General features: G+C 34.1%; 5 protein-coding genes across 13 annotated transcripts; 4 read left to right on the forward strand and 1 right to left on the reverse strand.

Moving 5' to 3' along the window:
- Positions 1 to 935: 935 nt before the first annotated feature.
- LOC100794903 (GBF-interacting protein 1-like) lies at positions 936 to 11,944 on the forward strand. Its single transcript, XM_006575332.3, has 11 exons — positions 936 to 1,329; positions 3,583 to 3,626; positions 4,735 to 4,840; positions 5,182 to 5,308; positions 5,442 to 5,845; positions 5,940 to 6,119; positions 7,552 to 7,936; positions 8,197 to 8,494; positions 8,590 to 8,751; positions 10,390 to 10,878; positions 11,139 to 11,944. The coding sequence occupies exons 1-11, from the start codon at positions 1,167 to 1,169 to the stop codon at positions 11,433 to 11,435; spliced, it is 2,655 nt and encodes an 884-aa protein (XP_006575395.1). The 5' UTR covers positions 936 to 1,166; the 3' UTR covers positions 11,436 to 11,944.
- Positions 11,945 to 14,456: 2,512 nt separating this feature from the next.
- Positions 14,457 to 19,784, forward strand: LOC100785223 (transcription termination factor MTERF4, chloroplastic). 6 transcript variants are annotated; one of them, XR_005887946.1, is made up of 4 exons: positions 14,517 to 14,596; positions 14,714 to 16,401; positions 17,550 to 17,710; positions 17,936 to 19,784. XR_005887946.1 is itself a non-coding variant. In XM_014769127.2 (2 exons), exon 2 carries the CDS (start codon positions 14,745 to 14,747, stop codon positions 16,299 to 16,301), a length of 1,557 nt encoding a protein of 518 aa, XP_014624613.1. In that variant the 5' UTR covers positions 14,457 to 14,596; positions 14,714 to 14,744; the 3' UTR covers positions 16,302 to 16,637. The 6 variants fall into 6 exon arrangements, 2 of the variants coding, with proteins under 2 accessions (XP_014624613.1, XP_014624620.1); XR_001385534.2 differs by having other exon boundaries at positions 19,462 to 19,784; XR_001385532.2 differs by having other exon boundaries at positions 17,550 to 19,784.
- An 8,101-nt stretch (positions 19,785 to 27,885) lies between these two features.
- Positions 27,886 to 33,107, forward strand: LOC100785760 (U-box domain-containing protein 15). Its single transcript, XM_003519188.5, has 2 exons — positions 27,886 to 28,309; positions 32,047 to 33,107. Exons 1-2 carry the CDS (start codon positions 27,984 to 27,986, stop codon positions 32,864 to 32,866), a joined length of 1,146 nt encoding a protein of 381 aa, XP_003519236.1. The 5' UTR covers positions 27,886 to 27,983; the 3' UTR covers positions 32,867 to 33,107.
- Positions 33,108 to 35,025: 1,918 nt separating this feature from the next.
- LOC100786274 (uncharacterized) lies at positions 35,026 to 37,489 on the forward strand. Its single transcript, XM_003519189.5, has 2 exons — positions 35,026 to 35,312; positions 35,537 to 37,489. Exon 2 carries the CDS (start codon positions 35,574 to 35,576, stop codon positions 37,281 to 37,283), a length of 1,710 nt encoding a protein of 569 aa, XP_003519237.1. The 5' UTR covers positions 35,026 to 35,312; positions 35,537 to 35,573; the 3' UTR covers positions 37,284 to 37,489.
- A 2,048-nt stretch (positions 37,490 to 39,537) lies between these two features.
- Positions 39,538 to 58,896, reverse strand: LOC100795436 (ribonuclease E/G-like protein, chloroplastic). Of its 4 annotated transcripts, none has more exons than XM_006575334.3 (14): positions 58,595 to 58,896; positions 57,803 to 57,912; positions 55,603 to 55,784; positions 49,141 to 49,351; positions 47,993 to 49,050; positions 47,564 to 47,881; positions 47,384 to 47,425; positions 46,855 to 46,979; positions 45,845 to 45,992; positions 44,603 to 44,675; positions 41,867 to 41,979; positions 41,213 to 41,332; positions 40,715 to 40,870; positions 39,538 to 40,205 (listed from the first exon to the last, which is right to left on the reverse strand). In XM_006575334.3, exons 1-14 carry the CDS (start codon positions 58,666 to 58,668, stop codon positions 40,026 to 40,028), a joined length of 2,910 nt encoding a protein of 969 aa, XP_006575397.1. In that variant the 5' UTR covers positions 58,669 to 58,896; the 3' UTR covers positions 39,538 to 40,025. The 4 variants fall into 4 exon arrangements, with proteins under 4 accessions (XP_006575397.1, XP_006575396.1, XP_014624631.1 ...); XM_006575333.3 differs by having other exon boundaries at positions 49,141 to 49,393; XM_014769145.2 differs by lacking the exon at positions 58,595 to 58,896 and having other exon boundaries at positions 49,141 to 49,393; positions 55,603 to 55,797; positions 57,803 to 57,910.
- Between the last annotated feature and the right edge of the window lie 204 nt (positions 58,897 to 59,100).

Genomic DNA, 59,100 nt, shown 5'->3' on the forward strand with positions numbered 1-59,100 from the left:
AGACTTGGTGAACACATTAGAAGTTTAGTTACCAGGGATTAAATTTTTTCTATCCAACATGCCTTAAGAGAGGGTAATTGTTCTACAAATCTCTTGGCTAGAAGGGGTTCCTCTTCTCTTGTTAAGTAAGATATCATGAATCATTCATTTCTTAATCTGACAATTCTGTCAGATGCTTGTGGCACTCTCCATGTTAGGCCTCAATGCTTTTGTTTGATTTTTCTTTCACTTTTTAAATAATAATAATAATAATAAATACAACTAGATGTTTTAAATGTCTCTTACACATAGAAAACATTATGTTTTATTTATAGACTTAATTTAAATTTAAAAATATAATATAGCATAAATTTATTTTGATTTTATTTTTTTATTGTTTAGATTGCATGTATTTTTTTATTAAAAACAATCATATTTAAACCGGATAAAACTACTAGAAGTAATAAATTCATTCTTTAAATATTTAATCCAGTTATATATATGACTTAAATTTTACACCAGTATATCTAGATATTTAACCTTTAATTTTAAAGTAACTTAAAGAAGCAGAATAAATAGTAAATAATAAATAAAAGAGGAAAAGAGGCAGGTCAACCAAAAAGTCTTTCACACCGTAAAATTAAATATAAAATTTGTATATATACTATTCAAATTAAAATATTTATAAATTCAAATTAAAATCTAATATAATTATCAAATTTTTAAAAAAATTTAACAATCAATTTATAAAAATATTCCATCAATTATCACTTCTAAAACATGTAATAATTTATTTATTAAATTTTAATTTGGTAAATTTTTTTAGAGACTGAAAGTTATATTAGATTTTATTTTAATATAAATATTTTAATCTTAATTTGATAATGGTTATTAATTGTTTCGAAATTCTCACGTAAGAATATATATATATATATATATACACGAAGACACACATAGGCACTTGGTTTTGCTCCCTCTTTCCCCCATATTCCTAGTTCCAGAATTCAGATTGATCAATTCAAACCCCATAGATCATACATACCCTCTCCCAATCCTCATTGAACCCTCTCTCTCCATGCTTATTTAGTGCCCTTTTTGTTTTGCATCACCCAATCAATCACTGACCCCTTGGTCTTCATTGCCCACATATCTTTTTCTCTCAAAGTTTGCGACTTTGTGTTGCGAAGATGAGCGGTGCGGGGTTTAGGGCTTCAATTCCGAGCAGTGTGAGGAGGACGATCCAGAACATCAAGGAGATCACGGGCAATCACAGTGAAGAAGACGTCTATGCAATGCTCAAGGAATGTTCCATGGATCCCAACGAGACTACTCAGAAGCTTCTCCTTCAGGGTAGGGATTTCGATCTTGAATCTTATTAATATCTTTGTTCTGTTATTATTCTTCTTCTTCTGATCTGTGTGTTGGTTGGACTTTGTGGTTTTTCTCATCTGGGGCTCCTTTGTTTTGCTTTGATTTTGATTTTTTTTACCCCCTTTTTTTGTACTGGAATGAATGATTGTGTTTGCTATGATGGGGTTTCAGTTTCACTGTTGAGACACTTTTGTTAGGTTGAGAAGGGGATTTTTTTAATTACCCCTTTTAGTTTTTGAGGGGCTTTGTGTAGCTTGACTTTTAGAAAGGATGAAACTTTGAGGGTTTTTTTTTTTTTTTTTCACTTTCGTGCCCTGATGTAGTTGGTTAATTTGTTTAGATTATTATGGACTTTGCTCTTGGAGTTAGAAACTCATAATGGTTTATGGTATCATTTATTCGTATTCAACCTCCATTGTCTGTTTGTTTGTTGATGCCTTGAGCTGGTTGTGTTTAAGCTTGCACTGTCACTGAATCTGAGTTCAATTGATATTTTTATTTTATTTTGTTTGGCGATTGGTTAGGCGGAGTTATTTAAGCAAGGAACTTGTGTTGGAAGTGTTGAGAGTGGTTACTTTTGCTTATTGGTTTTCTAAATGAGCATTATTGATGCTGTTATGGGGTTTCACCTAATCTTTTCCCTCTCTTCCCAAGTTTTTCTTTTTCCAAATACATACCTGGCATTTCAGAACTATCTTTTTAGCTGCTAATAGTTTATTGAGTTGAATGTAGACCAGAACTGGATTCTTATGAAGGATATTTTATGCGTTGGTAGGACATTGTATTTTAACTTGACCATACCTGGCATTCACAGCCTTTACATTGCTTTTCCATGTTTTGTGCTGTGTATAAGGCTAGTTTGGAAATACGACTTAATTTTTTTACATTTTTGCTACATGTTTATGCGAAAAAGTACAGGAGTAGACAAAAATAGTACAGGTATCAGTTGAAAAAAGGCCAAGACCCACTAATTTTTCATGATTCATGAGCATAGCTGTTAAAACTAAAATCTTATTTAGCATAGGTATTACAACCACAGATGACTGCAAACAACCTACAAATAGGAAGAGAGATATAGGAGAACAAAAGAAGAGGAACAAATACTGAGACAACTGCATTACAAAGGTGTAGGTAGTCTTGCCTTCTATGTTGACGGAGAGGGCTATGTGAAACAAGCGTACAGAGCTGGGTGCAATACTGAATGAAGGGTTGAAGGCCCGAGCAAGGTTGGAAGAGGGTCAAAATGATGTCAAATAGTTACTGGACCTACTCCTACATTTGGACTCAACAGAGCAAGATGCTATGCGTGACACTCTGTAAACATGATTTGTGATCCTTACATTTGTTTGTTGGTGTCAGTGGATCTCGACTCCTTAATTTGGTGTAGCCAGTAGCCCATTGGTGAAGATGGGTTACAATTAAGTTAGAACAGCAAATTTGGCTCCGTGTAGAACAGCAGCCACTACAGTCCCTGTTGAACCACACTATAGGTCACTATTGTGGCACTCCATGCCACAAAAGTGAAGTGCACTACAATAAGGATTCAGAATTGACCAAGAGCCACTCTGCCATGCTATTGTATGTTGTAATGCCCATGAGATTGTCTGATATTAAAGGCATTTGGTTTCCGTGGAGTAATCTATTGACGTGTGAAGTTTGAAGTTCTTATTTGCTTGTTTATTTGTCTACTTATTGGGTGCTGACCTCACCTAGTGGGATAAGACTTTGTTGTTGTTGTTATAGTTGTCTACTTAATGGGTAAATTTTAAGCAATGAATTTTTGTTTCAGACTATTAATTATCAGTTTTAATTTTTATGCACAGTTGATTTTTCATGTATTTAATTGGCTGTAGATGTGTGGCCAGTTGCTCTTTGGTAATATGTTACTGTCTTCATAATTGTTTTCATGCTCTTTTAATTGTTTCCCCTTTTGGGTTATTGGTTGGAGTGTGAAGTTTCATGCTGTCATCATTTTGCATATAATGTTCTAATTCCATTCATGTATTGTTCTTTATAATGTCATGCTGAAGTAGCTTGGGCGGTGTTTTTCCTTCTTTGGGTTTATTGATTCAATCTTTCATCCTTCTCTTTTTGATTGCCTTTCATTTATGCCCGATTTCTATGGGCTCATTGGTTCTTAACTTTTGATGTAAATTCTAAATACATTGTTTTGTGTTACATATTTATTGTTCTTGCGACGTCAATGTCTTAACATAACTATGTTTTTTACAGACACATTTCATGAGGTCAAGAGAAAGAAGGACAGAAGAAAGGAGGTAAGATATTTAAGTCAGTAATGGCCTTCAATAATGTATTACTAACTGGCTCTCATGGTTGATTATCTATTGTTTCATTTATTCCTATTGTTGAATAGATTGTAGTACTTGAAAACAGAGACTTAATGGAAATTTGTGTCTAATCATACCACATTGGAATATTATAATTGTACAACTATTATTATAGCATGGTAGTTAATCCTAAATAGTGGTGAGGGCCTGCTGACCCCAACTTTTATTGTACTTGTCTTACATTTCCTTTGAGTGCATTTTGTGTATCTTCTTTGGCCCTATTCATAGCTTCATATATGTAACTCATTCTTTTTCTCCCATCCTAAGAACTTGCACAAGGGGCCCTGTAGCCTTAAGAGTGTAAATACCATTGTTCCAAAATGTAGGCATGAGTATGTTGTTGGTTTGCCTTTTTCCTCTAGCTTCTTTAGCTAACTTGGACTGATATAGTATTCGTGTTAGTTGTGACAGTTGTCATAGACGCAGTCTCTTATGACAGCTGTAGGTTAGTTAGAGTTAGTCCTGTTGGCTACCTGGAGAAGTCTGACTGATGTATACATAATCATCTCTGTATCAAAGAGAGTGTGGCTGCAATTTGTGGTGCTACAGGAGCGAGGTGTTCCACAACAGACTATGAGAAGAGTGGCAGGGTGTTGCAACATGCCATGACAGTGCTATAGCACTGCTATTGTGCACTATTTAAGACTATGAATTTTAGTAATTAGTTTTCTTATTACTAGAGAAATCAACTCATTAATTAGAGCACTAATTAACTTTACTCATTACTAATATCATAGATATTTTTGAAACACTCCTGCTCAAGCTAGAGTGTATATAACATATGCACCAATCTTGTAGGAGCATTTTTCTTCTCTGCCAGTAGGCTTCATTTCTGGTTGGTAGATGGACTTCTATTCCTCATTTGCAGGAGAGAGGATACTTTTAGGAGTTTTAGATGTTTTGTTTCTTGTTTACTTATGCAATGTGGCTCTTTTCATTTACTTATGCTCTAATTATTTTCAAATTTTATTGATCATTCAACGTAGTTTGCTAATTCTGTTCTTGTTTCTCCTTTCATTTGTTTATGATTTTGCAGAATCTTAACAACAGGGAATCTGTGGAGCCACGCTGGAGGCCTGGTACCCTAGGGCGGGGAGCTAGGGGTGGTCGGGGAAATTTTTCACCTCATAATGCATCACATGGTGAATAACCATTCTCAACTGTTACATATTTGAGGGTTTATTCTTGTCTGTTAAAATAGTTTTTTGCTTTGACTACTTTAGGTTCAGTATATCTAGCAGTATTAGAAATGGATAGATGAGTCTGAACGTGGTGTAACATCATCTGACTGTTTTCTGTCACATTTCAAATCAATGGTCATGCTGCATATCTTGGAAGTTGTTACCTGGCCATTTATGTGTATACCTTGTAGCTTAGATGAAAAATACTGGTTATATAATCTCAATTATTACACAAATATAGATATTATGTTGGCCATTCAGTGCACCTAAATCAATGTTATGTTTTATGGATCTTCTCTCAGATGCTGCTGGTAGCAAGAATTCTGGTACAGGAAAAGATAATGGAACTCCACAAGCAACTGAGAAAGTTGTGCCACCTTTGTCAGCTTCTCAAGAGAAAATATCTAAAGAAAAAAGTTCTGGAACAAGGTGACTATATTAAATAATTTGTCTTGTGTTGCTAACTGTTATTACTATCCTCTGTCAATTATTTTACTGCTATTTTAATTTAAATTCTGGTACATTTGGTTCAAACTACATATAACTGTACATGTTTTTTCAGCTCTGTACCCATTAATGCCAATGGTCCGACAAGCGTAACTTCTGGAACTACTAGTGGTACTAGTCCTTCCCCTTCATCTGCTGGAACTGGAGACAGATTGGGTCCATCTTCTTGCGATATTAATAATTTGAATAGTGCTTTGCCTTCTGATAGTTCAAATAAAGTTGCAACAGTTGCTTCAGGAAGTGGATCAATGCTTTCCTCCAGTAACCACCCTGCATCTGGACCAGCATCTTCATCGGCTGCCCATTTCTCTTCTTCAGACCCAGTACTGGTTCCATCTGATGATTTATGGTTTCCTGGTGCTGTTGGTGCTGTTGGTGCAATTAGATGTGAAGTGGGAAACTTACACCCTCCTGGGGAATTACGTGCTGTTAGCTCTGCTGAGAACAAATTAACTGCTGGTTAGAATATTTGATATTTTCTTCCATAATTTGTTGGTTTTAAAGTTTTCCAGTGTAATTAACGAAGAATTTTCCCTCCATTAACATATGCCAGCTTCTGAGACTGGTAGCTCTTCTGTGCAAGGAAAGATTCAAGGCAAATCCCAGGGAGCAGCAAAGAATCATGTTACTGAGATGTCATCCACTTCAACAGTAACTCACAGTAGCCCTTCAACTAGTAGACCTTCCTCTAATTACAGTAGCCGATCACAACAATTAGTTGGCCCTCAAAAAGGTAATTTATATCTCTTCTGTTCAAAAGGTACATTTTTGTATCCTGCATAGTCCCTAGATTTAGACACATTATGCATGAATATGTTTTATGTGTGAGCCTTGTGTTTATTCTTCTGTTGCTATTGTGTCCCCTGGCCCCCGCAACCCTCTCCATCAAAATAGGCCATCTCTGGCTAATGACCCATCTCTGGAAGATGAATAATTTGGTTCTCTTATGTAACCTCGCTGTTCCAAAGTCTCCGTTCTTTATTTCCATCTCTTTGATTATTCATCTTTGTTTCCTTCTCTGTTCTCTGTATTCCTCTATATTCTGATATTTGAGTCTCTCTCGCTCTTTCTCTGTTTTGAGCCTATTATTCCTGTTTTTTGAGCCTGTATGTTCTCCGAGTCTATGTTCTTTTTTTTACCTCTATTAAGTGGTTCATTTCTGTTCATTCTGCAGTTTTTTTGCTATATTTTTTGTATATGTTATTCTTTATTACAGTTGCCATTGCCATGCTTCCGCCATAGCCTGCAACACTATCTGCTATAATGTTATGGCATAATTTTGGCTTTCTGCCATCCACCATTAATAGCATTGATTAGAATATTATTATTTATGTTAGAATGTATATAAACTATATTTGTGTTGATTAAATTAGAATAATCACTTACCGATGTGATTATTAGGCTAAAAGTTAGGTTTTTCTGTCCGCTAAAATTACTTCTAAATTATTGTAAGTCAATAAATACTGCAACATGTGCGTACTGTGTAGCCTAACACAATTTCCCTATAATTCTCTTTAATATTGAAATTTTGGAGGTTTATATTTTTGTCAGTACCAAGTTATGTTTCCTTTTTGTTGAGTTAGTAGTTTCATACTCATTTAAAATATCATATCTAGTTGTTTTTCCCCCTCCTGAAAAAATGGTTGTTGATAGAGGGGCACAACGCTGTTTGATCCACAAAGCTATCCTCATATTGTGGAATGAGGCTTGTTGCTTCATATTGTAGAAATTTTATCATGATATTATCATAGCATGATTACATTTATGTAGAAAAACCTCCCATGCCTTGTAGGTATTGTGATGCATACTGTTTTGTGTATCTTGTTATGCAAGTTGTTATGTGATTGTAAAGATTCTGTCATTATTCATTACCCAGTTAATAACCATATTCTGGTGTCTTTAATTGTTGAATGTGTGGTTTTAATTTTAAGATATTGGTAGGTGCATATTTGTATAGATTTGCATGGATATGCTGGTAATGGTGTGTGTACTTATAAATTTTTCCCTGGTGTAGCCATTTATGATGATTGGTTAATGATTGACTTTTTCTCCCACTGGTGCCAATTACTCCATGTAGTTGATCCCAGTTGGTGGGGATTTCTTATTTATTAGATGCTGTTAGGTTGACTTGCACTAGAGTTATAATTAGTTTCTGTTTCCAACAGCTGGTTCTAATAAGGAGTGGAAACCAAAGCCAACAAATACGATTAATCAGGGTTCTGGACCAGCTAGTGCATCTGAGGTTCTTGTTTCAGTTGACTCAACTGGGCAGTTACAATCTGCATCTAGTGCTCTTAACTCTGAAGAAGCTACTTCAAAACTGCAGAGGAAGCTGGAGGATTTTCATCTTCCACAGCGTCAACATGTTATACTTCCAAACCATATCATTGTGCCTGATTCTGAAAAGAACAAGTTTAGCTTTGGAAGTTTGGGAGTTGCTTTGGGAGTTAATACAAGCTATGTAAGTGGCCCAGAGAGCGAAAAGAGTTCTACACCTGTTTCTGAAACATCTCAGACTGTTGAAGAAACTGTGGAGGAGCAGGATTCCAGGTATCTACTACTGACCAGCCTAAATATTTTTTTTTCCCATCCACTTCTGGTGTTATAATGCTATTTATAAGAGCCTAGATATTACTTTAACCCTTTTTGCAGTTTTTTTTTTTGCTGCAACAAGTATCTTGTATTTCTATTGTCATTTCAACCACATATCCCTATTGTTTTCTATACCAATGTTTTTGAGGAAAACTTTTTAACTTAATTTTCAATAGTTTTCCATTTTGTTTTCTGACAACTTTTCTTTAAACCAACAGTCAAAATGCTGCGGTTATTTCTGAGGTTGGAGATTATCCTGACCATCCACAATCACCCACTAATGGAGCTGAGAATTTGTCATCCAGTGAGGTTGATGGCTCATCCAGTGCTATTCAAGAGCATAACGAGTCCAAGCAAGACACTGCTTTGCCATCTGGAGGTCATCAGTACTCAGGGGTACTTACTTCTCCAAACTACAGTTTTGGATTCGTGCCCCCAGTGTTGGGTACTCAGCTAACACAGTTTGACAATTCTGAGTCTCAAACACGTGATGCTTCCCGGCTTCCAAGTTTTATTGTGAGCCTGCTACCTATATTTCTTATTTTTATTTCATTGTTTAATTCATTATGCCTTTTTTGTTGCTTAAAAGTTTGATTGTTATCTTACTATAGGTTCATCAACAATTGGATCCGGCTAGTTACTATGCCCAGTTTTACCGCACAGGTGCTGATAGTGACGGTCGCCTTTCACCTTTTTCTTCTGCTGGGGCTAACACCAAGTACAATGGCAATGTTACAGTGCTTCCTGCTCCAACTTCTCAATCTCCTCAAGAGGTTTGCACTGATTTTATTGCTACTATTCAAATTCATTTCTGAACCATCCATATAATATGTTATGTTTCAAATTTGGAAAATTGGATTTCATTTCTAATTGCGTATCTATTTTATGGATATTAGGCAGCATAGTTTGATTATGTAGAATATCATACAAAGAATGTTATTTCCTGAAAGGATATTATGTCTACTATATGCTTGATAGTCGATCCATTTCTCAAATGTTATTTTAGTATATATTTGATCCATTTATTTAATGGTTTTTAGGTTTGGTGATGGTTGAAACTTGAAAGTATATTTGTGCCTCTATATTTGATTCAGCTGGATTTTCTTGCATATACTTCTTAAGCTAAGCTTTTTATGTCCTGTTCATTTTCTAGCTTTTCTTTCCTATTGTTAAATGTCAATTGAAATGCTTTTTAACATGGAATTGATCATTATCATAGGAGTCAAGTTGGGAAAATTGTGAATAGAGGAACAATAATTGGCAAAGTAGAACCTGTTTATTTCTAGAGTTTCTTTCAAACACTTAATTTAAAATTCCGTGTTTGATGGAATTCATCAGAGTGGGAATGAAGTGAGGAAATGTTAGGGATGTAAAGTCATTTACAAGCCTCCACATGATAGATTAAGCTTTTGGGAAAATTGGTGCTTGACATGGTATTAGAGTGTTTCCATCTTATATGGCCTCATCCTGGTACTATTCCACTGCTAAGTCCCCTTAAAATCTTGAACTTCTCTCACATGGTATCACAACCTATATAATCAAGTGGTGTTTTGCAGTTTGATTATTGCCACCCGCATTCTCCTAAATAAAGCTGAACTTTAGCACTAGACTGTCATCCATGCTTGGTGAACCCCACCTAACAACTTCAACTTTTGGGAGAGTTAGTTCTTGACAAGATGCTTTACTAAATTAGAGAGATAATTAATTGTCGTGGGCTGCTAAAAAATGATGCTTCCATTTGTTAGATGATTTTATTAGAAATGAATTGGACTTAACTAAACCCGAAAAGCTAGCTTAAGGTAGGACAATAGCAAGCAGGTAAGCTGTATTTTCTCTATATTCTTAGCTGATATGGACATCTTAACACCCCTCTCCCACTTAGGACTGAACATTTGCGGTTAACCTAACATCAATACTAGATAGGCTTTGATAGTTGATAACATGTTAGAAATGAATAATTGTGCTTTCATTCAACTTAACCAAGGAGGGCACGATTGTCCAAGCCTTATGAGGAGCATTTTCGCCATAGCTGATGTAGAACATCTTAACCAATTCAATAGGCATACAAAATTATTGTGCTTTCATTCAACTTTGTACTTTTTATAAATATAGTCTATCTGTGAACATGTGCTCTCCTTTCTGTGTTGAACATGTATTTTTTCTTCACACTTAAATTGGTTCGAGTTTTTTCCCTGTTGTGCTGATGCTGACTAGAACTGACATCATAATCATAATAATACTATTAAAATAGTGTTTTTAACAATGATTTTCTTGAAATAAAATTTTATCATTTTGGGTAATCATGAGAAGAGACCCACTCATTAAATTCTAAAGCATTTTATGTAATTTTGACAATTTGATTAGTGCACAATGTTTTTGATGAATTTATGCCATTTTATGTTTATATGCAGGGAGTTGTCTTGTCCACCACAGGTCCAACACCACTTGTGACTCAAGCTGCTGGGCCAATGCAAAGCTCAATAGCTGTTACTCAACAGCCTGTCCCTGTCTTTCGACCTAGTGGGGTGCATATATCCCATTACCCTCCTAACTACATTCCTTATGCTCCCTATTTTTCCCCATTTTATGTCTCACCTCCAGCAATCCACCAATTTATGGGTAATGGTGCATTTCCTCAACAACCACAGGCCGGCACTGTATATCCCCCTCCCCCAGCTGTTGCTCCCACAGGAATGAAATATCCTCTTCCACAATTCAAACCTGGTGCAAATGCAGCAAACCCAACTCACCTTGTAATGCCAAGTGCCTATGGTGTATATGGCTCCTCTGCAGCTGGTTACAATCATAATTCTGCAGCTGCTGCAGGGAATTCAACCTCCAATGAGGATCTTGGTTCCTCTCAGTTCAAGGAAAGCAATGTGTACATCAGTGGACAGCAGGTTAGTTCCTTTTCACTTTTACATCTTCAAGTTTGTTAATTTGGTTACGAACTTTAATAGCCTTTTATCTGAATGGCCAGACAAATACTACATTCACGTATAGAAGTTCAAATAAGTTTAGCAGTTTTAACCCCAGCTCCTACAAGATAGTTATGAAAAGCATATGCCATAAAATTTACCACTGTACTCGACTTGTTTTTTATTCTTGGTACCAGAAGACCTACATTTGATTATAATTATGTTCTGAATTTCCACTGCAGAGCGAAGGTTCAGCGGTGTGGATGGCTGCACCTGGCCGAGACATTACCAGTTTGCCCACTAGTACATTCTACAACCTCCCTCCTCAGGGTCAGCATGTGACTTTTGCCCCAACTCAGGCTGGCCATGGCACCTTTGCGGGCATGTATCACCCTGCACAAGCAGTGACGGCGGCAGCAGTTCATCCACTGCTACAACAATCCCAGACATTGGCTGGAGCAGTTGATATGGTAGGACCTGGAGGCAATGTTTATCAGCAGCCTCAGCACTCACAAATCAATTGGCCGAGCAACTACTGAGGCCAGGAGTCTTCCTGACAGCTAAAATTAGATAATTGAGTCCTATCTGGGGAAATTTTTTGAGAAATGCCAAAATATGGTTGGATTTCTGAAGACAAACAACATGGCAATTGGCTACATTTGAGTGTAAGAAGCTGGACAATTTGCCAATATGATCTTCTGATTGCTTGGTTTGAGGACATATGAAGGGTAGGATACCTGTAACCGATATGACCATTAAAGTTAGACGAGGTAGAAACATATGCAGGCCTTCTCTTTTTTACTCCTGCTATTTTGTGTTACCATTAATACCTTTTCATAGCTCCAAGCTTTTCCTTCCCTATCTTTTGTTGAGGTCCTTGAACTCTATTAAGAGTATTGTTGAGTGATGAGAAATGTCCATTCTTTCTTTTTTAGTTTGGGTTTATAGGGTTTGGAAGGTTTAGGTTGGTTGGTGGGGAAAGCTTTTCTGGTGCCCCTTGTCTTACCTGTAAAGTGAATTTTGATAGCAAGAAAAATCATTTACTTAAGCTGTTGTATTGCTATGGGCAAAGTAAACTGTCGATTGTTTTCAGCTAACTTATATTGTTTGTCATGGTTTACAGAAAAAAAAGTTGGGTTAAGACTTAGGAACACTTGTGCAATTTATTCTAATAGTAGTTCTGTGGAATTTTCTTTATTTCTTGGTATTGTTTTGATTACCTATTTCATTTTTTAAAACTTGTTACGAAATTGAATTCTGTTGTACTCAAATTTGAATGTATATATCGTCCCTTAATGTGTAGGATGGTGTGCACTGCGTCTTTAATGTACCCATAATGAAGAATTCGGGGTGGGAGAAAACAAACGTCACTTTTATATATATTACGCCGTGCAATTTATAAGAAAATGTTGATGCAAAAATATTTGATTTTTTAATGGAGTAAAATATGCTTACATAGGAAAATAAGAAATATGATGCTTTCGTGAAGAGAAATTTACACACTAAACACGTAATAGTACACCAGTCTCATAACTTTTGTGAATTATCTACAATATTACATACCTCATGATTTGTGCAAGTTTATTTATTTAGAAAGACCATGCATGAATAAAATCTGAATATACTGTAAAAAAATTATATGATCATCCATTAACATATTACGCCGTTGGCTGTTTCAAAAAAAAAAAAAGTTAACATGTTACAGTGTTATTTATTGAACTTTCAACATCTTGCATTCTTTCAAAGCTATTAACATGGGTTTGATTTGAGGGAAATTGATGGGAGGGAAGGAGGGAAGATACGATTTTTTTTAATGACTGGTTTGATTCAACTATTTAGAATGAAAAATGTGAAGTAGGTTAAATCCCTCTCCTTCATTTTTGCTCTCCTTTTTAATATTGATGGATTTGGAGAAGACAAATACTTGAAAGTTTTAGAATGTATGGACTAAATTATCCATAATGTAAAACACTTGAATCGATATAATTGTAAATTACAATGTATTTTTCTTCATTATTTCTCTTGTAATTCAAATAAGGTGTTTCTTCTATCCTTTCTTTCATCCATTAAAATTCTCTCTTCCTCTTTTTTAACCAAACACATCATACATGACATGTGAACACATTAATGAATGATATTAATAATATAAGGCCTTTTAGTATAGTGTAACAAAATTAGCTGTTTTTTTCACACAATATTCTCTTATTAAGTATTGGTACATCATTTAAATAGTTGAAGTTATGAAATAATGGTTAAATTTACATATTGGTGATTCTGATTTTTAAACATTTCAAATGATTTGATAAAGAATAATGTTATTCAGACATATATCATCACCTAGGGTTATTTTTATCATATAAGAGATAATGTGTCTTCAAAATGTGTATTAAATATTGTTTGATTAATTAGCTAAAATACACGTCATGCCTAGGGTTTAAGCATTTATGAACTCACCTTCTAATTTTCTTTCCTAATTCATCTCCTAATTTGTTTGACATTGAATTGCAACTTATTCTTTTAAAACAACTAACTGGTGACCCATGCTTTGCATGGTTTGAAATTTAATATTTATAATATATTAACATAAGTTTAAATAAATTATTAATTTTTTGTCTCTCATGTACTTAGTTTACAACTTTTTTTTCTTTAAACATTGTAGTATTAGTAGGTATAACAATATTATAATTAATTTTCGTCATCATTTGATAAAAAGTGTTAAGTAATATTTGTAATATCATTTATATTTTTAATTGGTCTGGATCAATCCGACAAATCTAACCATCTAAATTAAACCAATTAAATTAGATTGAATTTATTTTTTAGTTTGGGTTCATCTCCAGCTGAACTAATTAGAACCTAGTGATAATTAGTTTGAATATTTGATTGACATTTTTTTTTTGTTTTTCATAGGTCTACTCTTTGGGAGACAATCTTATATGAGATAAAGTCGAACACTAAATGTGGATACCTTTTTTAGTGAAAATTCGAATATTGGTTTATGACATTGTGGGAGACTAATCTCTTCCGTTAGATTCAATTTGTGTTATTTAGATTAACACTTTTTAAAATCTGAACATATATATATATATATATATATATATATATATATATATATATATATATTCAATTTGGTGTTTGTTTTTCTAATAAATTTTTTATTTGTGTTAAGTCTTTAATAAAATAATAATTTATTTTTTATTATTGATATTTTGTTCTAGTCATTGATAATTGATAAATTAACGATTGTTAATTGATAAATTAGCGAATTTTATTTTTATCTCAACTAATTAAAAATTAAATTATTTTATCAGAAAACAAACACAAAATTCACTAATTTATTAAAAACTATAAAAAATATAAAGATCAAAAGTAAAATTATTTTTTAATTAAAAATTCAATGCAAAACAAAAAATATTATAGAACAAACACAAAAATTAAATAAGAAACATATTTAAGCCAAATATCCTTAAAAAAAGTCAAATATATATAATATATTATATATATTATTTTTTAAATGCTGAAGTTTGTTAATATTGTATGTCGTTTTGTTTATTTTATTTGCGTTTTAATCTTTTATTTGTGTTTACTTTCAAAAAATCCATATCTCATTGTTCAAGTTACTTTGAGTGAGCAACCCTCACAGCGTCACCCAGTCGGCATTGTGCAGGAGCATTTCTCTCCCGTCGGAGCAACTTCAGAGGTGCGTTCTGTTTCTCTCTCTCTATGCGTGTTTTGAAGTTCGTAACTTTCTGCTGGTTTCAATTATAGTATTAAACCATAGCTCAACCTAGTGGGTGATAACGTTTTGTTTCTGCAGATTCAATGCTAGTTGTTTGGACTTTGAAAATATGAAAGTAATAAGCTTTTCCGGTGGCATAACAAAACCCTGTTTTTTTATTGCCCAAACAGAAATGCCTATTCTAACATTTGCTCATTGTAAGCTGAGTGCTACCCTAGCTCTTAGGAGGATGGGGTCCATTACGAGACTTCAATATTCTGTTGCTGATAGGACATTCACTTCTGGTTCCGTGGATTTGCCGGCTTCCAAAACGGACTCTGGTCGAGTGAATCGGAGGCGGGGAGGCGGCTCATCCTCGGTATATAGCCGTCCTAGTTTATCAGAAATGAAGAAGGAGAAGGCAGCAATAAGGGAAAAGGTTTATGAGTTCTTGAGGGCAATTGGCATTGTTCCTGATGAGCTTGATGGTCTTGAACTCCCTGTGACTGTTGATGTTATGAGGGAGCGCGTTGATTTTCTTCATAGTTTGGGGCTTACGATTGAAGACATCAACAACTATCCGCTTGTTCTTGGCTGCAGTGTCAAGAAGAACATGATTCCTGTGCTTGATTACCTTGGAAAATTGGGAGTGAGGAAATCCTCGATCACTCAATTCTTGCAGAGATACCCACAAGTGCTCCATGCTAGTGTGGTTGTGGATCTTATGCCGGTGGTCAATTATCTTAAGGGGATGGATATCAAGTTCGATGATGTTCCTCGTGTTCTTGAGAGGTACCCTGAAGTTCTCGGATTCAAACTTGAGGGAACTATGAGCACATCCGTTGCTTATTTGATTGGAATTGGAGTAGGAAGAAGAGAAATTGGAGGTGTCTTAACTAGATACCCAGAGATTTTGGGGATGCGAGTTGGTAGAGTCATCAAGCCTTTTGTGGAATATCTGGAAAGCTTGGGAATTCCAAGGTTAGCTATTGCTAGACTGATAGAGCAACGGCCTTATATTCTTGGATTTGGGCTGGGTGAGAAGGTGAAGCCAAATGTTAAATACCTTGAAGAGTATAATGTTAGGCGAACATCACTTCCGTCTATAATTGCTCAATATCCTGACATCATTGGAACTGACCTAAATCAAAAGCTTGAAAAACAGAGAAGTTTACTCAATTCTGTACTTGATTTGGATCCAGAGGACTTTGGCCGAGTTGTTGAGAAGATGCCACAGGTAGTTAACCTCAGCAGTGGACCTATGCTGAAACATGTTGATTTTCTTAAGAATTGTGGGTTTTCCTTGCCACAAATGAGGCAGATGGTTGTTGGATGCCCTCAATTACTTGCTTTAAACATTGACATTATGAAACTTAGCTTTGATTACTTCCAAATGGTTATGAAAAGGCCTTTGGAAGACTTAGTTACTTTCCCTGCATTCTTCACTTACGGTTTGGAGTCAACTATAAAACCTAGGCATAAGATGGTTGTCAAGAAAGGGTTGAAGTGTTCTCTGTCATGGATGCTTAATTGTTCTAATGAGAAATTTGAGCAACGAATGGACTATGACACTATTGACATGGAAGAGATGGAAATGGAACCATCATTTGACATGAATTCACTGACGCAACCAAGAAGTGATGAATCAGATTTTGATTATGAAGACAGCGATGAAGATGACGAGTAGAATGATTAAGTTACTCCAATAACTAGTTTATCTGGGAAAATTTTGATATTCTGTTGGATGATCTTTATGCTGATATTTACAATGATGTACCATTGGAAAGGTAATTTATTATGCGAGTACACGTGAAGTATTTTTAAGTGTTTGTATACTAATTCTTATGTTTGTTTATGTGATATGATATTGAGTTCTTGTATTCCAATTACCTCCTACTTATTTCTATTTCACAATTGTACAACAGAGCTACTGATCTCCTCATCTATTACAATGTTTGTAGTACAAAAGTTCTGTGGAATTGTGAACGAGACATTAGTTGACTCAATGGATAAGCTTTGACAATATGAGAGTGATTATGTTTTTTTTAGTAATTACATTTTTGGATTATTATTATTATTAGCATTATAATAAAAACAGCTATTCTGCTAAATGCTCTGATGTAGAATTTTGATAATAAGGTTTTCTAAATGTAGAATAAGTTGAACCTAATGCAAATAACCATTCTATTTTATTCTGTCTTGGTTTCTCCTCTTACACCGCTCACCTTTATTTGTATATTTTTTATTCTCTTTGTAGTTTGTACATGTTTACATTTTAAAAAAATTATAGAAAGAATGAAGACAATTTTCATGAATTTGGCATGCAATGATGTCATTGAACCCAAAATGAATGAAATCTCAGCATAATATGCTGTTCATCTGCCCATAATATGTCATGCTGGAATGGAAGAATGAGAATCAGAAATGGCATTGGCCAAGTTCATTGTTTATGATCATGCACGAGTATGTTTTATTGACTTTAGACATACATTTTATACATAATTCATTGCTATTATGCATTGTTCATGATGTAGTTAAGGTTTTCAAACTTGAGAATTTACATAAACTCATGAAGAACCCATAAATTCAACTTCTAAACTTGCAATAGTTTACCTAATACTGCTAAACTAATATTAAAAAACTTAACATAATATCTAATCAAAGTATAAAGTAGCAGAGCCACAACATTCCAACTTCATAATAAAGCACACCATAATCACAATATGATTGTACAAGATAGAATCATACATAAGGGTTTAAGGTTATTGCAATATGGGTTCAGGGTTTGATGAAGATACTAAATAGTATTAAAGTCATACATTATTATTTTTCAAAGAGGAAAATAAATTATTAATTTTGCCAGAGTTCACTTACACACCTTCAATGTTCTATTCATGCAAGTTTTAGTCCTCCTCCCTTGATCTCTACCTTGCAGGTCATCACATTCACATATCATATTGTTGTCCTCCCATTGCTTCAACCTTGTATAGTCACAAATTGTCCTTCTCCCTCAAAGCTCACAGGTTGTGGTCACATATTGTCTCGAAGCTAACAGAAGGGATGCCATGAAGTGGGTTGAAACTTGAAACTAATCAGGTTGTGATTGAATTTGTCTTGCATGTTGTTGGTTTAATTTGTTCCTCATATTGATGTTGATAAGCCTTTTGTCACATAATTTCATGATATCCCTAAAGACTAAAGATACATGCATCTGAAATGGATGAATAAATTATAGCTTCAGCAGGACTTTTGTTAATGCTACTGAAATTTTTTATTAATCCAGTATTTTGTGATTTGTAATTTTATTGTGTCTTATGTCAGATTAAAGAATGATGACCTACACCTTTTGGAGTGTGTTTTAAGCCTTGCCATTAAGTTGGGCAGGTGGCTCATTAACATGTAGCAATAACTTCTGTTTTGTAAGCAATATATACATCAGAAACAATCCATTCTGATATATGATCGAATAAAAGCATTTCACGTTTCTGATTTCCTAAGAACTTCTTGTGCCCACAACTATGATAATTTTTCCATCTATATTTTGTCTTCCATGTCCATAGTATTTTGAATAAACTAATTATTTGATTTTCTTAAAGTGAAAAATTGAGTGTGCATTTTTGTGTATATTTAAATTAAGTTTACAAAGTAACTCTAATTTACAGAGGAAAGACAGGTCCCAAGTTCTAAATATTGAGATGAAGTTGTGAAAATTACGATAGTAAAACTTTTATAGAAAATAATAAGCTTTATTCAATGCCTTTTATTAAGTTTGTTTTTATAAATTTTGCCTTATTTAATTTAATTTAATTTGATTTGAAGAGTTGAACCATTTGAGGAAAACTAAATTTATGAAAATAAACTTAGTGTAATGTCATAAGTCAGAATTGTAACCTGTTTCATAGGTATAATAGTTTTTTTAATGTTTAACCAGATAGATGATGGTATAGGCTAACTTACTTGGGCTTATGTTATCTCTATTTGGGCTAACTTACTTGGCTTCAGGTAATTAAACAAGTGTCGCTCACACTTTTTGGACTTGAAAATGGAACCTTTATCCTTCTTTCCTTATTTTCAACTTTAGGTAGTTATTAATTAATAAGTGTTACATTTTATAATTAGTCTTGGTGTTAGTTGCAACTTGCCAAAGTCCTTATGATACAATGAAGTTAACATCATTGTTGGTATTGACAATAGAACCACCATCCTCCTGCCTATTTGAGATATCTTCAAAAGATTTAGGTTCAGAACATGCAGTAGACATGGCTCACTGCATTCCTTTGTTCTCTTACATGAATTATAAGTTTTGGGTTAAATTCGAATTATCTATGGGAACATCAGTTGTTTGAGGTGGGCTGTTGATTAGTTGTTTGGGGCCAATCTGCAACTTTTTTGTTTCAGTGGAGGATAATTAGAGTTTCATCTATTATCAACATCACTGCTAGCAGTGATAGTAGAAACACCATCCTTACTATTAAAATATCCTTCTTAATTTCTGGCTTGAAATCTGCAGCCATGGTTCCCTGGTGGCTTTGTTTTGTTCCAAGGATTGTATCTTTAGGAATAGAAGCTGAATTATCCGAGGGAAGATATTCATTGTGTCCTAATGTTGAGACCATCAAAATCATCCTGGGACAATAATTGTAGTTAAAGTTTGCTTCCCAATTTCAATAAATTAAGCTTTTACCATTCTATTTCAAGCAATCCTATGTCCATCTTATAATAGGATTGTGGTTTTAAATCACGGTTTTTTAGATTTATTTGAGTTAAAAATTTTCTGATTTATATAACCAAAAGCTTGAAGCATGCTTGGCAATCTGGTAACAACAGTAACATGATATTGGAACCAGGTTGTGTTGAGATTGTGGAAATTCTCATTCCTGGTGGGAGGATACGATTTGTATGCATGTTTGTGCTCTCTATCGTCAACATGGTTGGTGTGCTTGGGATCTTATGTGCAGTACTGTTGGCATCTGTGAGTGTATTACTCCTTTACTGTCCATAAGTGTAACTATGTTAAATATAACTTCTAAAATCTTGTTAAGTGTAACTATCTTAGTTAGACAGCTGTGAGTCTGTGACTGAGTCTCTGTATATATAAGGTACTGTGAACAGAGACTCAGTGCCTTTGTAGTGTTTACATTTTAGATACAATTCCCAATTTTTTCTTTAACATCTGCCTCCTGATGTGGTTTTGTAGACATTTTTTTTTGCCTATTTTATTTCCAATGCACTAAAAAACAATTCTGGTGCATGAATTAAACTTATATAATTCATTCAAGTTTTCATATCTGAACTGCGCCATTTTTTGGGCAATTGTAACATCTTATTTCTTTTAATTCTAAAATGAAATCGTATCCTAATTCCTAATTGAAATCGTATTGTTGAGTACTTGAGTGATGAGAAAATGACCATTTTTTTTCTTTTTTAGTTTGGGTTTATAGGGTTTGGAAGGTTTAGGTTGGTTGGTGGGGAAGGATTTTCTGGTGCCCCCTGTCTTACCTGTAAAGTGAATTTTGACAGCAAGAAAAATCATTTACTAAAGCTGTTGTATTACTATGATGGGCAAAGTAAACTGTCAATTGTTTCCAGCTAACTAATATTGTTTGTCATGATTTACAGAGAAAAAAAAACGGGTTAAGACTTAGGAACACTGCAATTTTCTTTATTTCTTGGTCTTGTCTTGATTCCCAATCTCATTTTTTTTTTAATTTGTTACGAAATTGGATTTTATGTTGTACTATAAATATGAAGAATGCCATTCGAAGGTACATTTCGTCCCAGTTAATGTGTAGGATGTTGTGCAATGCGTCATTAATAGCAAAAATGTCACTTTTTTTAATCATAGTATAAGAAAATGTTGACGTAAAAATATTTGAATTTTGAATGGAGTAAAATATGCTAAAAAAATGAGTGAGAAAAATGATATTTTCGTGAAGAGAATTTTGTACCTACTAGATAATACACCAATCTCATTATGACTTTTTTGTGAATTATTATGACTTTTTTGTGAATTATCCACTACATTACATACCTCATGATTTATGATAGTTTATCTATTTTAAAAGTTTATGCATTAATATACTGAAAATGTTTTATTTGATCATCCAGTAACATGTTCCACTGTTATTTATTGAATTTTCAACATCTTACATGCTTTCAAAGCTATTAACATGGGTTTGATTTGAGGGGAATTGATGGGAGAGAGTATATCTTTTAAATGACTTGTTTGATTCAAATATTTAGAATTGAAAAGGGGAAGAGGTTCAATTCCTCTCCTTCCTTTTTACTCTCCTTTTCAATAAAGATGAATTTGAAGAAGACAAATACTTGAACTTTATGAAATGTATGGACTAAATTATCCTTAATTGGAACACTTAAATTTAATAGTAAAGATATAATAATAAATTGTAATTTATTTTCCTCCATTATTTCTCTTGTAAATCAATCAAGATGTTTCTTGTGACACCTTCTAGCTCGATATACATATTTATATAATAAAATATATGAAAATACAAAATTACATAAAAATGATTTTATTTTCTTAGCATAAAAGAGTTGACAAAAACGTCACATCGACGTTAATCATCGAATTAAAAACTTATCAAATAAGGGTATAAAAACATTTTCAACCCAAAGCAAGACAGTCCAATTTTTTTTTTTTACAAAAGGAAAATAAGTTAAGTAGTGAAACAACATAAAGTAATATGTTCAGAATATTATGCAAATAATATAGAAATCCATGCCCTAATGCCACATTCTATTAGAGCGTTGTATCCTAGTGTCTTCTAGTACGAGATTCTTTAAAGTCATTCACATAACCATATGTACCATGAACACAAAGTTCGATATCATCACAGGATCCAAACACAAACAACACACATGGAGTGAGTTATTACATTCCTAAACAGGTAGAGATAAATGAAAGCGCGCACACACACATAATATAATGTAAGTATAACAAGCTCAACTTAATACAATTTGCATCATTTTACTACTCATTCTACACTTGTCTCAAGGATTTAATCACAAAATCACATTCTACACTTTCGCATTAATAACGTGTTCAGAACAACACATCTTAAGTATAACACAACATCTCACACTTACACAATTCATTACTCACCATCACATAATAAGTCACGATGATCATTACACTGGTGTCATTGATAATTGTTGAATAAATGTGCTTTTGATAATGAAAAATAAAGTGAATTTGTCTTTAAAAATAAGTATTTAGCAGTTATTTGTGCTTAATTGTTAGAAATTGATGCTTTTCCAAATTATGGCTTGCAGATATAAAAACTAGAGGGGTTAAAAGCAGAAAGCTATAGAAATTATGAAGAAAAGTTGAGGATTTAGCATCAAGCTCAACCTAAGGCGCGCTAAGCGCGCGAGCAAGCACTTGCGCTAAGCGCACAGTACGCTCTAAGCACTAAGCGCGAGTACAAAGGCCCAAATCCACTTCAACAACTATAGAAAGAGAGTCAAGTCAAGGAGAAAAGACACTGAGTCTCAAAGCACTCTCATACCTACCTAAAGCTTAAGAACTCTTCCTTAGGGAATTCTCTTTCCTTTCTCATCATTTTTTCTATTCCCTTCTTCCATCCCTTCTCCTTCACCAATTCTTATACTCCCATTTCAGTTTAAGTCCCTTATGGCCATGAGAGGGTAAACTCCTAGTTAGGGCCTAACAAACCTAAAAAGTCAAAGAGATGTATGATGTACTCTATATTTATCAATGCACATGTGTTTTCTATCCTATTGTCTTTTATTATTTATATTTCATGTATTACTCATCTTTACATTATGTTAGGGGTTAGATGCTCGACAAAGGGTAACTCTTAATAAAAATATAAAGAAAACATGCATGCATCAGTTTTAGGGGTTAGACGCTCGACAAAGGATAACTTCTAATAGAACTAAAAGGAAAAGATATCATAATGAAATCATTGCTAGACATAGAGTGATAACATTATGTCCATGCATTAAAGTACACATCTAGAATCAAGGCTTCATGTATTTCATCTGTTGAGTCTTTGCAAAGGCATTTGGGAGATATGTAGTTAAATAGGTTTGTCATCGTGAGACATCAGGGACAAGTAATTGAATAGATGTGGGTAGGATAAAATCACCTAATTGATAAAGAAAAATCCAAAAATCATACATCCTAGGCAAACAAAGGCATGCTAGGTCCTAACATTCTTATTCCATTGAACTTTCTAATTAATTATTTTGCTTTCTATTATTTTCTCTACCATTAGCTGTTATCTATTACCATTCTTTTACTTATTTTACACCACTCTCTATTTCTTACCTTACGAATTGAAAATTATACAATAAAAGTACAAAACAAAATCCCTGTGGAATTCGACACTCAAACTTCTGAGTTTTGCTACTTGGACATTTGGTGCACTTGCCAAACCGTTAACAGTCATGCAACATATATACTAAGACTCAATCCTATATGTAATGTGGTACTATGTTAGTGAAAAATCTCGTTGCGCGCCTAGGAGTACATGACAAGACAGACCACACACTGGTAAGTCAGGTCACTCTCACTAGGTAAAATCATAGAGAGACCAATCAAGGTCATATTATTTTGCAAGAATGCTCCAACTATATGGGATTGACACATGCTTAAAGAAGCACTCAAACCAAGTGTATTTACCCCCAAGGTCTAGACTCCAAAGAGTCCGTCAAGACCTCTCCCTCTTGGTTCAAGTCCAACCTAGAAAATATTTTAACGCGCAGACTCTATCTACGAACTATACAAAACCCATGACCCCTCAATTGTTCTCAAATATAATTTTAACTCGTCGTGCCTCAAAGTGATCCAACTCGACGGATTCCCACAGTAGACCCCATCACAAATACCCGTCGCGCATTAACACATCGCTCTTAAATGGTCTTACAGTTGTGTGATTGTATGGTTCATAGCTCACAACTCAATGCACATAACATCTCAATACACATGTAATCTCACAATTTAACACATACTCAACTTATCACATACACCAATCTCAATCACAATGTTATAAACCCAAAACAACGTGTTATCACACCTCATGAATCATATACATATCACATAGTATTTAATATATACATGACACAAACATAGACTTTACCTATGAACTATGCAATACACACAACTACTCAATTGTTTTCAAAATCATTTTAACCCGTTGGGTTCCCATAATGGATCCCATCACAATACTCGTCACGCAAAAACTTATCGCCCTTAAAGGGTCTTACAATTGTATGATTGTACAGTTCATAACTCACAAGTCAATGCCATCACTTTACACTCCACAATAACATGTATAATCACATTGAGGAACGTATTAATCCCACACTTGTTCACAACACATGTCTCATCACACCTTTTCACTAACACATTATCACTTCTCATCCATTATATATATATATATATATCATACAATAACAATCTTCCAACATTGAAGATATATAATCATTCACTTATTTATTCGATTAATAGCATAGAACATGTGATCACATCATGGGGAACAAAATCCCTCAATCAATTTTAAGAAAACATGCAAGAATTAAGAATTCCCAAATTTGTTAGGTTTCTAATATTCAAAGCCAAACACTCCATTAAACCATACAATTTGCATAAGGGCATCAATTGACCCGTCAAACATGAGCAATTCGTAGTTATCATTGTACATGCAAAATTAAAATGCATAAAATACCCTGAAATTAACCCCAATTTGATCCTCTAAGGATCCCTACACATGTTCACTCTAACCCCAATTGCGATAAACTCATCTCTTACCTCTAAGAGGGCTCACGTGTATAGTTCGGTAGCGATAGTGGCGTCTCAAGCGATTTCCTAAGATTCCTCAAACTTTTCCTTTGGTTGTCTCTGTTAGGGTTTCCAAGCATTAGAGAGAAGAAGAAGAGATTGGAGTCTCAATGTCATTGTCTCTGTGCGAGGAGTATTTCTCTCTTTACATATATTATTTCGCAAATTCAAACGGTGGAAATGTGAGAAAATGAGTTTTAAAGGAGATGTCCAAATTTCAGGATGATCCAACGGTTAACAAGTTCAGGATCATAGTTTTATTGGATTAGGTTTGGGTGTATGCGAGAAAAATAAAAGATTTTAGGAGAGAAAAAAGGAAGAACGAATCTGGGAAAAAGATAAAACATAAAAAAAATGTAAAAATTGATCTAATATGTCTCTATTTATAGATAGAGTACTTTGAGCCTATTATTTACTCTATTTTTCTTTATTTTATTATTTTATAAAAAAGAACCCAATTTTACTATTTCATTGAATAAATAATCAATTAAAATATCCTTTTATTTTCTAAAACATTATTACACTATTTATTTTCTAATACTAGAAACTCTTATTTTAATTAACAAAAATAATTTTCTCTTATTTATTTAATTTATAAAAACTCTATTAATTTTTAAATAAAATTCTTTTTATTTATTTTACGAAAAATGAAATGTTATGTTCCTTCTATCCTCTCTTTCCTCTTAAAGTTATACCTCTTTTTTGAATTAACATCATATATGACATGTCAACACTGTGAATGATACTAATAATATAAAACATTTTAATACAGTATATCAAAATTAAACTTGTAATAAATAGACTATATATTTAAGTATTATTAATATTTTTCACCATATTCTCTCATTGTATATTAGTACATCACTAAAATAGTTAAAATATATGAAGTAATAGTTAAATTTATTGATCATTATCATTGTCAAACATTTTAAATAATTTGATAAAGAATAATGTTATTCACACATATATCACTTCATAATCATAAAGATTTTATCATTTAATTATATTTTATTCTTTTTTATTTTCTCATATTTAAAATTTGACCTTATTATTTTTATGATGAGAAGTGATGTGTCTTATAAGTATATCAAATATTATTTTATTAATCAGTTAAATACACATTTATAAACTCACCTATTTTTTTTATGACTTAATCTCCTGATTTGGTTGGCATTGAAATGTAACTTATTCTTTTAAAACAAATGGTGGTTCAGATAAATGATTTATTCTTGCTAGAGAAACATTTTCGTTTTCTTAGCCGAAAACAAAACATTACACCACCATCACCTATGTATCGATATCACCTATATATGCATGCAACTCAAGCATCTAGTCATCCATGGAGCTTCCACCATACATCATTACTCGACCACCCTACAATAATGAAGCCTCAATGTGTAAACCACTCGAAGAGTACGACTATTTCAACAAAGGGTATCCCTCACCTCACTACACAAATATGCTATGAATTCTGGTTCATATATCTAAATGGAGCAGGCATGTACAAAAGTATTTTTGTTGTTGAACATCTATTGTTCCAAGTCTTTATGGCTATAACATTTATGTAGTGCTTGTCTAACAAAAACAAATATTTTAATAAATTAATATTTGTATTTATCAATTAAAAAAAATGTAATGCTTGTCGAAATTAAAGCTTTACTAGAGAGAACTCATAAGAAAATGAAATTGAAAAATAATGAAGGTTTCGAGAAAAGACAGAGAAAGTAAAAAAAAAAAAGAGTGAAAGGCACAACTGCACAACACGTGACAAACAAAGTTGGCAACAACACATGGATAATAAATTGGAGACTGAACAGATTTAATATTACTATTGATAACTTGTAGATGATCAAATAAAAGGGTGCATGTGCATAAAGCTATGATAGTAGGAATGTTTGTTGTGACACAATGAGTGAGACCGGATTAGTTGTTGAGCTTTGTTACTCTATTATAAAGAAAAAAGGAAAAAGATTCTTATATGTATGTAATTGATTTAGGGATAAAGATATTTATCTTTGGACCCTTGTCACATTCTTAATTTCTATGTAGATCACCACTTACCATACGCCCATTAGTTCCTAAATTCTATAAATAAATAAAAATTGAAAGGGCAAAGAAAAAAAATATTATTTAATCATGATGGGAATTGAAGCATAAAGATGTGTAAGAAAAAGCTCTATAAAATAATAGATTGCATAACCTAACTTATAGAAGCAACAAATATTTTATTACTTAAGCGAAAGCTAAATGAAAAATAATAATGAAATATATTTGAATAACGTAGTTAATTAAAATAGATTTGAATAACATTCTTCAACTTAAAAAAGAATATTCAGCATATACTTAAAATGTAACACATTATTTAACACTATTATTTTAGTAATGTTGTAGTTAGTTTTTTTTACAAGAGATTAATTATAACTTAACTATTAATTTTGTTATAGTTAATTTAATTTTTTTATAGTGCGAGTTAATTGAATCATTCTCTTGTGTCTTATAAACACACGATTCATTATCATATCCAATGACATATTAAAACAATCAATATCTAACTATTAAATTTCTTAAATCAACACTGTCATTGTTAATCAAGTAACTAAAAAAAACTTAATTGCTGTTAATTTTTTAAAGTAAAAAAAAACTTTATATATTGACTAATAAAAAGTCATATTTCATTGTTTTTCTAAAGTACAAAAAAGTTTTTCTCACTTTTTATTTTAGGCCTCATTTTCTGTTAAATTGATGGTCTATCTCTGTAATACAATTCATGTAATTTTATTTTTAAAAAAATCACATTATGTCACTTTAATTTAATGTCTTTCCTTTTGGTGGATTTTTGTCTCCCAGCAGAAGGATAAAATAAAATGCGTAAGAATAAAGTTTATTTGGTGGCGTATTGGTGGTTAGATGAATCCACGCATAAGCGACACACACATGTTCATTGTTCAATACAACAACTACCTTAATAAAGCCCCAGTAACCAAACTCCATAAAGCTAATTAATTTTTTTAATCTATTTATTTATTATTTATTTATACATCCCAGATAACCAAACCCTCATAACGTAGATAATAATAAAATATCCGCAAGAATAAACAAGATATGTTTATAATTACTTACACACTATCTAATTGACTAAATTAGATTTCTCTAACAATGTATGTTAGATACATTATTTTATTCAAAATAAAATTTATTTTTATTTAAATTTAAATATATTTAAGGTTTTTTTTAATATTTAATAATTTTTGTTGTTGTTTAAAATCTAAAATATATTAAAAAAATTATTTTCAATTTTGATCGTCAACTACTCACATCACTTCTTAATTGAATACAAAGAGACAAAAAAAAAATAATGGAAAAATTTAAATTCGGTGTGCTAGTGACGTTAAACATATCTAAATTATTTATTAATTAATTAATTTATAAATAAATAAAATCTGTAATTTCTGAAAAGGGGTTAGGAATTGGAAAGAAGAAGAAGAAAGGGTTGGCTTTGGCCAGAAAACCCACGGCCACTGCGAGTGAGTGAGTGAGAGAAAAATGGGAGAGGGAGAGAACACAGAAATAGAAATAGAAACAGAAACAGAATCAGAAGCAACATCGACGACATGGAGCCTCGGAAAACACACTCAGATAATCGGACTTTCGGAGAAGCTCATAAATGGGAACAACCTCAGCGCCAAGATTGAGGCCGCGAGGGAGATAAGGAAGATGGTTCGGAAATCGTCGTCGTCGTCGAAGACGCGCGCGAAGCTTGCCGCTGCGGGTGTGATCGAACCGCTCGTGCTGATGCTCTCTTCTTCCAACCTCGATGCTCGCCAATCCTCTCTCCTCGCTCTCCTCAACCTCGCTGTTCGCAACGAACGGTACCCCCCCTTCTCCCAAGATGTATGCTTTTTTGTGAATTGTGAAATGGGTCTGCGAATTTGGCTTCTGGGTCTTTGTGTAAACCTTGTTTGGTTCGTCTGAATCTGATTTTTATGTGGTGTGGTGTGTGTATAGTGTTATTGTCTTAGTGTGATACTTAATTTTATCCCAGTAGGAAAAAAAATGGAGTATAAAGGCACTGTTTATTTATTTATTTTTGATAAATCGTACTGCAATATCTAGTTGATGGATGATTGGAATTTCCCTTTATTTTTAATGACACTGTTAAAAGAAAATTTGTTCTTCTGAATCCAGTTCATGTATGATACATTTTGTTCAAAATCAGTTCTCTAAATGGTACTTGTTTTGTTGATTTGTTTTTGGATTTGATTATTTGATGTTCAAGATGCTGCAGAAATAATTTACCTTAGGATAAAAGGATGTTATTCGCCATAAAAATTAAGCAAAACGGAACATGGACTACCTTAGATTCTTAAATTCATGCTAGAGTGGTACATGTTTGGTCTTCCTTTATAAAAATTAACATTGCAACAGACTACCCTTTATCGAGGATACCATGGCTTGTTGTTATAGATGTGTTTCAATTTCCATTTTTTTTTTTTTGATGTTCATCTTTTGGTTAATTTGATAGTCTTAATGTTATTAGATATAATTTCTGTTTTATCCTGAGCAATTCTCACAACATAACATGACATTTGTAACTGAATTTCCATGATTTTATTACTGTAGTTGTAGTAAGCTTAGACTGGGAAAAAAAAATACACTACCTGTTCCAGCCCAAAGCTTGGGAAATCCATTGTTCTATCAGTATCGTACGATTCACAATACGATACATTTGATTTGATTCAATTCAAGGAGTTGGCGATACAAATCGTGCTGTGAATCCTGAATCGTTTTGGTGCTTGAATTGGGTGATGAATCGCAGGAATCCCAGATGAATTGCTTGCTGTTCATGAATTGTGTGATTCTGGCGCAAGCAGGTTGTGCCCCAAAACCAGGTCGGGTTTTGCGTGATGCTGTGACCCAGTCCTGAAAACCCTACAAAAATGCTCCCCTCAAAAAATTAGTTGAAAAGAGGGAATAGGCTGAAAATTAGGAAAATGATTTGGGTCTCTGTGGTAGATGGATATGTGAGTTCTATCTGATTAAGTGGGTAAGAATTGGCATAGATATGGGGTTTGGCTCGTTGCTTTGACATGGTCCACTACCCAGTACCTAAACAATGGATAACAAAAAATATATTTTCATGTAAAGAAACATTTAAAACATTACAGATATATCTGCATTTTAAAGTCTAATAAATCATTGCATAACCAATAAACTGAAAAATATGAAGTTCAAAATAAAACAAGATTCAACTCATAAATCAAAATTACAAAGAAGAACAACTGTACAAGTTTAAGTGGTTCAACCCCTCAAAAGAAAACATCAATAAAGATGACACCTGTTACATTACATAAGCTAATCTAATGATTATCTCATTCATCATTCCCAAGATCAATGTCACTTAATTCATCCTTGTCCTCTGGTATCAAAAGCATTACCATAGATACATTTTTCCAAATGCCTTGAATCACCAACTCTATCTTTCAACATTCATTCTTGTTTCATAGATGTTCCTTCTTCTTCCTAGCAAATGACTCAGATGTTACCTTTTATGTATTAGCCCCTTGGGTACATAGTTACCTATTTCAAAACATTGTTGACTATTTGCGTCTTACCATCTTCAGCTTTTTCTTTATTTTCCAGCAATTTCAGAAAGATCTATTTCTAACTTCATCAGGAACAGTACTAGCACTCACATTCTCTTTTGTTCCAGCAAAGTGATGCTTCATCCTTGTAACACCACCCCAACAATTATGCAACAACCCTTTCATTTTTCTGAAAGCCTATGTGTAAGAACAGAACACTTTTAGAGTGGTTCCAAATGACCTCAATGTCCTTTTTCTTTGTTCTTTCCCATTTTACCCCACTGAAAAAAAATCATAGCAATGACAAGGAGTAGGAACCTATTAAAAAAATGGAAGAAAGGGACAAGGGGGGACCAACAACCTGTGCAGCACTGTGGGAGGAAAAACAAAGCAGAAAAAGCACTATGGGTATGGGGGGAACATGTCCAAACATCCAACTGGAAATGGCAGAGTTGGGGACCATCTTTTGGAATCATGGGAGGGAAAGATTCTTCAGTTTCCCTCCAATCTTATAAAATAATTACAAAAAAAAAAACTAAAAATCAATTCTTTAGAAACAGGTCACAGTGGCCCGACCTCTTTTTACATGTGACCTGGGCATGCAACACATTGCACAATTCGACTCAGAAATGTGATTCTTGTGATTCAGAAACTATTTCAAACCATTTTAGGTGTGATTCTGAGTTGATTTCAATTCACCTTGCAATCTGAGTCAACCACCAAGGATGTCATATCGAATCGCAATTTGAATCATACAATTTGTATGATTTTGATAACCATATACTAGAAGTTAGAAAGTGTTTAGACACTTTTCATAGTTGCACCACATCTTTCTGCTCAGAAGTCATGTCCTTACTGAACCAGCAGCTTTGAGCCTGTGATTGTAAAGCTACTAACCAGAGGAAGAGAAATTTTCTGTGTATATAGATTACCTACTATAAGTATTAAACATGCTTCTCAATTTGATGCTAGTGAGTTTTTAGATGATGTGGCATTAGCATTACCTTTGTATCTTCCTATTATGTAGCTTCCACATTTGAAACAGTTCCATAGGATGAAACAGAAATTTGGCAGATTTTTTCAATGTTGAGCAACTTGATGAAGTTCAAGGACAATAACCCCAAGTATGTAATATTTAATGTCTCCTGCAGTTGGGTGTAATAAACTAGCCAAAAAGTTTGTTTCATGAAGCATTGAACAAATATATGGTCGTAATCTGGAATCCTGGAACCTCAGAAGCTAAAATTACTTTATCTGTATGTCATTGGAATGATGAATAGGAAACAACTATTTGCCAGTCAGTTTTCCTTCTTTTTTTTCCTGGATTCTCCATTTTGTTTTTCTACAATTGGTGAAGAAAACAATTTGACAATAAGTGCAAGATACCACCTGTTGATCCTTATGTTTTTCATTTTCTTTTGAGCTTTGGTTGAATGGATTTTTAACTCCATCCTTTGTTAGTAACCAAAATGCTCCATGGAGAAATTGGTCAATTCCAAATGTTAGGTTAGTTAATTGATTTTGCTTGTGAGTCTCATTCTTGTGCAGGACTACTTTCTCTATTGGCCTGTTAAAATGTAGATGCTACTGATGTTAATCTTTTTTGTGAACGTTTATACTCTTTTAATATGAAATGAATATTGATTTCACAGTGATATGGTACTGATAATTGAGAGAACCAATTGTTACTTAGTTATGGATCCCATGTGATCATTAGTACGATTGCTTCTGCATATGTTCGACTACTAGTTTGCCTGATTGGGTGATGACTTGGACATTTTTGGGTGTGGTATATTTTAAGTATTATTTTTTGTTTCAACTCTAGAAAATTCATGTTTACCGGATACATTGTGCCTAACAAGGTCGAAGCATTCTGCAATCTGTATTATCTTCAGTGTATTCTTTTACTACTCTTATTGTTGTTATTCCTTTCTGATTTTATGCTTTGGGTCCTGCTCTTCATAAGTTATGTTTCTCTTAGAAATTAGTTCTTTGTATAACATTTTGGACTTCATATTTGTTAGAAACAAGGTCAAAATAGTGACAGATGGTGCTATGCCTCCACTGGTGGAGCTCCTCAAGATGCAAAATAGCGGTATACGAGAATTAGCTACAGCTGCAATCTTGACACTCTCAGCTGCCACATCCAACAAGCCCATTATTGCTGCTTCTGGAGCCGGACCTCTCCTTGTTCAAATTCTCAAATCTGGAAGTGTTCAAGGAAAAGTTGATGCTGTTACAGCCCTCCATAATCTTTCTACTGGCATTGAGAATTCCATTGAACTTCTTGATGCAAGTGCTGTTTTCCCTCTGCTCAACCTCCTTAAAGAGTGCAAGAAGTATTCCAAGTTTGCAGAAAAAGCCACAGCACTGCTTGAAATCCTTTCCAACTCCGAAGAAGGACGAACTGCAATCTCAATTGCAGATGGTGGAATCTTAACGCTAGTAGAGACAGTTGAAGATGGATCACTTGTCAGCACAGAACACGCTGTTGGAACTCTGCTATCATTATGTCGAAGCTGTCGAGATAAATACCGGGAACTGATTCTTAAAGAAGGAGCAATTCCGGGTCTGTTACGTCTGACAGTGGAGGGCACAGCTGAAGCTCAAGATAGAGCACGTGTGCTTCTGGATTTGCTCAGAGATTCTCCCCCAGAAAAAAGACTAACCTCATCAGTTTTGGAGAAAATTGTTTATGACATTGCTGAACGGGTAGATGGAGCAGATAAAGCTGCTGAAACTGCCAAACGGTTATTGCAAGATATGGTTCAAAGGAGTATGGAACACAGCATGAAATGCATCCAGCATAGGGCTGCATCTTGTACTCCTATTCCATCCACTTGATGTGTACCTTTTTTCCCTCATCAAGCAACTGCAAAATTGAGTTTTAACTTGTATATATGTGTTCTTATTTTATTTTTTCTTCTCTGGGGGGCAAGTTAGTGTGTTAATTAGATCACCATGCAAAGTGAGTCTACGCTGCTCTACATGACTAGTGTCATGATTTTTACCAGACTAACTTGGGATTGATCTGTTTACGTCATCACTCTTGATTAACTACATTTACACCTCATTACTTTGGCCAGGATGCTGTGCTTTGCACATACATAAATGAGTTTGTCTTTGCATGTATTTCTTTTTCACCGAGTCATGAACGTGAACTTGTGAAAGATTGCTAATTATATGCACTCTAGATCAATCAATGGATGTAACATGGGACATTACTTTTATATTAAGGATATGATCGTAAAAGTAGTTTAAAAAGCCAATGGGAAACTTAAAAGCTATCTGAAAAATTATTTAGTAGCTATAAAGTTGATAGTTAAAGTGAATAAGTAACAAGTCACAGATGAATTAGAATTTAGGAATTTTATGAGGAAAAATATTTTATATTCCATGTTAAATTTCCTTAATAAAGATTAAAAAATTCCTTTTAAAAGAGAAGAGATTAGGAGAGTACATTAATGGAGGGTGAAGAAATCTTATGCATACTTAGACATTTCTTTTTCTATGCTTGTCATGTTTTTCCACATACTTGGCTACAATCAAAGACAATCATTAATCTCCTTCTCTCTAAATAGTTATCCTTAACAATAAAGATGGGTAGGATGGGCCCTCATCAGCTGGAAACATCAGTGTAGTCACTTGGCTTGGGATTTGATTTAGTGGAGATTGTAAAGAAAACATAGATATTAAATAAATAAAAAATATTTTAAGAATAATGCCATTTTGCCCACATACCAGGTCAGTATTGAGGGTGTTGTTTCCTGCACTCCTATTTTTATTTATCGCACTTTTTATTATATTCTTGGAAAGTTAATTTCGAAATAAAAATTTATATTTTGTAATAGATTTTTTAAAATATAATGGGAAGCGCATGAAATGAAACAAAAGTAGGAATACATGAAACAAATGCCCAATATTGCGTATTAACTATGACAAAGTTTAATAGATCTATGGAAGTTGTACCACGGAAAATTAGAAAACAAAAATAAAGAAATAAGTCAGAAGACCAATTTTAAAAAAATAAATATAACTAGATGATTAAATAATTAATTTTTTCAAAATGATACTTATTAAATCATATGAATAAAAACAGAACATTCAATTTCGAGAATGAGGGTATTTGATATTATGCTTTTTCCCCTTAAAAGCACGGGACTTCATCATTCTTTGATTTTTTTTTTTATATTTTAAAAAACTCATTTTTTTGGTCCTATCAAATTATGAATTATAAAAATAAAATTCATCCTTTTCATAAATTCATTACAAAAAAAACAATTTAATAATTTTTACAGAAATTAAAAAATATTTTTTAAAAAATTATTCCATTTTATTTAGAAAACAATTCCCTCTCAAATTTTAACCGTCGAAAAACAAAGGGCATCGTACCACGTAGCAGCCTGACAGCGTAGAGTGGCGTGTCATGATTCTTCACTTTTCAACTTACCTTTTTTCCATTGTCGGTGACCCCAAGTACTCTACCATAGTAGTATGTGCCAAAGCTACCATGTTCTTAAGTTATGTTATGTCACCAACAAACAGATATCATAAATTCATAAAATCGTGTCCATATCCCATTGCAATTTATTGAGAAAAATATAAAAACCAAAAATATCTTACTAGCGCTTATTTTTATTTTGTAATAAGTATAAAATATATATATTAATTTAATCAACAAATTCATCTTTTTACTGAAGTTGTGAATCAGCTAATAATTTGATCAAGAAATATAAAATTGGCTTGATGATAAATAATAAAGAAAGGGAGAAATAGATATGTGAATTTGAATTTTTCATTAACAATTAATTATTGTGGATAAAATAAATTAACAATTTCATCTTTTTATTAACAGAAATTTAGACGAACAAAAATTACATAAATATGAGGACTAATATACATTTACTATTATAATCATAATCATAGTAATAATATAATATACCATATCACGTGATGCATGGGTGCGCATTACGCCAAGCTCTTCAATCTTCTCACGTCATTTTCTGCCTCCATTTTCCATGGTGCGCATTCCACTCACTCTGTTTACTCTATCACAATCTTATTATACTACTATCTTCTTCTTTCTCTCTTTTTTTCTTCTAATATTTAATTATCAAAATTTGTTTTTATAGATGATATAAAAATTCGTTTTTTGTGTTGACGACTTGCATTATTGCATATACATAGGCAGCACAAAATCCTTTTGTTGAGTCAGTGAGAGAAAGAGAGAGAGAGGGTGTCAGTGATGCCCTTTTGCTTGATCCCTCATTTGTCAAGATAATAAGAAGAGGTTAGTTATCATCAATTCTGCGTTCAGATCTTGTAATTTGGATAAATGGATATTAAGATTTAGCTTTATTCTGTTTCCATTTATTTTCAGATCTTCAAATTCCATTACTTGTTCGTTTCATCTTTTTTTCTCTCTCTCTAAAGAAAATGCGAACTTTAAACCCTTTTTGTTGTCTTAATCCATTATAGTTTACTGGGTATCATTGTTTTTTCATGTTCATGTAGGGTACATAACTTGGTGGTGATTTGATACACAAGAAGAATGTTGGGTCGGGCTGCATTTTCCCGAACTGGGAGTTTCAGGCCTGAGAATTTAGGTCAGAATGCCATGGCCATGATTGGGAACGTTTGCTTCTCATTTTTTGTTTTTGGGGTTTTGGTTTTCACCATTATGGCTGCCACTTATGAACCTGAGGATCCCTTGTTTCACCCTTCAACCAAGATCACCACATTCCTCACTTCCAAATCCAATGCCACTTTCAAGTCTGATAACAGTGTTGTGAGAACAGGGGAGGATTTCATGGCTGCTAATGAAACTGTGTTTGGGTCCATTATCAACTCAACTGATGTTGATATCTTTGCTAGTGCCGAAATTACTGATGCCGGTGATGCGGCCGCTGCTTCTGATTGTGATGTTAGTGGCCCTATTGATTGTAGGGACCCTGAGGTGTTTCATTTGATGATGAGGGCAACAATTGAAAAGTTTCAGGACATCCATTTTTACCGATTTGGGAAGCCGGTTCGTGGTTCCAATGAAAGCACTTGTGATATGGCGTGGCGGTTTAGGCCGAAGGAAGGGAAGGCTGCTGCGTTTTATAAGGATTATAGGAGATTTGTGATTGATAGGTCTGCGAATTGTTCACTTAGTGTTGTTAGCATTGGGGAGTACCATACTGGTGTCAATGCAAGGAAGAGGAAGAAGCATCAGAAAGCTGGGTTAGAGAAGACGCCACTGGATATGTACCAGGCGAACACGTTACCTGTTGTTGGAGAGATTGTTAATGACAGCCTCCCTGTGGTTGAGTCTGAAAGTTCGTTTAGTCATGGTAAATACTTGCTTTATGAGGGTGGTGGAGACAGGTGCAAGAGCATGAATCATTACTTGTGGAGTTTCTTGTGTGCTCTTGGGGAAGCTCAGTACCTGAACCGAACATTGATTATGGATTTGAGCATATGTCTGTCTTCGATATACACATCATCGAAGCAGGATGAGGAGGGAAAAGATTTCAGGTTCTACTTTGATTTTGAGCATTTAAAGGAGGCGGCGTCTGTATTGGACAAGGAGCAGTTTTGGGCAGATTGGAACCAATGGCAACAAAAAGATGGGATGAGTCTTCATCTTGTGGAGGATTTCAGGGTCACGCCCATGAAGCTTATGGATGTGAAGGATGCCTTGATCATGAGGAAGTTTGGATCTGTCGAGCCGGATAACTACTGGTATAGAGTCTGTGAAGGAGAGACAGAATCTGTTGTGCAAAGGCCGTGGCATTTGTTATGGAAATCAAGGCGGTTGATGGATATAGTGTCTGCAATATCTTCAAAGTTGAACTGGGACTATGATTCTGTTCATGTTGTGAGGGGGGAAAAGGCAAGGAACAAGGAGCTTTGGCCAAATCTTGATGCACACACCTCCCCTGATGCGCTTCTCTCAACCTTGCGCGACAAGATTGACGAAGGAAGGAACCTCTACATTGCAACAAATGAACCTGATACATCTTTCTTTGACCCTCTGAAAGATAAGTATACCACTCATTTTCTTGATGAGTACACGGAGCTTTGGGATGAAAATAGTGAATGGTACTCTGAGACAACAAAACTCAATAATGGCATTCCAGTTGAATTCGATGGTTACATGAGAGTGTCCATTGATACAGAAGTGTTCTTTAGAGGTAAAAAGCAGCTTGAAACTTTCAATGATTTGACCAGTGATTGCAAGGATGGTATTAATACCTGTAATGTTGCAGCAAACTAATGTGAGATTTGGAACTGCAATGCTTGATATATTGAAATATACTCTCATAGTCTCATGTACTTTTAGCTGTTATATGTGTTGCATTTGAGAATTTGTATCCTTTAGCCTTAGCAGTGAGGAGTAAAATTGTTATACTTTTGTATTGTAAGAGTAGTGACTACTTGGAAGTTTTGATGTTCTTAATTTAAATTTGGTTCGTTCATAAATCCCTTATGTCTAAGTATTAGCCTTGTGGATGACTGAAACAAAACTGCCTATGCTGATTTTTTATTTTGTACTTTCCCTTTTTGCATTGAGCTTAATTTCTATGTAGTGTAAAAAACTTTACACTATTAACCAATCAAAATCATGGTTGGCATGAATTTTAAGGTAATTATTGTAAAAATTAACATATTTATCATAGACAGCGAATTATGATTTGATAACAGTGAAAATCATTTACCCTATCAGTGTATATATTCTTTTCTCTTTTGCATTTCCATGCCAGTTTACAAGAAATTCTAAGATATAATTCAATTGTCAGTTGTTAGGGGTGTTGGTCATGTTATTTTAGTACTTGATTTTGTTTCCTGTATTGAGGCATGCCACTGATGTAAACGGAGGAGAAAAGTATTTCCCTAAAGAAAAAGACAAGGTGGATATTTTCCAAAGATTGAAATGTTTTTTCATTGCCATAAAGACAATATGAAAGGGCTGTTAGGGAAGCTTTCAATGTGCATCTGAAGTTAGTTAAGATTTCACTATACTAGAAAACACATAAAAGGACACAAATAACTCATGAGTAGATGAATTCAATACAAGGTAAATAAAATGCTTCACCAAACTCCTTTCTGAGTTTTCAATGTGAACGTCATTTTCTCTTATCGCTGTTAGGAAACCGCGATGACATTTAGGAATTGTAATGTTATAGATTCTTTCATTTTCTTTGAAATTCATTGTGATGATGTTACAAATTCTTCTATCAATAGTTTTTAAAATTGGACCGGCATGTTTAAAAACCACATGAATTAAGAACTGATCAACTGAAGGATGACCTGTCTAGACAACTTAGGAAATTCTATATAGCAAAAAATGAAGGTTTTGTCAAAGAAAAAGCCGAATATAGTCAAAACTAGGTTAAAATCGATGTTAAAAATTGGTTTGAATCGGTTTTTTCAAACTAAAAAAGTTTTTTGTAAATATTTTCTAAAATGTTTTTAAAACAAATACTTGTATATGAATATGTAATATGATCTTTCATACTAATTTGAATTTTTTACTTAATATCATTTTATTTTTTTAAAAAAATTAGTTTATTACTTTTTTATACTAAGTTTGTTGTTTAAGAGTTTAATGTCTGTATATTGAGAGTGTCATCCAATCACAAATCATTGTTTGAATTATTTTAAGATAATTATTTTAAAAATCAAATAATTTATCATACATGATGAATTATAATATGATGACTATTTTTTTTCCTCATTATTTAATGTATATATTATATTGTATTAAATACAGATTATCAGTTGGATTCAACTCCCACTAATTAGTGAATCCTGAACCAATGATTTTACAAGTTCAATGATTTATCTTAATTTAAAAAAAAAAAGCATTACATTTGACAAAATAAGGACATTTTCATTTACTGTCTCCTTTTTCATGTTGGCTAGGGTTCAAAATTTATTTCTTGACAACACTTTTTTTGGATGCTTTCAAAAGGGTCAATCTAATTCATGTACTGATTATTTCTGAGAAATAATATTATTTTTTCCAAAAAAAAATCTTATGAAAATGATAAAATAAAATGAATCAAACACATTTGAATGAAATAATCAGTACACAACTAATTTAGACATCAATTCCGTTAGCTATCAGTAATACAGTTGTAATCCGAGCAAGGTGGTGCATATAATTTGTTAAAGAATTTGAATAAAGCAATTAGAATGCTAATTATAAGGAGTGGAGTATAAGTATCCATAGGAAGAAAAACTGCCTGCCCAAAACTATTTATATCAAGCCTAATTCAGATCAAGCCTCTTCACTAATTTTTAATCAATGTACATTTTTTTTTTAATTCAAAGCCTATACACTAATAGTCAGGTCACGGTTTTTTAAAAATTAGTTAAAGGCCTTAAAGGGCAGCTTATCTAATAAAGTTATAACAATAGTAAAATATCCAAATTTTGATTAAATTGCAATTTTGGTATAATGTTTTTCAAACAATTAAAGAGATTAATGTAGAGGTAAGAGAAGAAAAAAAAAGTATCAAAAGAAATTTGACAAAATCTAAAGGAGTCTCTCAGTGTAATTTACTTTAAGAATAATATCAAAGAAATGATGTACAAAATAAAATTCATGGGGGTAGCTCTATTGAAACATTCACAACTCAGCTCATGCTATTGTTTTTGTGATGACACTAGCATTACTCTTGAACTATTTGCTCCGGCTGGAACTATTCCCCAGTTTCTCTTTCTTATCCTTCCATGGCACTTGTTTCAAATGATGTGAAAACTGCTACTTGTAATCAATTAGAAAAAAAAGTGTCGTTCTTTACAAACAAAATTGCTCACTGTGATCAGTTTCAGAGTGGTATATACCCGCCTGAAAGCAGAACTTATAGCAGCTTGATTCTAACTTGCTTTCAAAAAGTGAACTCGGATTATTTTTGCCCTTCCACCCTGTGACCCTAGTTTTTCTCCCTAAGTATGGAACAGACAAAATTCATGTGGAGCTAGATCAAATGCTATTTCAAGGAAGAACGGTTTATTTTCCCCTAGCCTTTGATTTTTTAACTTGAACAAGAGTCACGTTTTGGCCAGGCTTTTTGGTTCTGGTCTCTGAGGATCTTAACATTGAAATGGCAACTTTATGCTGGTTTTTTTCCACCTTGTCATCTGTAAATAGTTTGACCTCCAACGATCCTCTAATGAACCCTCTGGCAACCTGAAAGATTACAAACAGATAATCACTGCTAAGCAATGCAGGATTTGAAAATTATAAGCCTATAAGAATTAACTGAGACACAGTCATCTTCATAGTATTGCTTTATCAAACACAAAATCACATTTAATATACATATATAGGCTTTGACACCAAAAATCTTCTATGACAAAAATTACACCATTAAATAAAATTCCAACCTAGCTTCTAAAGAGTTCATCTGCACTTGCATGTCATTCACTCAACAGAAATGTAATATGCAGTGAAGGATAACATCTAGGAAGCATTCCTAAAATAGAGGATCCAAATCCAATTTATTATTATTATTCAGGTCATCATCATCATCACGGCACTGAAGGATTTGCCCCCACACTTAGCAAAGTAAAACCAACCCTTCCGATACTTCCGGTAAGCAATAGCAGGTATATTATACTAAAAGTAACTTGAATTGATAAATATAAAAACATGGCTAAAGTGTACAAGCATAGCAACTATCCATTGATCAGTTATACCTTCAAGAGAATCCAGACTTTGAGAGAACTGCTCAATGTTGCAAGTCTTGTCTTTTTCCCTGAAGTCAGATACTCACACATACGATGGTCAACCCTCAGAATAAATTTTGGCCACGACTTGGGTTTTTCAGGGTCTGCCTTTTGGTCCATTGTTGCCTGGGATGTGAATGACAACAAACAAGAAATCACACTCACTAGTCACTCCAATGAGTAGCAAAACTATGACAAATGAACAAAGCCTTATTATGATCTAGTGATACAAATTACCAATAAACAAGAGAAAAGAAGAAAAATACATTGCAGCAGGTAATATGCACTAAGACAGGTCAACAGGGAGACCCTAAAGTCCATCTTATATAATATATACAACTTTCTTGGTTATAGGTGCTTAAGGAAATGTCAAATAGAACTTTTCAATGTCCCACTTAGGTTCAAGGCTTCTTTGTCCCCGTGATTTATGGCTGAAACAAAATTCTGAAATTGAAAATGTCTACTTACAAGAAGCCGACAGATTTGCTGTTCAATCTTTGAGAAGGACGTCTCTAAAGCTTCCACCCGGCCTGTGGCATGGCAACAGGCACATGGTTCACTAACCATGAATGTCACGCTTGGTCGAACCTGTCAAACATTGGTAATTCATTTTAATAAATCTTACTAAACTTAACTGAGTGCTGTGCCAACAATTATCAGAGGGAATGCAACTTAAAAAAGAAAAATGTAGTTCAAGCATTATTCTTTTAATCTATAGCCATTTTAGCATGTCTTTTTTTTTGGAAGGAAAAATTAGGAATATTATTAATAAACTAAACAGTACCAGAGGTACTGAAGATAGCAATTACAAGGCACTAGGTGCCACCTTCCAAAAACAGAAATAACAAAACCCCAACAGAGCCCCACACAAAGGACACCAATACAGATATCAGTAAATTTTAGCATGTCTGAGTTGAAGCAAGCATGAAAGATGGCGATCAGTAAATTTGGCATACTATTTGAGAAGTTATACTTGAATAAAACCATTGGAATTATTAGATACAAAAGAAAAAGGGGAAAGGTCGCTTGATGTTTCCTATGAAACACATCTTTCTATTTCCACACTTGTCTCTGATAATGGGATAACAAATGGCTAATATTCACCATAGACAAGCAACATACCCTCTTTCGAGTTATTTCCATAAGTCCATGTCTAGACAATTCAGAGACCTTCACCATTGATCTATCTCTCTCAATGGCTTTCTTGACTTCTTCATAGACGAATCTTTTATTTGCTGATCAAGAAGAATCCAAATTTAATAAATAAATATATTGATAAAGACCTTGAGAATAATACCACCAAGGGAGATGTCATATCACAGTGGCATAAATATTGAACTATTTCATACTCATATCATTCATCAACTTAAACTTAAGAATATTAAGACATTAGTGAGATTGTTTACATTGAGCCATTGAGGCATAATCAGTTACATCTACCAGTTCTCACTCTATGAAGGTACATAATGAGAACACAGGGTGAGAATAGAATTCTACATTTCCAACGTAATGAAAATCAGGCAAAACTAATATCTGATGTGGCATTAGGTGGCTTTAAAGCACAAAGTCCCTGGACAACCTGATGACTTGGTGTGAGGGCAACCACAAACTTGATGGCAAAAATCAGGTGATCCAATCACTGACTGTCTATTTAGTGTTCTTTTTTAATTATTTTCTCTTGTGTCTCTTATTCTTCTGCACCTAAGTTTGAAATTTGAAGAATTAACTACAGCAGTCCAGACAGACAAAAATGAGGGCCAATAACTGAATCCAGAAACCAGGAATAAAAGAATACAGTTGAGAAAATAATTCATTTTTAAATAAATTGTTAATTGTGTACTACATATGTCCCTATATAAAAGACCCATTTAACTCATTCACAGGAATTAAAAAAGTTGGTTAGTTTAGTTAGTGACATTAAATTTGTTAATAATTTGTATTATTTCATCATCTCACTAGTTTCACCTAATTAATTAATATGCACTAGTCATCCTCCTCAATCCTCACAAGAGAAAGAATGAGTTAATCTTATTAATTTATAGCACTCATTGTTTATTGATTACAAAATTGTGAAGTAATTAAGGATTTAAGGGTATTTTGGTCAAAAAATAATTTATACAATAGACAATCTAAAAGGGGTTCTTATAAAAAGGGACAAACAAATTTCTCAAAAAGAGTCTCTGTATACAGGGACAGAGATAGTACAACTTAAAACTTAAGTGGGACTTCTAGGTCCCCACTACTGGTTTTATAGAAGAGTTGGCTGCAGATGAGCTCCAAAATATTTTGCATCCCTATACAGATTGGTCAGGCCAATTACAGTTCTTCTGAAAACATTGATGCAATCATTTCTGTGTACAAAGTGATATTGAGACTCTCAAACAAAAGAGAACACAGTATACAAAAGTAGGTACAACATCTGATGGAAGGAGAGCTAATACTATTTTTCCCATTGAAGAGAGATGTCACAAATTTCAAAACCAGTATGGGTTTTGTTTAACAAGTAAAGCTTGTAGGGAAGAGATATTCTGACATGTTATTAGGATCTAGCAGACCAAGCATCTACTTAACCCTGGCATTTATCAAGAAATTTAGGGTCTATTATATTTATACTGAAGACAGTTGCAAGTCTGTACTTTGTTCACATTTCAAACTCAGTAGATCTTCACTTCAAAGGACTTTGGTTAGAGATATAAAACTATTTTTGTACATTTCATTTATCCAGAAATTTAGGGTAATATTATACTAAAGACAGTCGCAAGCCAGTAGGTTCATATTTCAAACTCAGCAGATCGTAATTTTTTAGAAGTTCACACTGAGAAAACAAAATGAACAAGGCCGCCTAACTTAGGGATATTTTCCTCAAGATAAAATCCATCACATCTTGTAAGAACTCAGCCCAACTAGGTGGAAATGCAGGCTCACAAAGAAAAGGAAGAGAGTAAGATGTTGTCATTACCACTTTCCAGCACAAAAATTTTGAATAAATTTTATAAATGTGTAATTGTAGTCCAGCCTTTATGGAAGCCCTTGCAGGTTGTAAGTAATGATCAAATACATTTCAATCAGATGGAAAAAAGGAGAATAGTTAACAGGAAGAAAAAAAAAACATTTCAATCCGTGAAAATACTGTTTGAGAGGAAGAGTGCTAACAACACACTCAACTACACTCCTTCTAACACACTCTTTATTATTGGATAAAACTTATTGGAAACTACAAAATCATTAACGGATCTCATTAAATAAGAAGCGGGACCCACAAAATTTTGTAATTTCCAACAAATTTCAGTCAATAGCAAAGAGTGTATTCAAAAGTGGATGTTAGAGAAAGTGTTGCTAGCATTTCTCTAGAGAGCAAATTTGATTGTATCAAATTCAAACCAAATAACCCATCAATAATTGAACTTTGTTGCCAATGATAACTTAATTTGCAAGCATATAAATAATATCATGCATGCTTACAAGTTAGGTTGACAAATTTTGCATGGTGATAGTCATGACTCATGACTTGTGAGTTATAAGGGGAAGATTAAAAGCTATGCAGTTTTACATGTCACTATTAAAAATAAAGGTTGGCTTGGTGGTTGGAGGGAGAAAGGGAGAGGGAGAGGTCATGGGTTTGAATCCCTCCCACTAACAAAAGATAACAAACTAACAATTAACATTAACCGACAAAAAAAAACTATTAAAAATAACAAAATAATGCCATGAAAACTACTAAGTAGGATTATTTAAAGCTTTAGTCAGTGATTTTAAAACTCCAAACAGTAATACTAAAATGTTTTAAAAATATGAGAGATGCCTTCTTCCGTAACTCAATACTTAATATGCACAAACATGTGGGAGATTTCTACTTACCCTCATCTGTCATATCAATGAAATCTACCACAATGATGCCTCCAATATCCCGTAGTCGCAACTCCCTTGCAATCTGTAACACATTGTTTCTATTAAAAAATTATACCGCTTTACATGAATTAATGTTGCAAAAGAAAACAAAGGCACAAAATTATTTTTTTTACTTAATAAAAGAAAATCAGAAAAATGAAATAGAATCAATAATGAAATATATAACTCCATGAATTATCTTACAAGATTGTCAGGGTTAATATAGAATTCTCTAATTTGTATGTAATGCCACAAGTATAAATATCCATTCTATCCATTTATCTACTTAAGTTAAATTAATCAATAGGTCCCTAAACTATTTGGGAATTTTTAATTAGGTCCCTAAGGCCTAAACTAAAAAGAATTGTAATTGGGTCCTTGATCTTGTAAACTCTTTTATCACCAAATAAGAGGTTATAGGTGCTACATTGATTAGTATGGAAGTTGTGAACCAGGAAACTTTGATTAATGGAATGGTATGCTGAGTAAAAATAGACTTTTAAAATGTCTTTCTTCTTAGAAGCTTCGACTAGTGCAAACCCTATTTATTTTTTTCCTTCATTAGCCCTTCATTTAAATACAGATCAGCATAATGACAAAATTTACATTTCTTCCAAAAAATCATGATTCTATCTCCTTACTATCAAATGAGACAAATTAACTCAAGCCTAGCATGAAGCAAAGAACCTTTTTATAGATATTGTTGGTACTCAATTTCAATTAACTACTAGAACAATATGCCACCACGGATTAGTATTGGTGAAAGTAAATTTAAATTATATCCAATGTCAGTGTAAAACACTCAAGACTGCCATAGAACAATATGCCACCACGGATTAGTATTGGTGAAAGTAAAATATCTTATTTTCACAGTATATATTTTTTACTTGATAGTGTATAAAATTTATATTGACAATAGACCAAAGGTTAACTCCAAATTAAATATTAAATTTCTTGAAACATCCCTGAAATTCTTATGAAGAGGAATTCATTGACCATTCAGAAATATATCAGGATTTAAGGTGAAGCACTCCACTTTAAAGGATGTTCTGAATATATATTATAAAAATGAAAGAAAGTAATGAAGATTGAAGAATAAACAGTTAACAGTACTTGTCAGCAGAACAAGAAAAATGCAAAGTTTATCTTACAAAAGTGTAAAGCCTATGTGATGGACAAATAAATGATAATAGAGTGTTGCATCTAACATACTTGTTTTGCAGCGGAAAGATTGACATCTAGAATAGCTTGCTGTTGTGAATTTCCATGACCAAGCATCCCGTGTCCTCCATTTACATCAATGGAAACTAATGCCTCGGTTTGTTCAATGATTAGAGAACCTCCATTAGCAAGTGGAACCCTATAGATTGATCAGCATAAAGAAAGCTATTAAGTTAAGTATTTTAATACTAAGTGTCCAGGAAGGCCAGATCAATTGACATCTTATACAAAATATCAAGGGAGGGGGACTGCCATTTAACAATAACAATATTCTTTTTGGCATTTTCTTCTATTCTTTTTAACAATAACAACATTCTGATTTTTAATCACACTGGGCATCTTATGGAAATTCAATTATTTGATATCAGGAAGATATGATTAAGAATTTGCTTTAAGAAAGCCCTTTATAATTGAAAAGGTCAATTATGATTATTTTATCCCAACTAACACCAAGAACAACATGATTAAAAACCAAATGTTTTTTGCTGTTAGCTTAAAAAAAATGACAAATAATCATCATCACCTGCTACATTTTATATCACACTAAGTTGGTTTACATATAAGCAGTCTGTTGGAATTAGAGTTTAGGTAAGGAAGTAGTAAAACAGAAAAATAAGCCAATGAATGATCTGAGATTGATATTGATTTGTTGTGATGCATCATGACACAAAATACTAATCCAATGTTCCTCTTTATACTAATATTAATTGAAGTACTAGTGTAGTATACTAGTATTACTATTACCATTACAAGTCTACTAATACAAAAAGACTACTAACCCTAATTAAATAACGAAACATAATAAAAAGTGATGATTAAGATTTCCTCCTCAATTAGATAACTAATTGATTACACGATATATTCTAAAAATATTCTAAAACACTAATATGAAATGAAGATGTTCTAACACAATCCAACAAAATATCTATAAAGAAAAAGAAGACAATAAGGACAAGGATAATACACACTAAAAGTTACAAAAAGAAGTCACAAAATTTCACCTTTTGCTGAGAATATTATCTATCTCTCCTTCAATGTTGAATTCATCGAACAAGGGAACTTTTTTATCATATAGTTCAACTCGATCACAAAGATCAGGGGCAATTTCTTGAAGGTAATTGGTCACCTAAAGAATAAATGAAACGTTTGAAATCACCAAAATGGAAGTGTCAGTTTGTATACTGAACCATAAATTAGTCAGTGATACAAGTTTTTAAATTACAAAAAATAATTATACCATTCACATTGCACTATTTGACTACAAACAACTGGATCAGCATGCTAACCTAGGATCATAAATTTAAATAAAGTTTTGTACACAAGTAAGATGTAAGATTCAGTTCATCACTTTTCCAGGCTTTGATTGGCTTTTGCAAATAGAAAATGGTAAACTGACATGTGACAGCCTATGCAACTGTTGGGTTCACAAACCAATTCTTGCAATGAATTAGTCTTGTTGATTAACTCTATTAATGAGGGAAGAAAAGCCAATATTGAAACTTAGCCTTTTGCAAGTAGCTAATGCCATACCTCATGAAATGTCCTTGGGGAGTCAACCACCATTTTCTTAACCTGAAGTATATCGTGACAAAAAGTAATCAGGAGAAGCAGAATGTAAAATGGATTTTCTTTTTAATATAAATAAATAAATACCGTTAAGTTAAACAATTTTCTAATCAATAGTGACTCTAAACTAGTAACAGAACTAACATTTTCATTGAAATAATCCTGGACCACTGAAAGAGTTTGACCCATTGCCCTGTGCAAAATTACAGGAACAGCTCCTTCCACCCCTTCATCAGCAGCAAGAGCAGCAGACTTTGCATGTTCCATTATATTTTTCCATGTTGAAAGCAAGCGTTCCAAGTCTTTCTGCAGTTCCTCAAAAGAATGACCAGCAGCAACAGTTCTTAAAGTGAGGCCAAAACCCTCAGGCTGCAATGTCTTTGCTATAACTTTCAACCTCGTGCGCTCAACACCAGAAATCTTTTTTGAGACTCCAATTTTATCACAACATGCAATCAAAACCTGCAGGTCAGAGTCTGATTCAGATGAAACACGGTATAGATAATTTACATGAAAGACAAGAATGATATACAATAAAACTTGATGAAGGTGCAACCATAAAAGAGCACATACCCAGAATCTACTTCTTAGTTTAGGATAAGCAGTCAGAGTCGGACCCTTTGTACCAAGGTCCTCTTTGACAACTTGGACAATTACTTTGGTTCCCTTGCGAACTTGGATCCATTTATTTTCTCCAGAAGCCACATGTGTTGCTTTCTTTGTATCTTTTGTTTGCAAAATATGAGAGTTGACAGACCCATTCGTGCCAAGAAGAAAAGAACTGTTATTTGTTTCTCCTTCTATATGGACATCACTTCCCTCTATATCATCCTCAAAGTCAACTTCTACTTCATCATCAACCATGCTACCATTCACATTCTCCTTAAGAACTTCTGGAATATAAAAATCATCATATCCTTCATGCTCATCATAGTCATTGTGTACAGATTTTAAACAACCGTCCTCAGATTTTATGTCTGATATTCCATCAGATACATCAACAACATGAGACGTGTGATCATTTTTTCCCTCGAGATTGATTTCTTGCTTTGCTGTCCTTTGACGAAATGGAGGGAATATAAATGGCTCCTTATTTTGCTTAATATCCATAAAAGCAGATCTAGAATTCCCAATACTTACAAAAGCCCCACCCATATGAGGAACAAGCTTTGTGACCACCCCAACATATACGCTATCACATTGCACATTACTCTTGACTGGTTCCAACAATAATTCAACCAATTTTTCATCCTCCAGTACTGCAATTCTTTGCATGGTACATATTGATGAGTTAATTAGAATAATGGTGGAAAAGGAGTCTTTTGACATTATATTACTACTTTCTTCAAGTAACAACTGTTCTCTATCTGCCAGCTTCACCTTCTCTTTTGCAGTGTCACCATTTTCAGATACATTTGATTCCATTTTATTGTTAGAGACAATGGAAAGGAATGAATGTAGCCAGGGTTCCTCAACAGGCTGGTAATTCTCAGAAAGAACATTAGTAGACTGGAAATCCTTGTCGTTCGCAATCGCCATGTCATCATTGTTGTAAAGTAATTGATCTTCCAAACCGAGTGACTCAAACTTTAGGACATCATTTTCAAGGAGACTCTCAATCCTTCCATCATCTGTCAAACCACTGGAAGTATTTGAGTGTTCAGAAACATATTTGGAAAAATAAAATATTTCAACAGTAGTGTAAAAACACTGAGTAATACCTTTGCTCAGGAAAGATATAGAGGGTTGCTCTAGAAGATATGTTTCCTCTGTGAAGGGGCTCCATGCATGAGTTGAAGACATCTGGCAATCAGACCTAATCCATGAATCCCTGACCACGATTTTATTGTCTTCAAGGATCGTAAGAGGTACTGACAGAGAAAAGGCTGGTCCAGGCCTCCAAAGAACATCACTTGAGGACCCAAATTTTCCCTTAATGAAATAATTATATTTAAAGTTCAAGCCAAAAGCAATCTGCAATTATAAAATTAGAACTGAGTCACTTAATTAAAAAAATGTGTATTTTGATGTTCATATATGTTAAGAGAGTGAGAGAAGCAAAGCTATTTTGAATATGCCTTTCTAGGTTCATCTTCCACCCAGCAGATAGATTTATTTATATTCAGAATGATTACATGGATAATAAATAACTAATTCTGTTTTCAAGAGAACAATTAAAAAATCACATCTTCCTAAGATACATTGAACCCAGCTAACTATTAACTAAGCTACTTGGAAAGGAAATTATCATTAAATGCTCCACTTTCCAACACTCCCCCTCTAGCTGGAGAATAGATGTTATCCATTCCCAGCTTGCATATTATTCTATCAAAATTTGGAGTGCACAATCCTTTAGTGAGAATATCTGCAAGTTGACCTAGTGAAGGCACATATGGAGTACAAATCAAACCACTATCCAACTTTTCCTTGATAAAATGTCTATCCACTTCAGTGTGTTTTGTACAATCATGCTGTACAGGATTATGGGCTATGCTGATTGCTGACTTATTATCACAGTAGAGCTTCATAGGTCCCTCCCATTTAATCTTCAAGTCTTCTAAGATGATTTTTAACCAAAGCAATTCACAAATACCTTGTGCCATAGCCCGAAATTCAGCTTCAGCACTAGATCGTGCTACAACATCTTGTTTTTTACTTCTCCAAGTTACCAAGTTTCCTCCTAGAAAGGTACAATATCCGGAAGTGGATCTCCTATCAGTTATTGATCCTGCATAGTCAGCATCCGTATAAGCTTCAAGTATTGTATTCTTATTTCTTTTGTACAAAATTCCTCTTCCTGGTGTCCCCTTAAGGTAATGGAGAATTCTATAGGTAGCCTGTAAGTGAACTTCTCTTGGACAGTGCATAAATGGGCTCCCCAAACTAACAGCAAAAGTAATCAGGCCTTGTGTGAGACAAGTAAATCAATTTTCCAACTAGACGTTGATAGATCTCCTAATCCACCTCTGCATTGTCATCTTCATTACCCAATTTAAGGTTTGAATCCATGGGAGTACTTAGAGGTTTACAAGCTGTCATACCTGTCTCCTTCAGCAAATATGTGGCATATTTCTGTTGGGATATGAAAATACAACAATGATATCATCCACAAATACATAACAATACAATCACTCCCCCTGAGGTCAAGTGTTTGATGAATAAAGTGTGGTCTCCTTGGCTTTATTTGTATCCTAATGCTGTCATGACCTTAGTAAATCTCCCAAACCATGCCTTGGGGGATTGTTTCAACCCATACAAAGCCTTTTTTAACCGGAAAACAGAATTGGCAGCACCTTCATATCCAGGTGGAAGCTCCATATAGATTTCCTCCTCAAGCTCCCCATGCAAGAAAGCATTCTTTACATCAAACTGCTGTAATTCCCAGCCAAAATTCGCAGCAAGAGATAATATTACTTGAACTGTATTCATCTTTGCAACAGGAGCAAAAGTCTCCGAGTAATCTATCCCATAGGTTTGTGTGAAACCCTTAGCAACCAATTTCGCCTTGTACCTCTCAATCGACCAATCTGTCCTATATTACTGTATACACCCACTTGTAACCCACTGGTTTCTTTCCTATTGGAAAAGAAACCAACTCCCATGTTTTGTTCTTCTGCAATGGCTGCATTTCTGTATCTATGGCCTGCTTCCAATTTTTATCAGATAATGCCTCAAAAACATTAGTGGGAATTGAGAGAGTTTAGATTTGCAAGAAAGGTTTTATGGGTTGGAGAAAATTTATGAAATGAGATGTAATTTGAGATAGGATAGAGAGGCTTTTTGGTACATGTTCTAGTTCCTTTTCTAAAGACAATGGGAAGATAAAGGTCATCATTATGTTCTGAAATTTCCATTTCATTTGGAGAAGCTAAAAGATTATCATTCAAAATTGGAAAATCAGAGTTAGTTACCTGATCTACAAGAGTAGGATTGGCCTCTTGGGCGTGTGTTGATTCAGAAATGGCCATTGATCTTCTGGTGTAAACCAGATTCTTCCCAAACCTTGTATCATTTTCAAGTCTGGTGGGTGCATCCTTGTTGGATTCATTTTGGGCTAATGTTTCTTGCTCGGGTTTTTGTGTAAGATCACAAGAATTTAACTCAAGAGTGGGAAGGACAAGTGTATCAAAATTATTCTCCTTATCTTCCCAAAGACTCTTGGAAGGAGGATGGAAACACTTGTACCCTTTTTGAGCATAGGAGTAGCCAACAAAGACACACTTAAGAGCTCTAGGATCAAGTTTACCCCTATCTTGACAATGAACATGGACAAATGAGACACATCAAAAGACTTTTGGGGGAAGTTTACAAGAAGTGGATAAGTTAGGATAGAAGGAAGAAAGTACCATAGGACTCTTATATCTCAAGATTTTTTAGGGTAATCTATTGATAAGATAAGTAGTTGTGACAACAGCCTCCCCCAAAAAACTTTTTGGAACATTTTTTTGAAACAACAATGCCCTAGTTTGATCTAACAGGTGCCTATTTTTTCTTTCTGCAATGTCATTTTGTTGTGTGTTTGGACACAAGAAGACTCATGAATGATTCCTTCTTTTTGGAAAAACAAAGTAATGACTTGATTGAAATACTCCTTCCTATTGTCAGACCTTAGTTTCTTTATGGATGCACCAAATTGATTCTTAATCAATGAGAAGAAATTTTGAAAGACATTGTTTACTTCAGATTTGTGTTTAAGAAGGAAAACCCAAGTCACTCGAGTATAGTCATCAATAAAAGTCACAAACCAATGAGCCCCTGACACATTTGGAATAGGAGATGGCCCCCAAACATCATTATGAACAAGGTAAAAAGGAAAGGTACTCTTTTTATTACTTGATGGAAACGGTACATGCTTGTGTTTTACAATTTCACATACATCACATTGAAGGCATTCATTTTTTAGGCCAGAAAATAGAGATGGAAACATAACTTTAATGATTTCAAAAGAGGGATGTCCTAGTCGATAATGAAAAAGTAGAAATTTCTCTTTTTTGACAGTTGAGACTCTAACATGAACGAATGAGATTGGTTTTCTTCTAACACTGGTACACAAGACTCTTCAAGAAGATAAAGGCCATTTCTTTCTCTAGCACGTCCAATCGTCCTCCCCGATTCCTTGTCCTGGAATACACAACAATGGTCATAAAAAATAATAATACAAGATATGCCATTTGTAACTTTCTGAATAGAGACAAGATTTGTGGACAACTTTGGGACATGCAAAACACTTTTTAGGGTTACAAAGGGATTTATTTTGATGTTTCCTATACAGGCTACAATTACAAGAGTGCAATCAGCAGTTGCTATTTTCTTATTGCTAGGACATGGAGAATAGGTGGAGAAGTATTTAAATGAAGGAGTCATATGGTCAGTGGCTCTAGAATCTAAAACCCAAAGGGATGGAAGTGTTTTTGAGACATTAATCCAAATGAAAAAGGAAGCATACCTGAATATGCCAATGTAGAAGTACCTGATGGATGCACAACCTCTCTCTCCATATTTGAAAGCAGTAGGAAAAATTGTTGGAAAACTGAGTCGCCAGAAAGTCACCGGAATTCTGACAGTTGCCGGAAAAGTCTGTTAGGTAGAAGTCTCACATTGCTTGCCTCAGTTCTTAGGGTGCAGCTTATATATTTGTTGGACAGAGGAGTTTTCAAGGTTCCTAAAAAGGTGGAGGACAAGCTGGTGAGTTTGCAGAGGAGATTTCTATAGGGAGGTGCACATGACCAAAACAAGATAGCTTGGATTAAGTGGGACACAGTGTGCCTTCCAAAAGAAAAAGGGGGTTTGGGAATGAAAGATATCGACACTTTCAACCTAGCATTGCTTGGTAAACGGAAGTGGAGCCTCTTTCAGCACCAGGGGGAATTGTGGGTCAAGGTACTTGAATCTAAGTATGGCGGTTGGAGGAGTTTGAATGAAGAACATCGAGACAATAGGGAATCCATATGGTGGAGGGACTTAAAATTGGTGTCTCAACATCCACAGCATGGCTTTGCAATGCAGAATACAACTATGTGGAGGGTTGGATGTGGTGACAAATTTAAGTTCTGGGAGGACAATTGGATAAATGGAGCTGGTCCACTACTAGCCAAATACCCTAGGTTGTATATTATCTCTTGCCAGCGAAACCAAATTATCCAGCAATTGGGGACTTGGGGAGACACAGGGTGGGAGTGAGATTTCAAATGGAGGAGACCATTATTTGATAGTGAAATATGGCTGTTTCATTCCTAAAAGATGTTGAATGTAACAGAATTCAGTCACAGATTAGAGATCAGTGGGTGTGAATGGCAGACACAAGCGGTTAATACTCGGCTAAAAGTGCTGAGGGGGGAGACATCAGACGAGATCCAGGATGGAACTTTTGAGGAACTATGGAAACTCAAGGTTCCAAATAAAATTTCAGCATTTGCATGGAGGTTACTCAGAGACAAACTACCAACAAGAGCAAACCTGAGAAGGCGACAAATTGAATTAGAAGATAGTACTTGTCCTTTTTGCAGAAGCTTGGAGGAGACCGCAGGCCACTTTTTCTTCCATTGTAGCAAAATTCTTCCTGTTTGGTGGGAACCGTTGTCTTGGGTGAACATCGTGGGTGTTTTCCCGCATAATCCAAAACAACATTTCCTCCAACATGTATTCGGAGTGACCGAGGGCATCAAGGCTAACAGGTGGAAGTGGTGGTGGTTGGCACTGACATGGACCATTTGGAAGCACAGAAATAACATCATCTTTTCAAATGACACCTTTAACCCCAACAAAGTGTTGGACGATGCAGTCTTTTTACTCTGAAAATGGCTTAGGAATTTGGGGAAGGACTTCGTTACTCATTACAACCACTAGTCTAGCAATATTAGCACAGGGTTTAGTCACTAGATGTGGATAGGAATTAGACTAACTCTACATACTAGTCTCATTTATGTAGCCAGATTTTGGTTCCTCTTAGACTACATTAAGTCTGAAATGGAACCAATTATTTGGCTTCTACCTTGTAAATTGTATCTTTCAGTACCTCTCGTACTCAATTAATATATATTTTATCTTTGCTGACCAAAAAAAAATATTTGTTGGACAACTTCACTTAGTGCCAATTGGTTTAAGCTGAAATCTATCATGGTATCAAAGCCTATAACCCATCTTAGTACTTGCCTATTCTAATAGGCTCACCTGTATTAGCAGGCATCTATGGAGGGGGGGGGGGGGGGTGTTAGGAAGTCTCACATCGCCTACCTTAGTTCTTAGGGTGCAGCTTATATATTTGTTAAGCAACTTCACTTAATGCCAATTGGTTTTAAGCTGAAATCTAACAAAGTCACCGGAATAGTTGCCGGAATTTCTGACAATTGTCGGAAAAGTTGTCAGAATTCTGACAGTCACCGGAAAAGTCACCGGAATTCTGAGAGTTGCTGGAAAAGTCTGATAGCTTCAAGAGCCCAGTCAAAAGTGCTAAATAACCCTTTTTGTGCAGAAGCAGAGCCCCCCTAGATCGGGAGTTCTGATACCATGTTAAGAAGAGAGTGAGAAAAGCAAAGCTATTTTGAATATGCCTTTCTAGGTTCATCTTCCACCCAACAGATTGATTTATTTATATTCTGAATGATTACATGGATAATAAATATCTAATTTTGTTTTCAAGAGAACAATTAAAATATCACATCTTCCTAAGATACATTGAACCAGATAACTATTAACTAAGCTACTTGGAAAGGAAATTATCATTAAATGCTCAACTTTCCAACAATATAGTATTACAAGATATTGAAGCTTCATATAATAATCTAAATTTTAATGGAAGGAAAATTTTGTTGCAATGGGTCTCCAATAATTTATTATAGAATACAAACTATGGTTGTATTCACAGGAACTGCAGAATCTTCAACAGACAGGATTTGCTTTTCAAAGGTAGTTGTGTTAAGGATTTCCAGAGATAAAGGAAAGATTCAGAGATATAATTCCTCCCTATTGGAGGAGGTTTCTTTCTAATATTCCTGGTATACTGTGGATTTGCTTTATATGTTTCTTTCTATGTATAAGAAACCTACTTAACTGAGCTCAGATCTAGAGCAAGATGAAAAAAAAAGATCATCTGAATGAAGAAACATCTCATTTAAACTTTTTCTTAACAATTATTTCTTTAAAACAAAATTAATAGATTGCATTTGACAGCCCAGCCAAATTACCTGAAATTCAGCTTTCCATGTGTTTGCATCCTCTGTAGGAGACATTAGTACAGCCATGTTTGGTTTCCAGCAGCCTAATACAGCAGGATCACCAGTTATGTACAGTAGGTGACCATCTTCTAAATCTGCTTCCACAGTCCAAATGATCTTGCATAACTCATCAACACTAGTAGCTGACTTTCCTGAGAAAGCAGACTGCCCAGATCCGTTATTCATTCTAAACTAGAGTAAAATATATTAAGAAAACATGATTTTGAACATTAATATCAAAAGGTAGATTTTGAACCATGCAGAATTTATATTACTGTGAAAGAGACTATTTGATAGTAAAAATGCATAATGAGAAAGTATCCTTAGATTACATAAAATGTTGAAGAGAAACATGAACACAGTTCCAAGTATTTTTTCTTAAAAACAAAAACTCATGATTAATGTAGCTAACATCAAGAACAGTGATTGTTATGGTTTAATGCAGCATTTACTTCTGCAATCTTATCAACATGTTAATCCATCAAGCTAATTCTTTACTTTTCTGAATCAGCAAACGGAAGGATACAGGAAAGGTAATTCTAACACAAGAATAAAATATTTTAACAGCGAAGTACATGATCTAACTCCTAAGTCAACTGAGATCTTGTGAAGAAATGCCTTGATTCAAAAGGCTAGTACTAACATCGAAAATTTATAATATGATACACGGAGATAAAAAAAAAAGGAAACAGAATCTATCCTAATATAGTAAGTAATTGCCTATTTAGCTCTAAAAAATCCATTAATTTAAGGGAATTCTCACCTTACAAGAAAATTTTGTGGCGTTGAGTTAGGCCCTAAGCCCAAATTCTAAAATGGTATCAAAGCTTATCATAGATTCATTGTTGGAACGCCTACATTTGCCACACTCCAAGTTGGTAGCCCTGGACATGAGGAGGGGTGCTGGAAAGTCATCTTAATTGTAGTCACCCTTGGCCCACCTTAGTTGCCGTTTCTTCGGGCTGCCTTGATTGCAGTGTTGAAAGGGGGTGTTTAGTCCTACATGGACTAGATATATGACTTAAATAAAGCTAATAAAGTTTGGACAATCCTCACCTTAAATAGATTGATATCCTTTCTCTCATCTTTCAACACTATTTCTCTCTCTCTCTCTCTCTCTTAGTTTCTCTTAATTCTACTAAAATCATTTTCAGCCACAATAGATCATAGTCCTTGGTCAATTGCTCTAAATTCAGATTCTGTTGATGATCTTGCCACCACATTCTATTTGTTGCTCCTCCATGTTACTAAGTTCTCCCAAGAAAGGTGCAATAACAAGATGTTGATCTTCTATCCACCGAGGATCCTGAATAGTTAGCATCAATGTAGACTTCTGTGGAAGCCACAACATGTGAATTAATGTCACTTTGACAATTATTTCAACTGTTAAAGTTAGGGGATGTCAAGGAGAGGAAGTTGATTTGTGATAACCAAGCCACTCTCCACATTGCTTCTTATTTAGTTTTTTCATGAAAGGACCAAGCACATTGAGATAAACTGTCTCTTTGTTTGAGAAAAAGTCCTTGCAGGCGAAATTACAACTGAATTTGTTAGTTCCAGTGAACAGCTTGTTACATGTTCACCAAATCTCTCAAAGGGTCCAGAGTTGAATACATTCATAACAAGCTTTTGTGCATATGATTTGTATGCTCCATCTAGAGGGGAGTGTTAGATATAGCAAAGCTAACACATGTATCATATATGTCTCATGTCTACTTAGATTTCACCACACGAACATATGTAACGTATGTAACATTTCATTAGGACTTTATTAGTATTTATTACTCTATCCCACTCATGTATGTATAAATACAATAGTGTGTGGTCTGCATTAGACACACAATTTCCCAAAATCTTTAACAGCAAATATTCGTCTAATAATTACATCTATAGCCAATATTTATATGTTTACAGTTCAACACTGACCTTGTGATCTTGCAACAAGCCAAGGTTGAATCATAATATCATATTCTACTAATATATTAAAAATAAATTATACGATTTGGATGTTAACACTTGAACAATACTGTTATGATCAGGATCCAACGATTAAAAAGCAAATCAAAGCAAGAAACCAGTGGCCAAAAGAAAGAAGATAACCATATACTTAAAAAATGAAGTCATAAACAAACAAACTAATAAGAGCTTACAAAAAACATGATTGAGTTACCTTTTTCAGTTGATAATGCAGCTAAACTTCTGACTGATTTATGGTTCTTCATACAGTACATGAATCGAAATACACTGTGCAGTGGTACATGATATTGATGGCATATGTGTCTGTTCCAACATTTTAATACATAAGAACAAGCAATTAACACTAAACAATGTGTATCCATCAATGCATCAACATGACAACCCATTTTGCTAATGTTTAGTGGGAAACATGAGTGGCACGGTACAGATAATGAAATTCTCAGTAAGCAAGAATACTGCTTTGTTTCAACATATCAGCTCAGTCAAGACTTTCTAACCAAACAAATGATGAGAGACCAACAATAATTGTGTAGAATCTAAAAGCTTCCGACAGGCTAGTTTTTGTTCAAAGTGAAGGAATTAGCAAAGCTGGTCACTTAAAATCTATCCATGACAACCTTGTTTCAGTAGGTGGAAAGTGGCAATGCTGAACATCAAAGCGAGTTCAACACCTCAAAGTGATTTAATGAGTCAAAATTGAAACCGTTTTTTCATCTAACCTCCATTCCCATCCCCTACTTTCTGTTTCCCACCTACTCAAACCAAACAAACGGGTTGGAATTGAAAGGAAGAATTATTTTTCCTCCCCAAAAGAAAGCTTTTCTCATCTCTAACAACGTTGGACAACATAACAACATACATAAATTGGGTCCACATTCATTCAATGATTTCATTCAATTAACCTTTCTGGCTACAACGTAGAATGACCCAATAGAGAATTAAGGGCAAATATAGAACTAAAAATGTCATGTGAAAAGTGACGTACCTCTTGGGTGGGATAATGAAGGGAGCGTTGGGGCGAAAAAGGTGATGGGGGTGCGAAAATCCAAGTTCAGCCATGAAGAAGAAGAAGAAGAAGAAGACGCAGTTGCTGGTGTTGGGGGAAAGTGTTATGCTATGGTGGGTATCTGATAGTGTCAAGGTTGAACGAGTTCATAACTCGAAACAGAGTGAGAGGGAAAATGGTAATGGAATATGCAATATGGATAGATAGATAGGTGGTGGTGGTGACTACTGACTGGGGACAGGACAGGGTACTGCACGCATACAACAGGACATTAGCTTCACTTGGCACCTTCTGTTATTACATATTGCCCATTTTCTTTAGTTAAATAGTTCCTTTTATTTTTTAATATATAATTTACTGATAAATGTATTTTTAAATGATAAAAATATAAAATTTAGTTTTTAAAGGTGTAAAAAGTATACAAATATATTCGACCGTCAACTTTCGTCCTTAATTTTTGTTGTTAAAAAAAACTTTACCTTATA

This window comes from Glycine max, chromosome 2 (assembly GCF_000004515.6).
Source record: "Glycine max cultivar Williams 82 chromosome 2, Glycine_max_v4.0, whole genome shotgun sequence".
Classification (NCBI taxonomy): domain Eukaryota; kingdom Viridiplantae; phylum Streptophyta; class Magnoliopsida; order Fabales; family Fabaceae; genus Glycine; species Glycine max.

Bases quoted from the DNA above. Each gene is read 5' to 3' on its own strand.
- LOC100794903 (XM_006575332.3), top strand. From the start codon at position 1,167: ATGAGCGGTGCGGGGTTTAGGGCTTCAATTCCGAGCAGTGTGAGGAGG. The intron at 5,846-5,939 runs GTTAGAATATTT...AACATATGCCAG, and splicing joins TGAGAACAAATTAACTGCTG to CTTCTGAGACTGGTAGCTCT. The intron at 8,752-10,389 runs GTTTGCACTGAT...GTTTATATGCAG, and splicing joins CTTCTCAATCTCCTCAAGAG to GGAGTTGTCTTGTCCACCAC.
- LOC100785223 (XM_014769127.2), top strand. From the start codon at position 14,745: ATGAAAGTAATAAGCTTTTCCGGTGGCATAACAAAACCCTGTTTTTTT.
- LOC100785760 (XM_003519188.5), top strand. From the start codon at position 27,984: ATGGGAGAGGGAGAGAACACAGAAATAGAAATAGAAACAGAAACAGAA. The intron at 28,310-32,046 runs GTACCCCCCCTT...CATATTTGTTAG, and splicing joins CTCGCTGTTCGCAACGAACG to AAACAAGGTCAAAATAGTGA.
- LOC100786274 (XM_003519189.5), top strand. From the start codon at position 35,574: ATGTTGGGTCGGGCTGCATTTTCCCGAACTGGGAGTTTCAGGCCTGAG.
- LOC100795436 (XM_006575333.3), bottom strand. From the start codon at position 58,668: ATGGCTGAACTTGGATTTTCGCACCCCCATCACCTTTTTCGCCCCAAC. The intron at 46,980-47,383 runs GTATGGCATTAG...TTTATTCTTTAG, and splicing joins CCCCAAGGACATTTCATGAG to GTGACCAATTACCTTCAAGA. The intron at 41,333-41,866 runs GTATGTTGCTTG...AATGTTTGACAG, and splicing joins TGGAAATAACTCGAAAGAGG to GTTCGACCAAGCGTGACATT.